Source organism: Castanea sativa, chromosome 1, assembly GCF_040712315.1.
Source record: "Castanea sativa cultivar Marrone di Chiusa Pesio chromosome 1, ASM4071231v1".
Classification (NCBI taxonomy): domain Eukaryota; kingdom Viridiplantae; phylum Streptophyta; class Magnoliopsida; order Fagales; family Fagaceae; genus Castanea; species Castanea sativa.
The window spans coordinates 54,918,259-54,990,056 of record NC_134013.1 but is presented as its reverse complement, the minus strand read 5'-3'; the positions used below and the strand labels follow the sequence as shown (position 1 = coordinate 54,990,056).

Below are 71,798 nucleotides of genomic sequence, written 5' to 3'. Positions count from 1 at the left end.
ATAATTACAAGGCACGCCTTGACTTGGCGGACATGGGGATAAGGACTCAACTTCACCTACAATGAAGAAGTGATGATAAGTATATTATACCACCCGCTTGTTTTCATATGAGTTCAGCGGAGAGAGATGGTTTCTTGCAAGTTTTGAAGGATGTAACAGTGCCTGATGGGTACGCTTCCAATATCTCACGTCGTGTCAATATGAAAGAACGCAAGATTTCTGGGTTGAAGAGTCATGATAATCACATCTTGATGCAGCAACTGTTTCCCATAGCATTACGCGGGTCTTTGCCATCTCAAGTTACTAGGCCTTTGATAAAGTTAGCTTGCTTCTTTAGAGAAATTTGTTCCAAAACCCTTAGTGTTTCAGATATTGCGACTGTTGAGGCAGACATTGCAGTGACGTTGTGTGAATTGGAAAAGATATTTCCTCCATCCTTCTTTACAGTGATGGTACATTTGGTCATACACTTAGCTGCTGAAGCCAAGATTGGTGGTCCAGTGCACTACCGGTGGATGTATCCCATTGAGAGGTAAGACGTATGCAATATTATTGATCAACTATGAGTTTCATGTGCGCATTCAAATAACCATGACCAATCATTAATCTTCATATTCCTTTATAGGTACCTCGGACGCCTTAAGTCTTACGTACGAAATAGAGCTGCTCCAGAAGGGTCTATTGCTGAAGGATACATCGTAGAGGAGTGCTTAACATTTTGTTCACGGTATATGGAAGGAGTTGAAACTATATTCAATCGACCGACCAGGACGATTGAGGAGTCAACAGGGGTTGTTTCAATTGTGACACTAAGCAATAGAGAGTGGACCCAAGCCCATCGCTATGTTTTATTCAATTCTGAAAACATCAACTACTTTCGTGAGTAAGTACTACATACACATATATGAGTGCACGTCAATCCATTGTACGTTAGGTCTATTAACCCTAACACAATTGCCTGCACAGGATGCACAAAAGATTGATGGAGGACGAACTCCGAAAAGGCCACCATCGTATATCCGAGGCCATTATATATAAGCACCACATGGAGAAATTTTGTAATTGGTTTAGGTGTCACGTACGTATGACAGTTTCAACTTCTTAAAGTAGTAACACTATGGTTACTTGTACTGATATAATTAATTTTGTTTTTATATGTTAGGTGATGTCATTGACTATTGCTGATAGGGAAAGGGAGGGAGTTAGTGATACCCTTGCTGCACGGTCCAAATGGCCATATAATTATGTAAAGCGGCTGAAGCATTATGTCATAAATGGCTTAAAATTTAGGAGTGTAAAAGATGAGGTAAACAGAAAAACGCAAAATAGTGGAGTTAGTGTCGCTACTGATGGTGGCATTACATACTATGGTGTTTTAAGTGATATAATCGAGTTGAATTATTCTGAGAATATCAAACATGTGTTATTCAAGTGTAAATGGGTTGATGACCAAAATAGGAGAGGATATAAGACTGATGAATTTGGGTTTCCTATGGTGAATTTTACACACTTCATACATGGTGGGGATGAAATGATAGATGAACCGTATGTCTTGGCATCTCAAGCTACACAAGTTTTTTATGTGGAAGACAAAAGACAGAAGGATTGGTATGTTGTTGTCAAAACTAAAGCTAGGGATGTCTTTGATGCCGGTGTTGGTCCCCAACGTGACGAGGATGACACATATAGTTTTTCTGAGAATGTTCCGTACAATGTAAGTAGTAATGAGGTTGTGAGTGACAACCTTGGTTGGGCTCGGGATGATGTAGAGGGAATGACAATTGATGCCTCTATCATTGCTCAAAGAGATCTTCATGAAGTGGCCAACTTAGATGATTGTGAGTTTATTGACGATGAGTCCAACAATGAAGATGCCAACGAGGACGAGTACACCGATGATGAGTAGTGTAATAGTTTAGTGGTGTATTATGTGTTTGGATGTTACAGCTATTAATGAAAATGGATGCTATCATGAATTTGTTGGAATGCCTCTGTGTAGTATTTGATTTCTTTGGTAATATCCACATTAATGTTGTTAATTCCTTAAATTTTTACTTATTATGCATCTAATTCATTTGTTATGAACTTTGATATATGTTCCTATGGTGTTAGGGTTTCCGTTTGTTGTTGTTAAAGTGTTTGGCAAAGATAAGCTTTTAAACTTCAATATGTGGCTTGTATATGTTGTTAGATATTAAAATGAGTTATTTTACTTTGTGTTTTTCACTTGCATTGTAAGCAATTAATTATTGTCTATAATTAACATTTTCTTTGTGTTCTAAAGTTGTTGAATGCAGGAATGGGAAGGAAACGGCCATTGAAGTTTGTTCATGTTGGCGAAGGATCGTCGCGTTTGAGACAGACGAGGGAGGAGGAGCTGGAGGCCGGCTACACTGCTGAGCAGGCAAGAGCCGATGCAAGTGCTGATGGGACACAACCCCCAGGTAGTGGACACGTCTTAAAATGTAACGTTTGATATATATTTATTACTCGACGCATCATTATGCTGTTGTTGGCTGCAGCAATGAGAAGGGATCGTGGATTAACGGTGGTTCAAGTTGGCGAAGGAAATGGACGTTCACGACAGAGCGTGCAAGAGGAGCTGGACGCCGCCTTTGCGGCTGATCAAGCAAGAGGGGATGCAAGTGATGATGATGAGACGCAACCCCCAGGTAGTTTACATGTCTAGGGACAATTTGAACTTTTAGCGTACAAATTTCCTTTAATATTAATCTTAATTATTACCATGGTTCGTTTACATGGTTTTTATTATGTTCTCCAGATAACAACAATAGGCTGTCAATTGCTTCTTTTGAATTTTTGAAAATATGAACTTTGTTAATTCACTTATTGTATTCAGTAATAATATAGTATGAAAATGTTCACATTTACGAAGAGCATATTCATGTTACTTGAGCACTTGAGCTAGATACAGAAACTTCTATAATTGTTCACTTACAAATTTCATTCGTAATGGTGGTTTTTGAATGTGTAGATGATGTAGTTCAAGAAACCCCAGCATCCAATAATTTGCGTAAAAAGCGTGGGAATACGCTGCTTACGCGAATATGGAGTCTTCCACCTAATATGAAAATTGAATGTGAGTTAAATGCACGCGGCCAACCAATTGGGGAGAGCGGAAAAACATTCAAAAGGTGGTTGGGCACTTTTTGCCTCAGCCACGTCTACTGCCCACTTGTGCCAACTGCTTGGACGCGTGTCCCGACTAGCCACAAAGTAAATAGTTGGACGGAAATTGAGGTAGTATCAAATTAAGCTAGTTTAAGCTGTTATGTATAATCGTGTGTGTGGTAAGTCTCGGATTTTTCAATAGGGTGGACTATTGTACTATGCTAACTCAATTTTTGCATTGCAGAAACGGTGGATCATTGACCCAGAAATTATCCAACCGGCTGATCAAATGACTTGGGCAATGCACCAGCTGGGGGAATTGAGGAGGAATCGACGGGGCAAGTTGAAAAGGAAATGCTACAAAGATGGTGCGTTGAGAGAAGATGTCATTCAAAGCAGACCAGATTGGGCTGACGAGCAGGAGTTTATTCAGCTAGTTGACTATTGGTTTCATGAAGACACGCGGGTATGAAAATTTTCTTGCTATTTTATCAGTTACTGGTAATATAGATAGGATGTGGTATTTGAATTTACCGAGTACAGTTTATGGACACACTGATTTCTTTTAGTTTTTATTTTGTTCGTAGACATTAAGTAGTACGAACAAAAGAAGTCGTGGTAAACAGAAGGAGATCGCAAGATCAGGGCCTATAAGTTTTGCCCAAACTGCAGACGATATGGTAAGAAATGCATTATATAACAACTACCCAGGGTTTTAATATTGTACATGTATGTAGATTGAAAGGTAAAGAATATAAAGAGTTTGTTGAAACTAATTTACAGAAGAATCTTGAGCATTTTGTGTGAATTAATATGGAATTGTTAGCCTTGCTTGCCTCATTAGTAAAATTCCATAATAAAACGTTCGGTTAGAGGACCATGTGAGGTTTCATGTTGATGCAAATGAGAGCACAGTGTTGGGGTAAGGAAGACTTGGCTTCTTTGCATGTTCATGACCGTGAATACACATTTCTTGTGGTGTTTCCTATTCTTAATTAGGGATTTCATTAGCGATTGGTTGTTCTTTGAATGTGCTTTCCTTTATTACATTCTCTGTGGAAAACTAAATAGATTCAAAGTGGACAACTGCAATACAATTGGCATGCATATGTGACATTGGTGCATGCATACAACACATAGGAGTGATTAATGCAGCGTGATAATGTGTGACTATATTTAAGGTACAATTGTAGGATGCCTAGTTGGTGGTTTCGATTGATAAACACAGCTATCACACGATTAATTACCAAACTCATAGTTGCATCTAAACTTAAGCTGATTTAACTTGTGCATGGAAGGTACTATCAAAGTACACCTATTTGTTACACTTTGCACAAGATAGGAGTATTGACACAAGGATACAACTTTGGTGTTTTCAAAATATGTTTGTGAACTATTTTCGTACAAACAAAGTAAGAATAAGTGAACCATATTAAAAGAAAATAGGGTATTGAAATTGTCATAGTTGAGTTGGAAGAATGTATGAAAGTGGATGAACCATTAAGGAATATGTATATGGAAGGAGTTGTGTACATTGTCATTTAAGTTCATTTAAAAACTTAGATTTTATACTACAACGGTGTAATTTTGAGTGCAGAATGCATTTTACTTAATATTGAGTCAATGACAAACCATACAACTTGAGTGTATAGTTAATTTCAATGAATATAAACATGTGCGTAATATTTACTTTTTTTCTTTAACCTGTCCACTTTGCTTCTCTATAAACAGTTGTCATAGATGTATATTTACATGTTGGTCAATTTTTTCTATGCAATGACATACAACACCAAAGCTGGCTTCTATGCATAAAGATAGGGACCAAAACCGTTTCATACTAAGCATTCGCATAAAGATAACAAAACTTGTCTTCTTGAACGTAATAATATAATGATTAGTATTTTAGTATACATTATACTGCATGTTATGAGTGAAATTCCGTTTGCTAAGTTTGGTTGTCGATTGCCGCTTCATATCACCAACATAAATTTTCACTATTATAATAAGAATGTTGAATATGTAGGCAAAAGAAACTGGGCAGGCAGTGGAGCGTGCCGTGCTTTTTGCGAAAGTATACAGCACCAAAGAAGGGCATCATGTTACTCCTGATGTGGGGGAGAAGATCGTAAGTCGTATATCGTAACTTATTTGTTTGGTATTTTGTGCGTGAATTGTTTAGCTAACAATGACCTACGTTATTTGGTTCTTCTGTGATAACAGAAACAAATGAATGAAATTTTGGCACGTGGGAGCTCACTATAAGGATCACGACGCGAAGGAATCCTATGGTCAAAGGATGATGCTTTTGCCCAAGTGATGGGGGCAGAACGCTCTGGACGTGTTCGTGGGGTAGGTTTTGGACCAACTCCATCAGGAAGAAATGGGTCCAACCGTTCATGCTACACACTTCCATCGTCGTCCATCGAAACAGCCCATAGAATGACTAAATTGGAAACTTCGCACCAAACTTTGAGGGACCAACTTGCCCAGGTAGAGCAGAGGCATCAGGAGCAAATTGCGGAGATACATGAGCAGCATAAGGCGGAACTCGCCTCAGCAATTGCCCAATCAGAAGCAAGGCATAACGTAAAAATGGCAGAGGTGATGAAAGTAATGGGCGAGATGGTACGTGATTTACGCAGTGATATAACTGCTTCACAGCTGCAATCCCAGGTACTAAAAGTGTTGTGTTTAGTTTAATTTAAAGAAAATAGTGGTTTATTGCAATAAATTGTTACCTTAGAAATAACACGATGTGTTTAATGTATTCAGGGTAACACTGCATCGAATTGAAGACTCTTCGTGGATATTTTGTGATTGTACATTGTATTATCTATAGAGTGACAATATTTTGGCTGTTCATGAAGGAGTATGGTAGACATTATTATTATTTTGATATTATACACATGTCAATCATGTCATTCAAAGATGGCCAATATTTTTTGTGCACACACGGCCTTGTAGTTGTATCTTTTGTATATGTAGACAACTACATTGATGCTTTAACAACATAGAAGACCAAGAGGATTAAATAGTGAAGCCATGCATTCTCATTGTAAGTTTGAAATTTGAACAATACCATTTCATAATTTGTGGTTTGATTTGTTTTCTATATTGTTATTTTAGTACTTTTTGCTGGTTCAATTTCTGTAATTTTGTTGTATAGGAAAGTTTCCATTATCGCTCGTGTTGATAATGGCAATTCCTACCTTTGCTGACAGGCTTTTGGAGCGCACTAGGACCATTAAGACAGGACATGGTCAGCCTCAGTACCTTTGCAAGTTGCAGGTATGACGTCACTTTTAAAAGATTTGTTGCTGTTGTTTAGAAAGAATTTGACCTTTGGTATTCAAAGGAATTTGTATTGCTTTTCGAGTGGGCTAGTTTAAGAGTGATGAGTGAAATTTATACTTGTCACATTGTCTAGGAAGAGACATGCATAGGGAATGATATGAAATTATTATTGTTTTTGAGTGTATGACAACTGAGAAGTTATGAATTTTTACTATTTACTACGAAAAAGTAGGTAAAAAGTTGCAAATCTTGTCTAACTGCTACTATTATATTTTTGTAGCGCCATTGAAACATAAACTGTATTCTACCTGGAAGGCAACAAGGGTATTCACATGTAGACAAGAGCTTGGAGATGGAAGGAACCCCTAGAAGCATCTATGTAACGTTTGTAGTTGAGGATGGTTGAAACTTAACATATGTTGATGCTTATTTATGTAGACAAGAGCCTGTATTCAACTGCATATTCCTTGAAGGTTTCAAATTTTCCATAGTCTTTAAAGCTTGATTGAGATTGTGACAAATTTGAGATTATTATTTTGTTGCATGTGTTGGAATTTTACAGGAATATGAAGTTGGAATTGTGTATGTGACAGGTTGAATTGTGTATATGACAGGTTTTTTATAGTAGCGTTTCTATAATTTATAGCAGCGTTTGTTGCTGCATCTGAATGTGTACAGATTTAAAAAAAGAAAAAAGAAAAAGTCTATAGCCGCGTTTTAAAAACGCGGCTACAGAAAAATTCAAAAAAAGCTACAGCGCTTATAGCCGCGTTTTTAAAACGCGGCCATAGGAACGTGCCTATGGCCACGTTTTTAGAAACGTGGCTAAAGTACACACTGTAGCCACGGTTTCAAAACCGCGGCCATAGGCACGTTCTATGGCCGCGTTTTAAACGCGGCTAATCTTGCTTCAGGGCAAGTTACCAATTGCCCTATAGCCACGTTGTAAACGTGGCTATAGATCGTGGCTATGGCCGCGGTTCGAAAACCGTGGCTATAGAATGTCCTGTAGCCACGTTTCTAAAAGCGTGGCCATTGGTCTGCCTATAGCCACGGCTACAAAAAACGTGGCCATAGGCCTATAGTTACGCATTTTAGGCCACGGTTAAAAACGTGGCCTAAAAAAACGCGGCTATAGACCAAATGGTGCTATAGCCACGTTTTTTGGAGCTATAGCCACGTTTTAAAAACGCGGCTATAGCTCCTTTTTTTTGTACTGTCAGTTTGACCTCGTTAATTAGGTGGTGAAGGCCATCCATATATGAAAATAGTCATGTTTGGCTTGTTTGCTTTCTCTGTTTTGGGTTAATGGAATTTTTCTTTAGAAACATTATAAAAAAAAAAAAATGTAATCCATGTTGAAGGTAGAATATTTTAAAAGAATGATCCAGAAAATCAAAATGAAAAGGAAAAGGGTTATATATAAGAGATGGTTTTCTTAAAAATAAAATTGTTGGAGAATTATTATGCCTCTTGGGTTAGAAAGGGAATTGCAAAGTAAAAGTAAAACTCCATTTGTTAAATGAAATGTTGAAACATTGATGTGAGATGAAAATATACATGAAATATTATGATAACGACAACGATGGTGATACTTTATAATAGATAACTCAACTAAAATTTATGAGTTGTAATGTATCAAGTATTCGCCTATATATTTCCTCCCATTCCAAATAAAAATGCAAACAGCTAGTTGATCTAAAAGCATGCATAGTAATATTGTATAGCTTTACAAGTTAATTTCATTATGCTTTTTTTCTTCTTCTTCTTCTTCTTCTTCTTCTTCTTGAGGGGGAAGGGGGTAAATATTAAAAGCTCCTAAAAATAAAATACATTTAAAAAAAAATCTGCTCAAATTGACAACCAAGCATTAAAATATGTTCAAATCTTAATTCGATTTAATGAGGTGAATCCAATCACCTCTACAAATACAAAGTGCACTCGGAAGACATTTTCAGAATGCCTAGGTGCTTAATTTGTTATACTTATACCATCAATATTTACATACAGCAATAGTCATCTTGACCTTATTAAACTAAAAATTGTCTATACAAGTTTTAAAGAATTTTTTTTTTTTTTTTCATATCTTTATTCTTCTACATCATGTATTACTTTTATAGTTGCAGATCTAAAAAAATCAGATGAAATTGGAGGGAGGGTGATTTCACTTCAAGCATACAACTAAGTGCCAATGAAAGTCATTTAAGAGAGAATTGAGAATAGTAAAGAGCGAAGGAGATGGGAGGGTAATAGTTATCTCTTTCCCTTGTTTTTAAATGGTTTAAAAATTTAAGAATGGGAATTATAATAATAATAAGTGTGAGAAAAGGGAATAGATATCACTCCATAAGTATAAATGCTTGTGGGGTGTGGGGGCAAGAGTCAGGATTCAAGTCTCCAGGAGGGAGTTTTATATACATATACACTTAGATTAGGCTAGAGTAGAAATTCTATCTTGTATAAAAAAAAAATTAAAAAAAAAAAAGAGCATTCTCATTTGATAAAAATAATGACTAAACACCCATAAATGCATCGCACATCAAGCTCAACACTTTAACATTCAGAAATAGCAAATGAATTAGCAATTCAATAACTCCATTGAGTTACTGTTCATCAACAAAGTTATGTGTGTGTGTGTGTGTATATATATATATATATATATGGAGATTAGAAAAATAATATTTAAATGAAATAAAAATAGAGTATTGAGACTAGTGCAGTTGTTTATGAATAGTAAAATAACAAAAGTAGAGTTTTTGTTTAATTCAATCTAACTAAAATTGCATTAAGCCTAATGCAAACGTTGATATTTTAAAATTACATAAGTGGAGGATAGGGAAAGTGAACAGTCATATACATTGACAATTATGATCATTGTTTGCTAATATTATAGAAATAGATGTGTCTCTCACATCTTCCTCCAAATTCCCTCAATTTTCTTAAACTCTTTCCCCTTCTCCTTTAAAAAAATCCAAACTATTTCATTATACCCTGCAAATCATCTTCCCTTTACTCCCCTCCCCCCCCCCCCCCTTCTCATCCAAGACACCCTTTAAGTTTCAAATAAAACTCATTAAACAGATAAGTTTTACATTAACGAAAGTCAAAAAGTGGATTAGGCCTAAGTGATTTTGTTGTTTTTTCATGTAACTAGCGTTACTTTTTCTTTTCTTTTTCTTTTTTTGATAAACCTTAACAAACTAGCATTACTTAAAATGAAATGGCAATTTTTAAACGTTTTCAAGTATATCTTTTTACCTTGGGTCCGAATATATTTGCAAATTTGATTATATTGCGTTTAACCCTGTGTTTAGATGGAGAGAGATGAGTGAAAAAAATAAAAATGGTTGGAATATACTTAAAATTAGTATATGTCCGAGACCTTCCCATCTCCCCTTACCTCATTTTCCTCCATTTCAAATAGACCCAAGAATAAATCCTTAACCATAAACTTCGAACTTTAAACCCTTATTTCTCAATAAAATGACAGTATAGGCACTTTCTTGATTGCTTGATGCTCACCTCATTATGCTTGCATGAATATTGAGAGTTGGATTTAAAGTTGATGTCATAGGTTGCTATTGAATCCTATTAAGTTTTAAGCAATCTGTTGGCCAAAGGGTAAAGGCCATGAGAAATGCTTTTCTTGAAAAAAAATGGTATGCCTAATTTGTTGAATTTAAGCATTTATAAAAATCAACGTTAAATGATGTTTGAATCTTTATTGTAAGCTGAGATTTGTGCAATTTATATGAGACTATGAGTTGGTTTAACATTTTTAGGCTTTTCATACTTATTTTTGCATAGTGCACTTAACATGGGCTAATTGGACCCTCTTGTGTCCCAAGCCCATTTGATAAACTAAGGAAATGTTTGGTAGGCTGTAATAGGCATTATAATATAATAGTTATTCCTATGATTTAGCTATTCAATAGTTTGGTTATATTTTTATTACAAGAATAGTCATTCCTTATAAATAGCTATTCTTTAAAATGAGGAATAATTATTCATCTGTAAAAATGATATAATAGTTATTCCTTAGTAAGTGTACTAATTTCTATAATTAATATATTTCTAAATAAACAAACTTTCCATATGCACATAACAATTATTAAAAAAATAATTAATAACTAATCTCTCTTTCAAATTTGAAAAATATTATTTTTTAGGAAATATAAGTATATGAGTAAAATATTTCCTAAAATATATCTTAAGTTTGATTTAAAATGTTTTCATTCCATTGTCTTCAGGGTTGTATTATTGTGTTGTCACCAAACAAATTAATAGTAATAAGCATTACATTACAGTATTTTGTATTCCTTGTAATATCTATTCTTATTCCTATGTAATTACCATTACAATCTACCAAGCGTGCCCTAAATGGAAAATTATTGAATACTCCAAAAGTACCATAAATGTGTACTCTCCCCTCTCACATGAATTATAGGTCCTACCATAAATTTAATTAGTGGGACTCACAATTATGTGAGAGGAGGGAGTAAGCATTTATGGTACTTCGTAAATACTCAATAATTACCCGCCCTAAATAAGCCCAAGATTAGTGCAAAATGACCACTATACCCTCTAGTTCACATCTCCATATTATCCCATGTGTTGGGTCTTTCCTTTTACATATGAGCTTGGTCCATAGTCCACACAACAAAAAGGAAAAATGTATTGCTTAATTTTTGGATTAAATTTAAACACTCCGTTTGTAAAATATTTTCAAATGTTTAGCATGACAAGTAAAATTTTTCAAACAAACCGCTAAAATCTGTGCCTCATCCACCAAAGCCGCTAGTGTCAAAAATCAAGTGACTAAACTGCCGGAATGGTGGTTCCAGATCTTGTCGAAGTGGTGTCTCCGGTAAAACAGCCATCATCGATAGTCAAAACAGTGTCTTCAGCCACCAAACTACTAGCATCAATGGCTAGAACGATAGCTTCAGTTATCGGACCCTTGACATCGGTCATTAGAGTGGCAGCTCAAGTCAATAGACTATTGACATTAGTTGTCTAGCCCATTGAACTGATGACCTAGCCACTAAATGAGGTAAAAGGAAAGCACTATGTGAATTTGTAAAATGTTTTATCAAAAATTTAAAGGTAAAATGTTTTACAACTACAAAAAGTTTTATCAAAATTTTAAAAGTAAAAAGTTTATAACTTTTTATAAAAAATAAAAAATAAAAAATTACGGTTAACAAATAATATATTACAAAATTGACGGCCCTTTACATGCAAATAAATATTTGAAAATTGAAAAATATTTTACTTCAAACCTCATTTTATTTGTTGTGGCTGCGGGCCTTATGGGCCTGACAAGGCCACTTTCTTAGTTAAGCCTCACCACCTGAATTAGTTGATCTTTGGGCTGAGCCATGTGGGCCCTCAGTTATGTCATTTTGTGTTTTGCAGAGGCCAATCTAAAGTCATGGGCTGGAATTTTGCTGAGCCCATTTTTTGAGTTAATCTCATAAACCATTTTGTAATATCTATTCCTATTTTTATGTAATTACCGTTACAGTCTACCAAACATGCCCTAAATGAGCCCAAGATTAGTGTGAAATGACCACTGTACCCTTTAGTTCACATCTCCAAATTATCCTATGTGTTGGGTCTTTCCTTTTACGTATGAGCTTCGTCCATAGTCCACACTGCAAAAAGGAAAAAGGTATTGCATAATTCTTGGATTAAATTTTGACACTCCATTTGTAAAAATTTTTAAACAAACCACCAAAATCAATGCCTCATCCATCAAAGCCGCTAGTGCCGGAAGTCAAGTGACCGAAGTGTTTAGCATGACAAGTAAAATTTTTTAAACAAACCACCAAAATCAGTGCCTCATCTATCAAAGCCGCTAGTGTCGGAAGTCGAGTGACCAAACTACCGGAATCAGGGACGGAACTACCTTGGAGCTTAGGGGGGCCATGGCCCCTCCCAGCCTTTGAAAAAAAATTCCCTAGTATATATATTAGCATAAAAAATATACTGTTGGCTCTAAAATTAATATACTCGGCCCCCCTCTCCCAAACAATTTACAAACTGGCCCATGAAACAAAAATGAAAAAAATTATCAAATTATCCCTTCTCTAGTTGTTCCAAGAATATCAAGAAAAACATTTAACTAAACATTTGGAAAATTTACAAATCTAGACAACAAGGAAAATCTACAAAACAATTATAATAAAAAAAAAAATTCTTTGGACACGGTCTAAGTTAAAAAATATATATAAAATTATAACAAATCAACTATAAATCCTAGCAAAACAAATCACAAAACCCAATAACCTCTACCCAATTTCTAACTAGGGCTATCCACGGGTTGGGCCAGCGTCGAGTGGAAAGCGAAGGGACCCGAAACCAACCACCGGCGTCAACCAATCGAGTCGGTTTCGAGTTCGAGTAGTGTTCGGTCGGTTCAGAGAGTCGTCAGATTCTGCAAATGTCGCCGGAATCTTCAAAAAAGTTGCCAGAATCTTCAAAACACTCGTCGAAATCTGCAAAAACTCAGTGTATTTGCACCAAAAATCGCCAAAATAAGCTTGGATCTCCTCGAATCTCGCCGGATTTCACCAAATATGGTCGAGATCTTGCCGAAATCAGCTTGGATCTCCTCGAATCTTGTCGGATTTCACGAAGTATGGTTGAGATCTCGCCAAAATAAGCTTGGATCCCCTCGAATCTTGCCGAATCTCACCAAATATGGTCGGATCTGATTGTTTTGGTTGACGAAATCTACGAAATCAAGTTGAAATCTCGTCGGAAAGCTAGAGAATTTGCCAGAATGTTCATGCTCTTCGGGCGGGTCGGGTTTCACGAGTTTTGAAGGAGGGGACTCGAAACCGACCCGCCGATGTTGGGTTTTGGAGAATGGAACCCGTGTCCAACCACCGGAGCAATCGGATCGAGTGGAGGCGGGTCGGGTACAGGCAGTATGGGCGGGTGGCCAGGTGGGTTGGACAGCCCTATTTCTACCTCTCATTTGAGAGCTTTTTCTCCCTCTCAAGTAACTTCACCCCATAGTCACAGAGACAACTTCTATGCTGCTAATCACTCCATCCACACACCAATTAATGTCACCAGCAACTTGGATCAGTTGGTGCCTTTAACTCAATCCATGAAAAAATTTTATTTTTTTAAAGATCTACCGCTCACTTGGATCAGTTGGTGTCTTTTAAAAATTTACTTTAATAATGCATTATTAGCATTAATTTATTCTTGATTACAATATCTATTATTGATTTTAAAAAAAAAATACAAAACAAAAATTAATGTTAATAATGCATCGTTGTCAACCTTTAATATTAATATTCTAACTTTTTAAAATTCTTGAATAAAGAACTTTGGCCCCCCCTAAGTTTGAATCCTGGTTCCCTTCTTGATCGAAATGGTGGCTCCAACAATTATTGTCAGAGCGCTGTCTGTGATGACCAGATAGCCATCACTGGTGGTCAAAACGGTGTCTCCAGCCACTAGACTACTAGTATCAGTGGCTAGAATGATGGCTTCAGTTATCGGACCTTTGACATCAGTCGTCTGAGTGGCAACTCAAGTCAATAGATGATTGACATTAGTTGCCTAGCCCATCGGACTAATGACCTAGCCACTAGATGAGGTAAAGGGAAAGTACTATGTGAATTTGTAAAATGTTTTATCAAAATTTTAAAAGTAAAACATTTAATCACTCTTTATATAAATAAAAAATTACGGTTAACAAAAAATATTTTGTAAATTTTACTACACTTTACATGCAAATAAATACCTAAAAATTGAAAAATATTTTACTTCAAACCTCATTTTATTTGTTGTGGCCGTGGGCCTTGTGGGCCTGACAAGGCAACTTTTCCTAGTTAAGCCTCACCACCTGAATTAGTTGATCTTTGGGCTGGGCCATGTGGGCCCTCAGTTATGCCATTTTGTGTTTTGCAGAGGCCGAACTCTAAAGTCATGGGCTGGAATTTTGCTGAGCTCATTTTTTGAGTTAATCTCCTAAACCACCTTTTCGGGTCTTGTTATAACTTGGACTGGATTTTGTCAAGTTTGGTCTGTGGGCCTTGGGCTTTTTTGCAATGTTACCCAAAAAAAAAAAAACCCTTAACAATGTGTCCTCCACTTTTCGGGTCTTTGCTTTATTCAAGAACCAATTGTCTTTGAGCCAAAATATTTCCGTCACACCATATTGAACTAAACCATATGTATAGATCAGACACCTAGCCTGCCTATTCATTCTAATTCTGATCCCTAGTTTTCTCGTGGTATATGTCTAGAGGCTAATTGTAATGTATTTAGTTTTCAAAAAACTTGGTCCGAGCTCGATTATTTTTGGTAGGTTATGCCTTATGTCTTCAACATGAACTATTTATTTCAAGATCTCTATTGCCTAGTACTCTAGTTGGGGTAGACTGTCAACATGGCATCTGCGCAATATTCTATTACACTGAACTTGACACAATATAAACACATGCTCAAAATTTGTTACATGTCTGTATTGTGTTGGTTCCAATGCACATAAGCACTAGATCCAAACTTTGTTCTTTATTAAAGATCAATTTTCAATTGAGTAGTTTATTAGTAGATTGGTAGTTGTCCTCATGGGCAAATCAATTGGCGAACACTCCAGCACATTATGCCGATAAGGGCACAATTTTAGGGGGAAGAATCCTCTTTATCTTATATCTAGTAAAATTTGTATTATCCTTAAATCACTTAAAACAAAAAGAACTTACAATCGCTTTACCATTCCTCATGAAGCAAACATGTTACAAATACTGAAATGCATTTGTGTTTGTTTAATAACAATTTATCTAGTTTTTTGCTAAAAATATTGTATATAAAATGCAACAACTAAATAAAATAAATAGGTGACTCAAGTAGTGTGAGACCCTAAGAAAAATAAGCAATAAGTTGGCTTATAAGTGCATCCTAAGTAGGATTGTGTTTAGCTTATTTAACTAAAGTTTTAACTTTTAGTTTTTATGTACCTATACTACTATTTAAGAGACTTTCCCTGTTTGGACTGGATTTTTTTTTGTTCTAAAATACCCCTATTTTCCTAGGTTTAAGTAGACACAAAACTAAGGATAATTTGGTAAACAACGTCTTTTAACTCTTGCAAAAACATTACCTATAAAATAGGACCACTCCCTCTTGGTTCTCAAATTCAAACTGAACTTAAATTTTTTTTTTCTTTTTTAAAATCTCCAAAAAATATTCTAAATTTTAGGATTTTAGAATCCTATGCTATGGTAGACTTCTAACTAGCACGATTTTTCAAAAAAAAATTTTAAAACACGTGTTTTAGGTATCCCTTAATTTTAGCCTATTAGTAATTTTTTTTTTCTAGAAATGGTATATTCACAACATTTTCACAATATTTTTACAACAAATCCTAAGTGGCAAGTTGTTATTGGTTGTTATTGTTAGGGCAAAAAAGTAATTTTAGTGTTAGGTTCAAATTTGAACTAATAACAACTAACCACCTATGATTTGTTGTGAAAATATTGTAAAAATATTATAGACGTATCATCTCTTTTTTTAATTTTAGAAATTGCCTATTAGTATTTAGAAGCAATTGTCTCCATTATTTTATAATTTTATTTTTAAAGAAAATAAGAAGAAAAACTCACATTTTGGGGTTTTCTCCTAAAAGTTAGCCTATTATTTAGAAGCAGTTTTCTCATGACTTTATAATTTTATCTTTAAAGATTACTTCTCCCAAATATCATGTTTCTTTTTCAAATATCATTTAAAGTCCATCTATTACTTTTCTTTTCTTTTTTTAAATTGTCGCAAATCCATATAATCTCTATATCTCTTCTCTATCTCTTCTTCTCTATATATCTCTATTAGATAAGGGAATTTAAAAAGTTAGTTTCCCTTTATCTTAAATACCCCTAAAATTTATTAAGCACTACTCTAAACAAAAGTAATTTGAACTACATATATTTAAGAAATATTTAATTTAAACTCAAACGCAAATATGTAACACTTGAATTCCACTCCCCACGTTTTACTCCTAAAAAACCTCTTTAACTTCTTAAGAAAAATTGTTATTAACTTCTTTTATATATTTGGATTTTTATTCCCGACTAATCACAAAAGTTAGCCAACGGAGCAAATGGGTGTTCTCCTTCACTCAGGATCTTCATTAGAGAGGAAACTTTATTCTTTACAATTATACTTTGGAAACCAAGGACAGCCATGAACGCAATACATTTCTTGGACACTTATCTCTTCCATAATTGAGTCAATAAAGATTGAATATCAAAACCTACTTACTTACTAGTGTGGTTGTTGTGTGATTTGTTTAGCCACTTATTGGTTTTGCTAAATGAGCATATGTGGCCATGTGGGTTACTATGCCCAACTTGAACCAATATTATTTATTTATTTATTTTTATCTAATTATCTGACCAAATGCTTAATAGTAGTTTAATTTCAGAATGACGATTTTCATATGTAGGTTTTACGAAATGGACTAGAAACACCTGTGTAGTTATATTTGTGTTAGAAATTACTTCTGGGATATTTAGAAATCTATACTATGTACTAGCATCTAAGCACGCGCTAAGGCACATAGACTCTTTTCTTTTTCTTTTTTTCTTTCTAAAGGTTAATAATTTTTAATTGGAGTTGTTATATTTTTCAATCACAAAAATACCTAAGCGTGTGATAAAATTTATATACTTAAAAATTATTTCACCAATATCATTTCAATGCTATTTTAGTGTTCATTTTTTGGATACAAATTATTAAAATTTACCCAAAAAATAAAAGAGTCTCTGAGCAACGCATGCACATGAGCACGTGCTCAGAGGCTAATAACTTTTTCAAATCTCACATTTTTAAAATAATTACATTTTAGCACATTTTGGCCACACAAAAAAAAAAACTAAAAAAACTGATTTCAAAACCGTCATGCATACTGAACACGTTAGCAAATTGGACTTGCTCAGCTTCAAGTCCACCTTGGTTAAAGTTAAAATCTCAACAAATCTAACCAATGAGGTGGTGGCACGTATTGTTTTTGCCGTCGAATTTTCGTTAGCAATAAGATACGCTTGCTGTCTGTGAGAGGAACTAGGGATGCTTATGTCATTTTAGTGATATCCAAATCGATCGTGCTGTTGAAACTTTTGGCGAATTTCGGAATTCAATTGTCTGTGCCGACCACCGCCCACATGCGCTGAACCTCATATTCTCTGTTGCTTTTGTGTTTTTTATTTAACATTCCATGGTATTGCCTCTAATCACTAGGACCCAAACGTAAACGATTCTAATTATTCTTTTTTCTTCTTCTTTTATTATTATTATTATTATTATTATTATTATTATTATTTAAGTTGGTAAATAATAATATTACAAGATTTCTAGCAACGTTATTTAAGTTTTGTAAAAATACGTGTAAGTGAAAAAATATACGGAAATATGTGTTGTAGTGTCTAAACAACCATTTTCGTTGTTTAAACACCATTACCAAATAGGACCTAGAACTCTCCAAAAATCTGACAACATTACAGTATTTACATTAAATGTACTAAAAAGTTTAGCTTTTACTAACTCAAAAAATTATTTTTTTTATTTTAAATATCTCATTTCACAATACACTAAACATTAAAAATTATTCTTTTACCACTTCATTTAAATATTCTTTCTTTTATCACTCAAGTCTCTCTTCCTCTAACTTTCATTCAAATAATATTTTTTGTGTGTAGTTTACCATAATTAAGTGTTAAATTTTTTGACATTTGATGTAGTGAGTATTTTAGTGTTTTAGCTATTTTAGCACATTTTATATGAAGTCTTACAAACAATGCCATCATGGAGTTTGATCCCCATCATATTTCTCAAAAAAAAAGAAAAAAAGACTTTGATCCCCATCAGCTCCATGGAGCATACATAAGAAATGCCCTTAGATCCGACGGTTCCAAATCAAAGCATATGAACTCCTTTTTACAGTTCAGGTTATGATTAATTTGGACCTACCCATATGAAATTTAACTCTCATTAACTCATAAGCAATCTATGTGGTTTGATTTTGCACGATCTTTCTAATTGGATTTTGATCTTGACATGATAGTGAGATTGACAAACTTAGGGTGTAGTGTTGGTTTGGTATAATTATTTTTATTCGTTTGTTTTACTTAAAATATAAACCATGCCAAAGTGTTTTTTTTAAATAATTTTTAGAATCATGCAAAAAGAGTGTACTTTTACAGTAAAAAATTTATTATCTTTTAATAATAATTATACATAAATAAGCTAAATAAGTTAAAAATAATAAGTGGATTCAAGTTAGTTCAACTGGTAAAATATCTTATTATTGGATAAATTAAAACTTTATAAATTTTAAAAAAGAAAAGTTAAAAAAATAAACAAGCACTTAATAATGTGGTCTGAGTGTGTACACAGGAAGTCTCTTGCGGCCAAATATTCAGCTAAAAAATTTAGGCGCCAGCGAATTGTGGGGATGTCAGATTGTAATGTCTCCAAAAATTATTATTATTATTATTATTTCTTTATTTTTCTTCTTTTTTGGTCGGAAGTATTTTATTATGGTCTCAATATTTTCCCAGCTTCAGAAATGACCTCTTGAATCGATGGATTTACAGATATGCCCCGTACACTTGAAGAGTGATGAATTAAGGCTGCATTTGGTTAGACGGTAAATTAGTTTCAGAAAATATTTTACACATTTACGTGTGTTTGACAGAAACTGAAAATTTGGTCAAACTAGAAATCACTTTCCATTGACCGTAAAATACCCATTCCCAGACTGAAAATCACTTCCGTTTCTATTTTACCTTCAAATAGAATTTTCCAGTTGGAAAACAAAAAAGGAGAGAGAGAGAGCAACGACCCACACCAGAAAAGAGAGAGAGAGAGCTAGAGGGAGATCGTCGTCCTCAACCCAAAACTCCGTTGTCGAGCTAGTGCTGGGCGAGATCGAGGCACGAGACCACGCCGTCAAGCTCGGGCCGGGCGAGATCGACGCGCGTGATCGCGCAGGGCGAGATCACGCCATAGAACTCGCGCCGGCGAGATCGATGACCCACCGATTTTTCTCTTCCTCCTCCCTGTCTCACCTCCCTCTCTTTGTTTGACCGAATGATTTGCCCAGAATCGTGTTGTTTTGATTTTTGTTTGTTAAAAAGTTGATGGATTGCAATTTTCTATTATAAAATTTGTTTGAAATGTGAGAAAATGGCTGAGAAAATATGAGAAATTAGTAGAAAATTTGCATTTTCAGAATGTTATCAAACACTTGAAATTATTTTATAATATAATTTTTAAAATGCAACCAAACACTAGAAAATATTTTCCTTTCCTAAAATTATTTTTACTTGAAATTATTCTATACTCGGAAAACATTTTACACCGCAACAAATGCACCCTAAATCAAAAAGGGAAAAAAAGAGAGAGGAAGGTGACTAGATGGTTAAGAAATAGTAATAATAATTAATGGATGGATAGTTTCTGTACTGTGAGTAATTCTTAGGTATTTTCAAAATACAAAGAATGATATTTCTTTTTCTCACATTTATGTTGGAGTCTATTTATTAAATTCATGGTGGGGTTCATCATGAATATGAGAGGAGGGAGCACCGTTTCTCCATACTTTGAAAATACCTACAAATACCACCGCTCCCCTTTGGTGCGGTGGTCACTTTACAAGTATAAATGCTTGTGGGGTATGGGAGGTAAGAGTCGGGGTTCAAATCTCCAAGAGAGAGTTTTACACACATATACACTCAGATTAGATTAGAGTACAAATTCTATCTTGTATAAAAAAATAATAATAAAAAAACCTAAAAATTTTCCCTGTATTGTTCATGACTTTTGCTGGTTATTGAAGATTGATTAAATAAAGAGAAAATAACACAGATAAAGAAAGAAGAATGATTAAGCAAGAATAATATAAAAAAGTAAACACGAAAAAAAAGCCTCAATTGCAAAGAGAGAGAAAATAAAGAAAGAAAACCTTGAGGTTTGTGTGCCCCTTCATTAAATTGCAAAGGTCATGACTTTATACATTAGAATTTGACAAAGTTGCTGAAAGTAGTCTAATCAAAATAAACAATCATGATATAATAAAATACTAGTAAAAACATTCATAAAAAAAATAAATAAATAAAAAGGATACCTAAAATTACAAATAAAATATAGCAACTTACTTGATTCAACCTTTACGAAAAAAGAAGAAAAGTGATATAGAATAGAATCATGTCCCCTACAAATAATATAAGGACAGTGAGGGGATTATGCAACGCTCATATATTGTAATTCTATATACATAAAAAATAAAAAATTCATTGGTTTCATATTGAAGTATGATATTCTAAGATTTGAATGCTAATCCTATGCTTCTCCTTCTTTTGATCATCATGTCCCCCCTTTTTTAGGTCATCATTTGTTTGTGATGCACCCATTTTTTCAACCCACCTTTTATATTGATAAAACCATCTTACCCAAGGACGGAACTAAGATTTGGAAATGAGGCGAGCCAAAAAAGAAAAAAGAAAAAAAGAAGGTATAGACCAAACTTAACATAAGCTTGTTCAATTGCATTGTGTTAATTAACATCATAATATATTCTTGGTAATTCTAGATTATTTTATAATGAACTATTACCAATTTTTTATATGGTGATTTTTCAAAAATTTATTTGATGGATTTTAGAAATTGGGACATCAAACTAGATGTTGACAATACTGCATCTTCAATATGAACTTCTAAATTATTTTGAATTTTTCTTAATAAAAAAATCAAAATTGAACATGTGGGGAGTAAAATGACCCAAGTGGGCATTTGGGCATTTGGGCTCTATCAAGGAGGGCCGGTCTGTTCTTGAGCTAAGAATTTGTTAGCACTGCGAATCGGCCCACATGCCGAGGGTCCGAGGACACATTCGAGGTTGAGTTTCTCCTCGGATAGACCCAAGAGAACATGGAGATTCACTACGAAAGTCAAGGCAGAATTCCGGAAAGACTGTTGGTTAAGAGGGGGAAACCTTGGACCTTCTAGATACACCGGTGTTAGAAAAATATCATGAGCAAAGGCTGCCACCTCCACATTAAAGACTCTGCACCTACCTCCCTGGCCGCATTAATGGGGAAGTGACCCCTGAACAGTAGAACTGAAACTTCTGGTCACTATTCAAAGGTACTAAGAGAAGAAATATCTAGAGAGGAGGGGGTTTGAGCAACACGTGGATAAAGTATCAGAAAAAGAAGTATTTAAGGGGGGTATGTAACTAAGAAAAAAAATGAAGAATTGTAATCTTTAAGAAAGAAAGAGAAATAATATAACAGTAGTCCTCGGCTCACGTCCGAGGAGTTCCATCTGCAATTATCATTCATTATTTACAAGTGTTTGCACACCATAGCCTGTTATCAAGTTCTCCGTACTTCTAATCTAGATTTCAAGCCCACACTCTACAAATTTCTTTGTTTAAGGCTCATTGGGCCTGAGCCCATAATAATCTTTGGGTCCAGGTGCAATTGTGCACTTACAGAACATTATTTTTCCATGATCTTAAAAAAAAAAAAGGCAACAATATTTAATTATAAGGAATTTATCCTACATCTACCTAACCATTTAAATAATATTTTGACATAAGATTGACAAATTTCTCTCATTTCTTAAAAAGTAACATTACCAAAAATTTTATTAAAGCAAACACAACTAAAAACTTTTTAAAAAGTAACTTAAAAAAAATAACATTAAGCACTTCACAGTTCACACTATGTGAACTAAAAATCATACACTTGATAATACCAAATTTGTGCTTCACTTTTGTTGTCAATATTAGTTTGTTTACAACTAATTCATGTTATTTTTGGGGCAATTGAATTTCTTTGTCTGTAGGTAATTTCATATTATTTTTTGGGCAATTGGGTTTCTTTAGACTAGAATTGTGCTTTATTTTTTTGTTATTATCTAGAGGTCAGGCAACTGGGCAAAAGGTATAGAATAGAACATATACTTTTGGATTTCATGGGCCAATTTATAATTTTTTTTGGCGGGAGGGGGCCAAGATTGCATATTTTGGGGCAAATTGAAAATTTTCTTTGTGTACACACATGCTAAGATTTGTTTTTCTTCAAATTTTTGGGGGGAAGGCTAGGTTCGTCTCTAATCTTACCCTATAATGTGAAATTCAAATATAACCTTAAATGGATAAATTTTTTTCTCTCATTCTTTTAAGGCATAACTATATTTTGTTTTATTTAAAGCAAAATACTAATTAAAATACACTGATAGGATAAACACGGATTAGAATTCAAGTAATTTATATGAAGGAGGTTAAACAATATCATTGAAACACGACAAAACTAAGCTATATTTGGTTAGACTAAAATTGATTTTTGAAAAATATTTTTCGCATTTACAAGTGTTTGGGGTGACTAAAAATGTTGTTTAATGTAAAATTGTTTTCCAATTGAGCCTAAAATAAAGACATTTACAACAGAAATTGGTTTACACTCATCTTCCACTTTCCACCTCACCCAAAACTCATCAACTAAACCTCCACCTCCCATCCCTCACTAGCACCCCCAGTCTCCAATTGCCAACCATCACTGCCGACCATCAGTCCTCAATCACTATTTTTTTTTAATTTAAAATTTTAGTTTTTTTATTATATATGTTATTGGGGGATGATAAATATGTTTTTTTATAACATTTTCAAAAATACAACCAAACAATTGAATATATATATAGTATATGCATATAAGTATGAGGCAATTAGCTATATATATATTTGATGAAAAGGCAGTTATCTATCTTCCTCTTTAAAAATGAAAAAGGAAAGGACAGCGACGTAAATAACAGCAAAGGTTAGGGTCAAAACACAACCAAAACACAAGAAAAGCACATCTTAGTCCCTAAATACAATTACCTCATTAATGTCGGTTTAGGACAACATAGAGTCATAGACCAAGGTTTGTGGAGACCACGAATGTCCAACCAGACCCACCACCCTTCCTCTTCTCTAACTCCGAAAATCAAAAAAAATAAAAAATTTAAAAAGTAGGAAAAAATTTTAGAGAGAGAAAGACACAATAGCTAGCAACAACTTGAGAGAGAGAGAGAGAGAGAGAGAGAGAGACAGAGACAGAGACAGAGAAGCTCAAACTTGCTTTTCATATATATATGCCTCCAAACCTCATTTCTTCAAGAGAGAGAAAACATAAAAAGCATTTGAGAACAGGGCAAAGAAAATCAAAAACAAAAATTCTCTCTTGAACTTTGTATTCTTCTGATTATCGTTTTCTTCTTCTTCTTCTTCTTTAGCTTACGTTGTAGTTTTTGAAAGTTACAAGTCCGATCTGACTCACTGAGTACAGTTCTGTGTTCGACTCGGTCCTGCCTCGGATGAGTTAGAAAGGAAGATCGCTTTCTTACAAATCGATATCCATGGTAACTAAATTAAAAAAACTATATATCTGATTTTTGTTTTTTTTAGCTGATTGGTTTTGTTTCTATGACTCGTTGATTGGCTGAGTTGAATCGGAACTTAAGCTTGTAGTTGAAGTTATTGATGTTATTATTATTATTATTATTATTTTCTGTTAGTTATGTTGTTGTGATTTAGAACTTCGATAATTCTAGTAAGTATATAGTTTAGGATTTCTTTTAATGATTTTTTTTAAAAAATAAAAGATAAAAAGGGCAAAGTCATCCTGTTTCATCACCTGCATTGTCTAATTATAGGTTTAATACATGCTTATTCAAATTTGAGCACATAGGAATTACAGTAGAAAAAATCCAATCAAAGAATTGAAGAAAACACACTCTAATTATCGAAAATGAAGTGATTGAATCACCAAAGGAGTTTAGAAATGGTTGGTTGGAGTATAATTTGGTGATTGTTATAGTGTCTAGTGATTGGCACAAGTTCGAGGTATTGAATTTGTAGTGAATGGGTGTGAGTTCAGCTTTGCCATTGGCACACGAGATTTGTTGAACTAAAAATCAGGGAGAAAACCGTTTTAGGACTGGAGATAATTTGCTTAAAGAAAATATGGGGTGGTGATGGTTGTGTGATAGTGTAAGGATTTTGAGTTCAAGTTGTTTCCTTTTATAGTATTGTTTGATAATTGATAGTAGGATTGCCACATTTTTTTTTTTTGCTGAATAGTAGGATTGCCACTTAACAAATAATTGCGACTTAAGACATGGAACCCTTGGGGAGTGGCGGGTAGTTGGTGATAATGTGAATGCGAGTTTGGCTTCATGGTAATGTGTCAGCGGTGGAAAATGAATAGGGGATGCCACTGTGGTTACTGTGATAATGTTGCTACATTAGTGGGTGTGGCGATTGTGAGTGGTGTTTGCCTTTCCGTGTAATCCGGGTCTTTCGGATTGCGAGTGTAATACTGTCAATTTATTTTGGTTGTCTTGCTTCCTTAATGTGTTTCAAGCCTGATGGAACATTGTAGCAATTAGAGTTGTTTATTGACAAACAAGGTCAAGTATTCATGGACTCCCAGACCATCTTTCTTATTCATGTAGAGCCTGACCTAAATATTGATATTTGCTGGGGAAATTCTTTTGCCATTAATAAGTTCTTCATGTGATCCTCCTATGCATGTTCATAGATTTGTGATATTGTTCATCAATTATTAAGTACTTTTTTAAAGTACTTTATAAGTTTATATTAGCCATATTAACCGGTTTCCGCTATGGATACATTTAGATTTCAATTCAAACATTTTAGGGGATTAATTTCTGCTCTTTTGTAAAGAATGATATGTCAAGGATTGTTTGCTAATTTAGAACACCAGTTCATGTTGCCTGTGTTGACTTTTTCTTTATGCATGTACATTGCAGAACAATTTTATTTTATTCATTTACTTTAAAATTTTCTTTCAACTATTCTTCCTGTTGGATTGATGTTCTTTACATGTATGCTGTGCTGTTTTTGTAGGCTGGACCAGATAACATCATTGTAGGTTCTCATGTATGGGTTGAAGATCCATCACTGGCATGGATTGATGGAGAAGTCCTCCGAATCAATGGTGAAGAAGTTAATGCACAGACCACAAATGGGAAAAAAGTGAGTCAAACAAGCTTATCTGTTTCATAAATCTGTGTTACTTAACTTTGAGGTGCAAGTATTGTTTTTATATCAGCAGTTTGTGCCAGGCATCTGTTTTATAACTTGAATATTGCATGGTTAGCATCAAATTTACTGGTTTCTAAGACAAATGGCACCCATTAATTTTTGATCTTGTGGTTGGTCTATAACTTAAGTTACAATCTGATATGATGTTTGTCTTCATATAATTTGATATTACATAAAACAAATTATTATATAGTGTTTTGTAATTTCCACTAACTGGAAAAGATGATTGCAGGTTGTCGCAAATATTTCAAAAGTGTTTCCAAAGGATACCGAGGCTCCTCCTGGAGGTGTAGATGACATGACAAAGCTTTCCTATTTGCATGAACCTGGAGTACTGCATAACTTGGCAACCAGATATGAACTTAATGAAATATATGTAAGATATTTAAGATTCCCCCCTTTTTTGTATGCTAATGTACTAAAGTAGATTTTGAGTCAAACAAAAGAAGAAAGTTGCAGATAGTCTATTTATACTATTTTTTAAACTATCTTTCCCAGACATACACCGGAAATATCCTGATTGCTGTAAACCCATTTCAAAGATTACCACATTTGTATGATACTCACATGATGGAACAATATAAAGGAGCTGCATTTGGAGAGCTAAGCCCTCATGTTTTTGCAGTTGCAGATGTTGCATACAGGTACTTAGCATATTTTCTTAGGTATACGTCCTTTTTTCTTGCTGCTATAGCCTTTTATACTTACATTTAACAGGGCAATGATCAATGAGGGAAAGAGCAACTCAATTTTAGTTAGTGGAGAGAGTGGTGCTGGTAAGACTGAGACAACAAAGATGCTTATGCGGTATCTTGCTCACCTTGGGGGTCGATCTGGAGTAGAAGGGCGGACAGTTGAACAACAAGTTCTAGAAGTAAGAATACAATTTTTTTTTGGTTACAATTTTAGTTCCTAAAACTGAAAGCTTTGATAAATTTCCATTAATTTGTAAAGGATGGAAATATGTCCTGACTTGGTGTTTTTGATTGTTTATCTTTTACAGTCCAATCCAGTTCTTGAAGCATTTGGCAATGCCAAAACGGTTAGGAACAACAACTCAAGGTGGGTAATTGCTGTGTAAGACTTGTCAAGATAATCATTGCTTTGATACACGTTCCTTGCTCACCAGTTTTACTTACGTGCAAATGATCTCGAAAGTTGGATAACTAAAAATACAATTATAATAAAATAAAATATATTAAAAATCAATGCAAAATCAGAGGTGCACTTCATTACATTAGTATGTGAGATCAGAGTAAGGCTTAGATAAAAAAAAGTCAATATACATCTGTCTTCCCCCCATCCCCCAACCAACCTCTTTTTCCCTGAAACAGTGCTTGGGGAAAACATTGGTGGTTGAATCAAATGGATTGAGGTTCAGTTCATGATTCAATTGTTCTCACTGGCTGGTCTGTTTGAGTTCTGGCGATATTCTGCACTGCTTATTATTTTGAAACATTGTCCTAATTGAGTTATAGTACACTATTGTTCATGAATGTTGGTTGTTTGAGTTTAACTTGTCGGGAGGAGCTTATATTCCTCGTGTTCACCCTGGTATCACAATGCAGTCGTTTTGGTAAATTTGTTGAGATCCAATTTGACAAGAGTGGGAGGATATCTGGGGCAGCCGTACGAACTTATTTGCTTGAAAGATCTCGTGTTTGCCAAATTTCAAATCCTGAAAGAAACTACCACTGCTTTTACCTTCTCTGTGCAGCACCACCTGAGGTACTCATGTTTTGTTTTGGGAATGTGCTTATGTTCTCAAATCAAGTCTTGAGCATATGTTAACCTATGTCTGTATTTATAAGCTAATGCCATTGCCTTAATTTATAGGACAGAGAGAAGTATAAGTTGGGAGACCCTAAATCATTCCATTACTTGAATCAATCCAACTGTTATGTACTGGGTGGAGTGGATGATGCCCATGAGTATCTTGCAACCAGAAGGGCTATGGATATAGTTGGCATCAGTGAGGAAGAGCAGGTCAGTCTTCCCAGTAGTTCTAAGAAGTATTTTGTGCTTGCTATTGCATTTATTTGATTTGTAATAATTTTTTCTATTCAGGTGGCAATTTTTAGAGTTGTTGCTGCAATTCTGCATCTTGGAAATATTGAATTTGCAAAGGGACAGGAGATTGATTCTTCTGTCATTAAAGATGAAAAGTCTAGATTCCATCTTAATATGACAGCCGAACTGCTTCAGTATGCCCTGTTTAATCTATTTCTTCATTTGTAATGCATGTATATTAGTGATTTTTTTTGGGATTCCTTCACCTTTATTGACTTATGTTGTATGGTAGGTGTGATGCCAAGAGCTTGGAAGATGCACTGATTAAGCGTGTAATGGTGACGCCAGAAGAGGTTATAACAAGAACTCTTGATCCTGTTGCTGCATTGGGTAGCAGGGATGCCTTAGCTAAAACCATCTATTCTCGTTTGTTTGATTGGTAATGGGATTTCCTTAGCATTGCCTCTGTGTGTGTGCGGGTGTGTGCACACGCGTGCCCCTGCATAACATGATATAGTTGTCAACAGGAGTACATGAAATTAACATGTTAAAAAGGAAAAAAAAAAGTGTTTTGACTCCTGTTTGCCCAGTATTTGAGGTCTAACAAGTTTTTCATCATCATCTACAGGATTGTGGACACGATTAACAATTCAATTGGGCAAGATCCAAACTCAAAATCATTAATTGGTGTTCTTGATATATACGGGTTTGAGAGTTTTAAGCATAATAGGTAAGCCACTAAATTTAAATATTTTTGCAATGTATATATCTTCACATCTGACAAATTACTCTACTGAATAGTTTTGAGCAGTTCTGTATCAACTTTACAAATGAGAAACTGCAACAACATTTCAATCAGGTTTGATAACTCTTGGCATTGTTCATGATTCCTATTTTGGATTCAATTTCAATTCTTGCTTAGATTGTGGTAATTGCATATTTGCAGCATGTCTTCAAAATGGAACAAGAAGAATATACAAAAGAAGAAATCAATTGGAGTTACATAGAGTTTGTTGATAACCAAGATGTTTTGGATCTGATTGAGAAGGTATATTATTGTCTTCTAGCTGCGTTGTGTTAGTTTGAGTCAATTATACTCATATGAAGGATATCATTGCTTGACACAATTTGTTTGTTTCTCATACTTGCTATCAATTGCTCTGTGTTTCCTTACAACCATATTTCACATTTATCTAGTTCTTTTGAAACATTGCATTACAACTAGGTTCTTTAATCTTTTGCAGAAACCTGGAGGAATTATTGCACTTCTGGATGAAGCCTGGTAAGCAGCTAAGCAGCTAATTATTTCAATTTACTTTAGCTATCGTTGCTTTTAAGTTTGGTGGGCCTGATATTCCTAGCTTTTCATGATTTTATGATGAAACTCTCCAATTAAAGAATTTTGTTCATGTTTTGTAGTACACTTCCTGTGTATAACTGAGGGGGGGGGGGGGGCATTTGTTTTTATCTATTTTCAATAAAATTTTATTTACTTGACTATCAATTTTAAGAATTCGGTGAAATCTGAACACACTTCTAGTAATGTTTGCATAATTCAAATTCATTCTTTTTGTACTTATTTTTTCTTCGATTGCTTCACACAGCATGTTTCCTAAATCCACGCATGAAACATTTGCTCAGAAGTTGTACCAGACATTCAAAAACAACAAGCGCTTTATCAAACCTAAGCTTTCTCGTACTAGTTTTACTATATCTCACTATGCAGGGGAGGTAAACATATTTTCCCTGTTATAAATGTTCTATTCTCTGTACTGCAATATAAAGTTCACTGAAATATTTCATATTTTCCAGGTAACTTATCTGGCTGATCAGTTTCTTGATAAAAACAAAGACTATGTGGTGGCAGAACATCAGGATCTGTTGACAGCATCAAAGTGCTCCTTTGTGGCAGGTCTATTTCCTCCACTTCCAGAAGAATCATCAAAGTCTTCCAAATTTTCTTCCATTGGTTCTCGCTTTAAGGTATCATTATTCTATTCCTTTCTGAGCAACTGGATCAGGAGAACATGTTAAGTGTTGGTTAACTTCTTCTGCCAAAGTATAAGTGCCTTATGGTCGATCCCATTTCAGGGTTACATTGAATCAAATTGTGATCCATAGACAAAGAAGAAAAATGACTAATGACCCTGAAATGGAAGTCTATGCTATTTGACAAGTAATTCAGCTAGCCCAAAGGTAAATATAATTTGAGTGCAGAAGAATATGGGCTAGCAACTCAGGCTCTACAGACATTAGAACAATGCCAAACTAAATAGAAAGGCATATTCAATCCCTGTCCAAATGATTGTTTCACAGATTAAAACTTCTGCCTCTGGAAGTATATAGAATTTGATAATACTATCAAAAAGCCCATTCAATGCACGGTTTTTTTTTTTGAGAATAATACAATGCACGGTTTAATTGGCAATATTATGTAAAGTAAATAAACTGTTTGAATGATATAATTGAAATTGAGAAATAGAATAGACAATAAAAATCAAAGAAAAAAATTATTTTAAATTACGTGGCAAAGACAGTGTAAGACTGAGTATTTGTTAAAATGAAAAATTATGAGAGATAATTAAAATAATTTAAATTAAAATTTAAACAATGAAACTTCATTAAAAATTTCTTGAAACTGTCAGTAATTAAGTTTGAATCTGTGTACCATTTGAAAGTAGTTGGAACTTTGTTAATAAAATTTCACTTCGAGCAAACTATGTTAATAATTTTAATGTATTTGTAGCACTCCACAATACAAAAGCACATAATACGACATGTAACACTTAGGTTGAGCCATATAATATGCAAGCACAACGTGTAAGACCCAACTTTTGCTAATAAAATAAAAAAATTATGGTACATGATTAAAATAATTTAAAATAAATTACGGGTGGAGTTGTGTATCCATGGTATACTCCTTGGGCTTGGGGGTGGATCCAAAGCGCCCTACCTTGATGAGGTTCCACGTCATCAAAAAAAAAAAAAAAAAAAAACGAAACATTTTAATTTTTTTTTCTTCTTCTTGCTTGGGGTTTTCCTTTGTATACTTGTACTAGGGTTGCACATCTTTGCTTTTTTTATTTTTTATTTTTATTTTTTCAATAATGAATTTTATTACTTATCAAAAAAAGATTTCTAGAAACTTTCGGTAATAGAATTCTAACTGGAGTACTATTGCTTGAAACTTTGACAATAGTGTTACCTTTAGAGCAAACTATGTTAATAATTTAAGTGTACTTATAATGCATCACATGGCAAAAGTATGTTGTACAATGTATAATTCTTATATTGAGCCACTTGGCGCAACCACATTTTCTAGGACACAACTAATATTCTATAGTATATGATATTATTTGTATTTGTGTTTTGGAAAGGGGGCCATTTGCAATAATTTTTTTTTTTGATTACTTACACCAAGTATGGCTACCTAGGGTCTTAATGACATGACATAGGCAATAGTATTGAAATGGGATGCTCTAGTCTCTGAATGCATCTTAGAGAGCTATAATCAATGTAATTAGCATACAACTAAACTGACATGGAACAGGTGGTTCAATCAAGATCTGATCAATTTTGAAAGCCAAAATTTCTGAAAACTGAGAATTTCATTTTAGTCACTAAATTCTGTATGCCTTTTTTTTAGTGTTTGAATGTTTGAATGACGGTTTGTTGATGGGCTTACTATTGTGGGAGGCTGAATACAGTTGGTATTAATTACAGGGAATCAGAAAGAAGAATATACAATCTATATAACATCATGCTGGGATCCCTAAGCATAACCCATGGTTCTTAGGCATCATACCCAAGAGAAGGTTCACCAAGGGTTATGCAATAGAATTGGGATTTCAAATGTTTTCTTTACTGACCCCAAAATATGGTAATACATTACGTATATGGGTTGCATCTGTTTTCTAGCACGTTTGTGAGCCATGTATGACTTGGATTAAGAAGAGATCCAAAAGACGCATATAAAATTTGACCCAATAAAGACCATGAAATAAAACAACAACAACAACCAAGCCGCAATCCCAAATTTTTTGGGGTTAGCTATGATTCTCAACTAATTAATCTAGGTCGGCCACACATATTCTTTACCCTCAGTTTATTCCATTAGAAGTCATACTCTTTGATACTTCCTTAATTGACATGTTCTAATTTACTTATTTTATTAATATTATTTTAGGTTGTCTTCTACTTTTTTTTGCTCCTTTAACTTGAATCAACTCTCTTTTTTTATCAGTGCATTAATCGCTCTCCTTTGAATATGACTAAATCATCTCAAAGGACTTTCTCTCCTCTCATTTCGAACTCTATCTTTCTGTGAATTTTCACTTATCTTTCTTAACATTCTCATTAAACTACTCCCATTTGATGGATATGTTGCTTATTAATAGCCCAACAATCAATACCATAGAGCATATCTGGTCTTATAGCAGTCTTATAAAATTTTCTATGCTCTCACAATAACCTTGATGTGCTTCTTCATTTCATCCATGTTGCTCTTATACTATGATTCACATTCTCTTCAATATTTCCCTTTTTATGAATTATTGATCCAAGAAATCCAAATCTATCCTTTGACCATTTAGTCTTACAAACCCTTCATCTTAATTTCTACTTTTACTAAATTTACATTCCATGCACTCTATTTTGGTCATACTTAAGTGAAAGCCTTTAGATTCTAAAGTGTCTCACCAAATTTATAACTTGGAGTTAAATCCACCTGTAGTTTCATCCACTCAAACTATACCATATGCAAAAAGCATACGCTAAGAGATTTTCTCTTAAATTGATTTCATGAGTTCATCCGTCACTTGTGCAAAGAGATAGGGATTTAATGTTGATCCTTGATGTAAACCTATAGTGGTAGGAAACTCATTTTTTATGCGTTCGCATGTTCTCACACTAGTTATAGCTCCATCATATATATCCTTAATCATCTTAATATACTTTAAAGGAACTCTTTTATTTTTCAAATTCCACCACTTAACCTCTCTAGGGACCCTATCACATGATTTCTCTAGGTAAAAAAAACCAAGTGAAGATATTTACATGCCTTTATATATATTTTTCCATTAAACTTTTAAGTAATAAAATAGCTTTCATGGTAGGTTTTCCTGACATAAAACTAAATAGATTCTCGCATATTGTTGTTTTCTGTCTTAACCTATGCTCAATTACTCTCTCCCAAAGTTTCATGGTGTGACTTATAAGTTTAATTCCATGGTAATTTGTATAGTTTAGAATATTGACATCGTTCTTGTAAATAGATATTAAAGTATTACTCTTCTGCTCATTAGGCATTTTCTTAACACTAAAGATCTTATTGAAAATGTTTGTCGACCAGCTTACGCCTATATTGCCCAAGTTCTTTTAGACTTCAATGGAGATTTCAATTGGTCCCATGGCTCTTCCCATTTCCATCCTCAAGGCGTCCTTTACGTCAGTTATCTTAAATCTTCAAACCAACTTATGGTTTCTATTCTCTATGGGGTGACTTAATCCACTCCAATCTTTCATATCACTTGCATTAAAAAATTTTCAAAATAATTTTTTCGTATCACTTATCCACCACCCAAAAAGTAAATAAATAAATAACTTATTCATCTTTCTTTAGTATGCTCTTTTTTTTCTAACACTTTTTGGTCTTCATTTTTAATGCATTGGACGCCATTTATTCAAGTCAATTGTTTTCATTTTCCTTGTCTTGCCAAGTTTATAAATATTCTTTTATCCCTCCTTCATCTCCAACTTATTATGTATATTTTATCATAGACCTTATATTTAGCCTCTTGGACAACTTTTTTTTACTTCCCTCTTGGATACCTTATAATTTTCATAAGCGACATTGTCTCTACACATAGGTAGGCTTATATAACTCTCTCTTTAATCTAATTGCTGCTTGGACCTCCTTTTTCCACCACCAAGTCTCCTTAATCGGTTACCCACATCCCTTAGATTCTCCAAGTGCTTCTTTAGCCACTCTTTTTATAAAAATTAGCCGTATCATTCTACGTCTTGTACATCTTTTTCCAAATTCCACTTGCCCTCTTTGATCATTTTATTTTTAAACACATCTTGTTTCTCCCCCTTCAAATCTCATGGCCTAATCCTTGAGTTTCTTTGTCTCATTTCTCTTCTTTATCATCTTCTGATACAAATGTCTAGTACCACCACCCTATGTTGAGTGGTTACGCTCTCTATTGGTATCACCTTACAATCATTACAACATCTACTATCCAATTTTTGAGTAAGGATTAAATATATTTGATTGATGTTTGTTTGCTTGTGAAGGAATGAGTATGATTCCCTCTTCTTGAACTGAGTTTTCGCTAATATCAAATCATAAGTTGTTGCAAAGTCTAGAATAATATCTCCTTGTTCATTGTTTATTCCATATCCTTGGCTTCCATGAAATGAATTCTTTCAAAGATGCCACAATCTTTTCCAGCATGACCTCTCCCCCAATTAAAATCTTTTCCTGGTATGGTAACCCTTGAATCAGTTCATCCTTTGTCCTCCCAAATTTTCTGCTTAATGGGTTTTTTCAATTCTATTTCAGGAGCATATGCACTAATTATGTTAATTGTCTCTTCTCCCAAGACAAGTTTTATTAACATAATTCTATCCCCTATCCTTCCAACCTCAACAACTTTATTTAGGACTTTTGTCTATAATTATCCCTACCCCATTTCTACTTTATCTCTTCCTGTATACCATAATTTATATCATGTATGTTCAATCTCTCACCTACCTATTTAGTCTATTGAAGACAGATTTTGCCTTTTCTCTTTCTACTCATTGTATCTTCCTGTATACCATAATTTATATCATGTATCTACTATTTCCAATAGTTTCCCGATTAAAGACCTTATATTCCTAGTGCATATGCCAATCCTATCCTCTTGAACTAACTTTTTTACCTGCACTTGTCCAACAAAATGCGGGAACTCCTGCCCATTTTTCATTACACCCAAGCGTCAATATAGTGTGTTGCATACAAGGAGTGCCCTAGCTAACCCTTGCCCACTTTTGGGGTCCAATGCAGCACATTGCTTGTAGGGGATCCCTCGACTTATATTTGTAGTGGATCCATACATAATAGAGTGATTAAATTTTACATTGGCCATCAACATACCACAATCCTCCTCTTTCTGATCTTGGGATTGGCCATGAACAAAATATATGACACTACACGCATACCCATAAAATAAAGCCTATACATAATCAAGACCAATTACTGAACTGCTATTACAGAAAGAAATACTAATATAACTTTGCCCAGATAGTTACAATAGTGACCTTAATAACATAATATGGGTATAGGAAATACTATGTAAAAATTTATCCAAGGAAAAAATAAACATATTGGGTAAAGGATATCCAAAAATCTATTAAATTTCACTTGTATATATCCTAATTGTGGGCTTTTATGTTCTTCCTCACTTTTTTTGGCACATGACATTTGAGGCTTGCAGTTAGGCTGTTTCAAAATAATTTTTTTGGTATCATGTCCTTGTAGTGCTTAATTTTAAATGGCAATGATACTGCTTGTTTCTATTTTTCTCTGCATTGAAAATTAATGTTTACAGCTTTCAATTTCAGTTCAACGTTACTGCAAAAGCATGTACATGTCTGTCGGTGGATTGCGGTCTCGTGTTATCTCAGTAGCATCCACTTCCCTTTTTACTCTCCTTTTTTTCTAATGGAAATCAATACTAGCAAGTCCATAAATCTGATCCAAAACTGTGATTCTTTTTCCTTATAGAGTTAGTCATGTTATAGGAGTAAATTTTTACTCTGCCTGACATGCTACAATTTGACTTGATGAACATTGTCACATACAGTCAGTTTTCAAAATGCAACAATACTTCTAGATGGACAGTACACAACCTTTCCAAACATGGTAGATCTAGGGGTCTTGTAGGACTCAATACATAAAGCTGTGTATATGCCTGATTATATATTTTGTTTTCTTACAAATAAGTGAGATGTGCTCTCAAATATGCAGTTACAACTTCAATCTTTGATGGAGACTTTGAGTACAACAGAACCTCATTATATTAGATGTGTGAAGCCAAACAATGTCCTTAAGCCTGCTATTTTTGAGAACCTCAATGTAATCCAACAATTGCGCTGTGGTGTAAGTATAATCCAACTATACCTTTTGCTTTGTTTTTGTACTTCATTTATTTGTGAAACCTGCAAAGCTTAACATTTTTGTTTTACAATCCTCTCTTCTTAGTAAAATTCACGTGTCATTATTATTTGTTGTAGGGTGTTCTTGAGGCAATCAGAATCAGTTGTGCTGGATATCCTACTCGACGAACATTTTATGAGTTTCTTCACCGCTTTGGTGTTCTTGCTCCTGAAGTTTTGGAAGGGAAGTAAGTGTATATTTCTCGTTTCTAATGGCATCTTGTGTTTCTATCTGGCTCCTTCCCTTCTTTTCATTCTTTCTTCCTTTAACCCTTTTATTCTCGATATAGTCCATTCTTATTTTAGAAGTAACTCTTACTACTTCTTTGTGAACAGCTACGATGAGCAGGTTGCATGCCAAATGATTCTGGACAAAAAAGGATTGAAAGGTTATCAGGTAATTCACATATCTCCTTGGAACTCATTTTGATGATGCTATGTAGTGGTTTTGGGGTTAGGTTGAGACAAGGAGGCCCTACCCATATACCCTGTCTGCCATGGGGGTACTTCTTATTCCACATGTTCAAAGCCTGCATCGGGGCAACTTGGGGTGAGAATATAAGATCAAATCTGGGGCAGATGGAGTAAATGACCATCTGTGTATTTGAATGTACTCCAATATTCTGTCACTAATAGCCTGTTCCTTTCTCACATGCACTGCCAAACAACCTGTAGCAATCAGAAATAAACTGAGTAGCAGGGGGAGAATACCTTACAGCAATTGGTCATTGCAGCTTTCCTGGTTGTACCATAAAGGTTTAAAATGTGTCTGCGTTTATGATAAGAATTCTATAGAAAGTTCCAGAGGTATTTGAAATTCTCCAGGTGGGCATGTTTCAACACAGGTTAACCAAGACTGAAGCTTTTCATTAACCTTATGCTGGTAGGAATGTGTCGACGAACCTTGCCCCTACAATAGTTGTCAGCCTTGAGTCAATTCCTTAGTAGGGGCTGGTCAGGAATCAGGGTGGCTGCCTGATGGACATAACCCGTTGTCTGGGGAATCTAACCTGGATTTCTAAATGCCTATTGAATCTGAAGCACAAATTGAAATTTCTAACTGCTTGTTACATTATGTATTGCTTAGTTATATGTTACTAAATCATTATTGCATGTGATGCATTTTCCCATCGGTGAGTTTTTAATGTCATACTTTGTTCAACATGGCTTGGCAGATAGGCAAGACAAAAGTCTTCCTCAGGGCTGGTCAGATGGCTGAGTTGGATGCAAGAAGAGCAGAGGTGCTTGGAAATGCAGCTAGAATCATTCAAAGGCAAAGTCGTACATATCTTGCACGCAAGGAGTTTGTTGCATTACGAAAAGCTGTGATTCAATTGCAGTCGTGTTTGCGAGGTATAGTCAAGTTGTCTTTGAAACAATGCTGATTCTCAAAATCTGGTCATAATTTACAGTGAAAAATTGGACTCAACATGTTTTTTTTTTCTCAATTTATATGTGATTTGAAAATCATATAATATCTAGCCCATTCTTCTGCGGCCAGATACCTAACCATCAGACTTTTAAACCGCTTTTGACTTTACAAAAACCTCTTGTTGCCTAGGTCTTTCGAACTTAACCAACTAAGCTCAAAGTTAACTGATTAATCCACTCAAACTCAAGCTGCACCTGACCACTTTTTCTTATCAAAGGAGATTAGCTTGTCTGCTTGTCAGTCCTACGTGCATGTGTGTTGGGGGGTCAGGGCGAGGTGGGGGTGGGGGTGGGGGGTTGTTCAATAAGTAAGATGGAAGGCAATGCTTGGGGGGAAGAAAAAAAAAAAAGAATATGGGAATGCAACAGTAAAAATCACTTATAGTGTATAAAGCTTATATAGTTCATGGTAACATAATTTTTTCCAATTATTCCAGAGAGAATCATGATGGGTTATTTTCCCTTTGTAAAAAAAATATATACATACAGACATCTTGCTGCACTTCACAAATTAATATTCTATTAACTTCTTATCAAAAAAAATTTCTATTAACTACTTTTAGCCTGTCATTCATGATTCAGATTATAATCGATTTCAATATGTGCAATTATGAATAGGTATATTGGCTCGCAAACTGTATGAACAATTACGCCAAGAAGCAGCAGCTTTGATGATACAGAAGAATTTCCGACGATACATTGTCCTGAAATCCTACTCAACAGTACGATCGTCTGCAATCACATTGCAGACAGGGTTAAGGGCAATGACTGCTCGCAATGAATTCAGATTCAGAAAGCAAACTAAGGCAGCAATTATTGTCCAGGTCCTATTACCAAACATCTCAAAAAATACATTATCTTGGAATACAGAAAAGGAGATCTTGCAAGTGTCATACGCATGCTGCAAAATCAAGATCCACATAGCATTTATTACCGACTGAAACTTGTTAAAGAATTTAATATTGAGCAGTTGTTTTTTTGTTGGCTGATTGCAGGCTCGTTTGCGTTGCCACATAGCATATTCATATCATAAGAGTCTCCAGAAGGCTGCACTAGTTACTCAGTGCAGTTGGAGGCGAAGGATTGCTCGGAAAGAGCTCAGAATGCTCAAAATGGTATTAAATTCCTTCCTGTGTTTCTTTTTGTCTAGTAAGATGTACTGCATCATGCATTGTGCATGAGGAATAAATTCAGGCGGTAACCATTGGTGTAAATCCATTCAGGCTGCAAGGGAAACTGGGGCCCTAAAAGAAGCAAAAGACAAACTAGAAAAGCGTGTGGAAGAACTTACATGGCGTTTGCAGCTTGAGAAGAGATTAAGGGTAACTATATTTTTGTTTATATTGTATATCAATACCAAGTATGGTATTCATCTGGATCAATGAGAGTGTGTGCACCACAATTGACTTGCATTATAATTTAATTTTATGTTGAATTGAATCACAGACTGATTTGGAAGAAGAAAAAGGCCAGGAAATTGTAAAGTTACAGGATGCTTTACATGCAATGCAAATACAAGTAGAAGAAGCAAACGCCAGGGCTATCCAAGAACGAGAAGCAGCTCAGAAAGCTATTGAAGAAGCACCTCCAGTCATTAAGGAGACTCCTGTTTTAATCCAAGACACGAAAAAGATTGATTCTTTAACTTCTGAGGTGGAGAGTTTAAAGGTATGCAGTGGTTTTCTCCTATGAATTCTTTAAATATTTGGTATATATATTTAAAAAAAAATTGAAATAATGCTTTCTTAAACTAAAACTGCTTGATTTTAATGTATCTTCATGGACATGTCTCTATGCTGGAGACAGTGACTACAAGGTCCAACTGCTGCAGCTAGTGCATGCTTGAAACTTGAGCTTGGTACATAAATGTGAATTTCATCTGTTATTTGACTTTATTGGAGTTAATCAAGCTGTCCATTTACCTTTATGTTTGGGATCATTTGAAGCTTTAAAGATAATAAGAACAATAGCTGCAATCTACTTGCGGTTTATTGCCGCTGTAACTTGGTTCATTTTACGACTGTTTGTTTGTTTATACCCCTTAAACCAAGTTGTTTAACCTACTGAATTAGCCAAGTGATTACTTAGGTTAATTATGAGATCTAGGCTAAACAATAAAAATCATATCATGCACAACAGCGGAAAAGTAAATAACACACGAATATGATCATCTAGGAAAACCATTTAAATGAATCTTCTCAAGGTAAAAACCTGGGGATGATTTGACCTAGCAATTCTCAAGGTAAAGCAAATCCACTATAAGAGAATCGAAGTTTTTACAATAAAATTTAACTCTAAATCTATTGCTATCTCAAGTAGTAACTTATTGACACGATCACATGCAAGATCCGAATCCACAAACTCCTTATCTTTTGGATTTGCTTTGCACAAACACCCATGTTTGTGACTTTGAGATCCCACTTATAGGTTTGGCAACACAAACTCTCCAGTTTGTGACTCCAAGACAACCCTTGAAGGTTTAGATCATCAGCTATTGTTGATCTTGTTGCAGCAACTTCATATCTACTGGTTCTAAAGATATGAGAATGATTTCCGGTAGTGACTTTGAAATAAGAAGACACAATACCTTTTAGATCTCACAAGAGCACCTCCAAAGTCTTCTCAAATCTGTGAAAACGTAGTTAGGGTTTTCCTTTTATACCTAGACTAAAACCCTAAACGTTTTCGCGGACTTGGGCAGTTGGGCTTGATTTAAATTTTGCAGAAAAATCATGTCTACGATTTTCGATCGGTTGGATTTAATTTTCGATCGGTTGAACCTGGCATGTTTCGAATTCTTCTTTCTGCAGCTTGTATGTTCTTGTGTAACTTATAACACCTTGAGCATTGTCTAATAAATCTTATAGACTTAAGAATCTATATCTAGACAAGTTTGTGCTTACGGTTTACCAATTATTCTAAACTTTTAGAACCTAACAACAACCATTAGGTTAGAGTTGTTTTAAATTTAACCCTTATGATCATCATTTCACCATTACTTGAATATCATATTATCAATCATTGTTAAATTTTAATTCTATCAATGAGTGACTTAGAGATGAAACTTGTGGGATTCCCCCCCCCCCCCCCCCCTCCCCGACAGCAAAAGAGGAAATGCATTACTTAAACCTCAGTTCTTACAACAGAGCTAACAAAACTACTAACGGTATGACTAGAAGCAGCATTAGACTAGGTTAAAGCTAACAATAAAGCTACATCAGCTGGGGAACTTGTGGGATTTACTGACTTAAGGAACGTTTCTTGTTCACCAGGCTTTGCTACTATCAGAAAGACAGGCAGCAGAGGAGGCCAGGAGAGCTTCTAAAGATGCTGAGGCTAGAAATGTAGAGCTGACTAAAAAACTTGAAGATGCAGAGCAAAAAGTGGATCAGCTTCAGGAATCTGTGCAGAGGTTTGTAACTCATGATAAAGGAACTGTCTAGTTGTTAAATATTGTTGTTTTAGTGATTACAAACAATGAGCTCCAGACCTGATTGACTCAACTTACCCCTTCTTTTCTCTGTCTTGGTGAAGTTATTTGTATTTTGATTTTCTATGTTGTATCTTTTCCTCTCGTGTAAAACTACTTGTTAGCCACATCAAAAGGAGAGAGAAAGAGAGCTTCACCCTAGTTGTCATGACAGTGAAGCATATCCATCAGAGTTTGTTCATTGCTTATTGCCCTTTGCCTGGTTTAAAAATTGTTTCAGTTTGACTTATGTTGTTAGGACTCAACTCCAAGTCTCCAACCTGACTATCAATTGTCATTTAGTTGGACTTCCCATTCTCTTATGTCTCTAGTCTTCATATATGCATTTGTATTCATTCCTTTAATCTCTTTCTCTCTCTTGCTTGCATGGAATTCTTTTTGGATAAAATCTTAAAATTCTTTTGAAAGTGATATATTATTATGATTCAGGTTCGAAGAGAAACTTTCCAATTCAGAGTCGGAGAACCAAGTACTTCGTCAGCAAGCACTAACCTTGTCACCAACTGGGAAAACTTTGTCTGCAAGATCAAAGACTATGATTATTCAGGTATGAGTGGAATTATTGTTATTTATTATATTCCTTGCATTATAATATACAAATCCATAAAATTATGTGGTGTTATTTCTTGAATTTACAGAGAACACCAGAGAATGGGAATGTTCTAAATGGGGGAGCCAAGGTTGCATCAGTAAGAGGACATCATTCCTTTTATAATTAATACATTAAAAAAATTCTTGGAGATGGAAGAGCAGGTAATTCTAATGGTCTGATACTTGTTTCAGGATATGACTCTTGCAATATCAAATGCACGTGAGCCTGAATCAGAGGAAAAACCCCAGAAATCTCTTAATGATAAGCAGCAGGTAAGTGGCCATTGACATATGTGAAGCAATCTGCACCTCAATGCATATTTGAAATCTTGTTTGGTTTTTCATTTTCTACTTTTTTTCTTACAATCTGCAGGAGAACCAGGACATTCTGGTCAAATGCATATCTCAAAATTTGGGATTTTCTGGGGGAAAACCAGTTGCTGCTTGTGTCATATACAAATGCCTTCTTCACTGGAGGTCATTTGAAGTTGAAAGAACTACTGTTTTTGACCGGATTATTCAAACAATAGCTTCAGCCTTAGAGGTAAGTCAAAGTTTTGTGGATTTGAAAGATATGTATCTGTCCATTTACCGAGTTACATTCTAGTTTCAACTCTTCTATGCATTTGCATTTGGAGTTCTTTTTTTCTTTTTTTTAATTAATGTGTCACGTTACTAATTCTGTTGAGTTTCTCTTATTGAAGGTCCCAGATAATAATGATGTATTGGCTTATTGGTTATCTAATACATCAACTTTATTGTTTCTGCTACAACACACACTCAAAGCAACTGGAGCAGCTAGCTTGACTCCACAACGACGGAGAACTGCAACAGCTTCTCTTTTTGGAAGGGTGTCTCAAGTATGAAGCAATTATGTAAACTCGTATATGTAATTATTCCGGGGTTTTATTGATTATTATTGTTTCTTATTCTTCTTCCTGTTTTTTCTTTTTTCTTCATGTGAATTCTAGGGGTTGCGGTCATCTCCTCAAAGTGCTGGACTCTCATCTTTTCTTAATGGTCGAGGTCTTGGTAGACCTGATGACTTGCGGCAAGTTGAGGCCAAGTATCCGGCATTATTGTTTAAGCAGCAGCTTACTGCCTTCCTTGAAAAGATATATGGCATGATACGAGACAATCTAAAGAAAGAGATCTCTCCATTACTTGGACTATGTATCCAGGTAGCTCTTAAAGTTATTTTATTGTATATGTTACAATTGATGTTTCTTTCACTAGACAGTAGTAAAAGAGACTGTAATGGAAGATCTTAAAAAAGATTGTGATTGAAGCAGTCTAATGATGGTTTGGTATGGTGATTATTAGAACCTTTCCTTTGAATCCCTTTGGACCTTTTTTTTCTTCTTTTAATCCTGTGGGAGAACGCCTTACTTCCGTTGTCTTTATTAGATGAAAAGGCAATTCATGACATCCTTAAAGTTTCAGACTGTTAGTCAAAACAAAAAGATTCAGTCTTTTCTTCTGGTTCCAGCTAAGCCATAAGATTGCTTACAACACTAACATGCATATCCCCATAGACAGCGTTATATATGCAAACACTTAAAATTGGTTGGGTGCAATCATACACTTTGATACGTGGTTCTCCTATTTCTTGAGGGGACAAAGTTTAGCTACAAAATTGGTTATAACTTAAGGTTACAACTTTATTCAATATCTTTTTATTGGAGGTGAATTTTGACAAATCTACCATTGGATTACATCTTCTTCTTATAAACTTCATGCTTACAAAATTTATAGAAAATTAAAGATCAATAGTTATGTTATCAATAAATTGTTTAAATTGCAAGTTTTTGTAGTTTAAAATTATGCATTAAATATAAGCTTATAGATCATATAGTAGATAATATCTGTTTGACACAAAATTTGACATGTGTATTAAGAGAGTAAAGAACATGCAATTCAATGGTTAGATTTTCAAAATATGCAATAATTTTTCTTTTATTGTTTGGCTACAACCAATTTTGTAACTAAACTTTGTCCTTGAGGGAGGGAGTAGCAATTTGGACAACAAGCAAAGTCTCTTGGTTTTCATTTGTTTTCTCAATATTATGCAGGCACCCAGGACATCACGAGCAAGTTTAGTGAAAGGACGTTCCCAAGCTAACGCTGTTGCTCAGCAAGCTTTGATTGCTCATTGGCAAAGTATTGTTAAAAGCTTAAACAGTTCTTTGATGACAATGAAAGCGAACTACGTGAGTTCTACAGTTTCACATAGAATGTATGCAATTGTGTTCTAGTTGGAACAGTATCATCTCTAATGTGGTCTGGCTTCACAGGTGCCCCCATTCTTAGTCCGTAAAGTGTTCACTCAGATATTCTCATTCATCAATGTTCAGCTATTCAACAGGTAGATGCATCCGCTCTCTCTCTCTCTCTCTCCCCCATTGCATTTAGTCTTCGTTTATTATATATTGTAGTCACAAGCTGACAATTGACTCCTATAAATATCAAAATTTACTTGCTCCTTCAGTCTTCTTTTGCGGCGTGAGTGTTGTTCATTCAGTAACGGGGAGTTCGTAAAAGCGGGTCTGGCTGAATTGGAACAGTGGTGCGACGGGGCTACTGAGGAAGTGAGTACTATGAAAAACTCTGTGACCTTTATTCCCTGAACAATTTTGTATGTTTTACCGGGACTGCTCTTGTGTACAGTATGCAGGCTCAGCTTGGGATGAACTAAAGCATATTAGGCAGGCTGTTGGATTCCTAGTAAGATTCAGTTGTATAAGCCTTTATATCAAATAACTCATAGTTTTTATTTTTTCATATCAGCTTACTAACTTTATTTTCTTTCAATTTCTTAATAATTCAGGTCATACATCAAAAACCGAAAAAGACTTTGAATGAAATTACAAAGGAACTCTGTCCCGTTAGTGCTGCCTCTTTTAAACTACTCAAAATTGTACTTTGGTTTACATTTTTTTTGGGGGGTTATTTTCTCAATTTACTGCGTGATTCTTCTTAGGTGCTCAGCATACAGCAGTTATACAGGATCAGTACAATGTACTGGGACGACAAATTTGGCACACACAGCGTGTCTTCAGATGTAAATTTCTTAAATCATGTTGCTTTTGATGTTACTGAAAAGTTTTGTTTCTCCAGATACATATATGTCATGCTGACTTTTTTCTCTAATGTTACAGGTTATTTCAAATATGAGAGTTATGATGACTGAGGACTCTAGCAATGCTGTTAGTAGTTCGTTCCTATTAGATGATGACTCAAGGTACTGTTTTTACATTATCCTCCTTATATTCCCCTGATTTTCAGTCTCCATTCATATACTCTGTTTATCATATGGTTATTTATACATTTCATACATATCAATGCAGCATCCCATTCTCCGTGGATGACATCTCCAAGTCAATACAACAAATAGATGTAGCCGACATTGATCCTCCTTCCTTAATTCGTGAAAACTCGGGGTTTGGGTTTTTACTTCCACGTGCTGAGTGATGTTCATGATCATGGTTTTGGATGCTCAGATCTTGTTACCTATGGGATGTGCACATCAATTGATGTGCTAAAACTTGTGCATATAGGTTTCATTGCTTGTCACTATTCATGTGTATAGTACATACTTCAACCCAGGTAATCCGTCTTGGTGTGATGTCTGGGTCAATTCATTTTTTTTCCTCTCAAGTTATATCAACAAGAGGGGAATTTGTCAAGAAGCCATATCACTGTTGATGTGATAATGTGCAATTATATGGGCATTGGTGTCCTGTGACCTCTGCCAAACCGGCAGAGGCCCTTTTTTATTTTTTTATTTTTTCATATTCTTCTTGGGTTTTCAGTTCTTGTAGTGGGGTTTTTTAAAATGTAATTAGCAACTAAAAATGTGTCATAGGCCATTATTTGTTGTATTTGAAAGCAAATTTGTGTTTAATGTGATGTAATATTTATTTAAAAAAAAAATCAGATAAAATCTTGTCAGACTTTCTTTTAGCATTACTGAAAATATTCTTAGCAGCGTTATCTCAGCTTTAAAACCCCTCAAAAGAGTGAGTTCCATTTTAAGTAAATGAGTTACGGTGGATTTGGCACCAAAGTTGAAATACAATGTGATGCAGCTTAACCAGTTCCACTGATCTCTTAACTCGGTCATGACCTGTGGCATTGAAGGAAGAGCAATGTTGGACAATCTTTTTCGCAACCACGGACGCTATTTTATATCTAAAGGTATACGGACGCAATTTTTTTTTCTTTACTAATGAGTTGACAAGTCGCCACTCGTCAATAGTAGATATACCTCTCTCTTTTTTTTTCTTTTTTTCTTTTTTTCTTTTTTGAGAAGGAATAGTAGATAAACTTAAGTGAAAATAAAGGCAACTTAGCATCTTAATAAGTTGGAAAAACGTTTGTAAAAACTGTTTTCAATAGCATTTCTCTTTTCACCATTATTATATATATCAGTCACAATAGGTCGACCCTGGTGGAAAAAGACAAAGATAGTATCACTAGATCAAAAAGATAAAAAGCATTGGAATCCTAAAACAAGTACCTATGATTTGATTATTTGAATACAAAGCATTGTTTTCACCGCTTAATTGCATTATAAATTGCAAAACAAATGGATGGAGGCGATCAGAATCTTTTGGCTAAATATTTTGTAAAATTGAGTTAATTTGTGTTGTGTGTTGTTCAAAGTTATTTAGCTAGGTAGGAAGAGAGGCAACTTTCGGCAACGGTATTACTGAAATTGTGAGAAGTAAAAGGGAGGAGAGAGAAATAATGTGATGGAAGGGAAGAGAGAGAAAAAGTGATTTCGGCAATGCTATTGCTGAAATTTCTGCCAAATTTTTATGCTGCCCAACTGAACCAAAATAAGGAGAGAGAAAAAAGTTGAATTATGGCAATGTCATTGCCGAAATAGGAGGAGAGATGAGAGAGAAATAAAGTTGAATTGTAGCAATTTTATTGCCGAAGAGAGAGAGAGAGAGAGGTTTAATTATGACAATCTCATTGCTGAAATAGAGGAGAGAGGGAGAAAAAAAAAGTTGAATTGTGGCGATTTTATTGCCAAAATAGGAGAGAGAAAAAAAAAAGTTGAGTTGTGACAATTAAATTTCTTGAAGAGTTTTTTTTTTTTTTTGGTAGTTTGGCCGAAATAGGAGGGAAAAAAAATTGTTGTTAGTGGTTCTCTTTGACCAAAACAGTGGTGCTTGTGAAAAAAATTTTGTGCCAGATATGTCAGTGTAACTTTATTTCATCACTGTAAAAGTAAAAATTATTCATCCTTTTATAATTAATTTCATTGCAGAAATCATCTCGCAACTTCATTTCATTGCAAAAACTAGTTAACAACGTCTTCTACATTGTTACTTGACTTACTTCATTCAAGCTTCAATCATTATTTTGTCTTTTTATTTCTCCTCACCATTATAAAAGGCAACATCTATTTTTTCATCTCCTCACATTAATTTTTAACAATCATTCCTCATATTATTTCACCCTCTTCTGCTTGTTCTTTGCTCATATTATCTCTTCTGCTTGTTCTGGGCAGTAAAGGTTGCAATCAAAGAGCAATGGAAGCTCATCTATTTTGAAGAGATGCCAAGGCTTGTTTTGACCCTCTATCATCCCCTAACCTCCCCCCTGACTGGTCTATTAATACGACCATCAATAATATCTGTAATCTTGCTCGTTCCTTTTCTAGTTGCAATTTCGTTTGGGTTAGGAGAAGTTGTAATGCAGCAACTCATGATACTACCACGTTTGCTTTAATTTCTAGTCATTTTTTGCGTTTTAATAAGGGTAATCTTTCTGCTGTCATTGAGTCTGTTCATAAAAAAGATTACCCGGCCGGTTTGTTTTGTTTCTTGAGTTTCAACATCATAGCAGCTTTAAAAAAAAAAAAACAAAAACAAAAAAACAATATCTTGAACCCTGTTGAGGCTCATTTTTGAAAAAGTCCACCAGTAGGAAGAAGCCTAACAATATGGGCAAGAAGAGAGTTAGTAGATTGATAAAAAGGAATCATTAACGGCACGAATAATGGATTATAGACCCATAAAATAAATAACTGTGCCTTGAGAAAAACAAATGGGTCTAGAGGAGTCCAAAGGAGGAAGTAGTAAACCTATGGGTATTATGTAATGAAGAAAAGCAAGAATGGGCCACAGCAGGCCTGATGTAATGAAGTAAGAAACAAATGGGTTGATGGAAAGCTCATCAGCCTCAAGGATGAAGGATAAAGTAATTAGGCCAAGAAAGCCCAAAAGTGTTAGCAAAGTGCCCATGGAAATACAAAATTAGGAAATGGGCCGAGGATGCCTAAGGAAAGCAAATGGGCTAAAGATGCCCAAGGAAAAAGAAATGGGACAAAAGAGTTCACAAGCAATGTAACAGATTGGGAAAGCAATGTAACATGAATGACCATACGGAGTCATCGAAAGAAGGCTGGGTAGCAGGCCCAAAGAGGCCCAACAAACACGGGTCCAATAATACCGTGGCAAGAATAACAGAATGGTGCGGTAGGAATGACAACAAGATTATGGGTGAAGCAAGGAATGAGAAACTTAAGTAAGACCCAGCCCTTGGAAAGAAACAGAACAATAAAGAATGAAAGACCAAAAGATGGTTCATGCCATAAGAGGTCAAGAGTGGGTAGCAGAACACACAGACGAGCCCTAGACGGCAGCAAACGCATGAGCAGCAAACAGGTTTTGGACGTACACGGGAAGTAGAGTACGCGTAAGACCCAAGCCCTACCAACTTGTACCTAGTCAATATAGGAGTGGTGGGTCATGGGTTAGAGGTAAGAGAGGATATGGTCTGGCGGTGGGGAGAATGGAAATCCTATTCTGGGGATCTTACTTAAGCTCTTTTGGGGGAAATGTTCTGCTAGAATGACATACCACCCAAAAGAGGGAGGATGAGCTGGAACCACTAGATGCATGCCATGAGGGATAGGAAGGGAGAGCACCTACATCGTGGTAGATGAGAAGGCCACGGTGAGCAAACAAACAAAACAACATTCATTGTCAGGTAATGGGGAGTGGCACAACTAGCACAGGTAAGTGGTGGTGGTGGCTGGGGCGCTGACAAATTAGTGGTGGTCGGTAAGAACACCCAGACCAGACAAGGTTGTTAAAGGGTAAAATGGTAAAGAAACAGTCGTGGCATGCAGTATATAAAGAGCCTTTGTCGTGCACAGTAGAGGGGGGACGACGGTAGCAATCACCACAAGAGTGATCACCATCACGCCGCACAAGAAAGCACTAAAGAAAAGAGAGAAAACAAAAGGGAGAATTGAAATAGTAAAACAGGGAAAAGAAATAGAGAGTTAAAAGAAAAAGATCAAGAGAGATTAGAATGAGTTTTCTTCTTCTCACCCTCTTAAAGCCTACCCTCTGCTAAGAAATACTTTCGAGCATAAGCCATTCAGGTCCCCTCCCTCAAAGTGTGTAATTTTCGTGACAAGATACTCCTGTGAGGTTACCCACATTGAGGAAATGGTTCCTTCCTTGGCCACAACCCCGTAACTAAATCAAATATGGAAAACTAGTCATATTCTTCTTTGACTTTATTGATTATTGCTATATTTTCTCCTCCAGCCTTTATTATTACTCTTACAACTTGTACTCTTCTCTTATTTTAACGAAAGACTGTTTACTTAGTTCGCCTAACAATAACGTGTTTCGCTTATCACTATTTTTGTTGTACCCATTTCGCCACAACCTTCTTCTGCGGAAATTTCACCTGCCGTGAGCATATGACAATAGTTTTGGCAAACGGAGGCATAGTTTACGCGTAAGCCAGATCAAAGTGAGTTGCAGTTGGGCCAATCCCGACTCTCTTATCTAGAATACTTGGGCCCAATACAGCAGGAGATAGTTCAGCCCAAAAATCACAAAAAGGCCCACCACAAACCCTTTCAAGGGTCAAGCTCAAGCTGATTTGCAAAAACTTTCAATATTGTTGTTATGTTGTGTTTATTTATTATTATTTGATTGTGTTTATTTTTTGTTGCAAATATCACTCTTTAATTTTCTAGAAATTTTGCAAGCAGAAAAGATATAATAAAAAGATGTAATCCAATTGTGGATTTGTCAAAATTCACCCCCAATAAAAAGATATCGAGTAAAGTTGTAGCTAAATTTGTCATATTTTTAACACTCACATTTAGATAATTTTTTAGTTTCTATAGCTTTAAGTTAATAAAGCAAAGAAGAAACTCATATTAAACCAAAACTTACCATCCTAAATTGTGCATAGTAAGGCAAAGAAGAAGAGTGATGCAACAAAGAACAAGCAAAAGAGAGTGAAATAATTTGAGGGGACAAAGTTTAGCTACAAAATTGGTTGTAGCCTAAGGCTACAATCTTACTCAATAAAATAGATATTACTACATATTTTGAAAATTTAACCGTTGAATTTTATGTTCTTTATGCTTTTAATACACATGTCAAATTTTGTGTCAATCGAATATTATTTACTATATCATCTATAAGCTTATATTTTATGCATAATTTTAAACTACAAAAATTTGTAATTTAAACAATTTATTGATAATATAGCTATTGATCTTTAATTTTTTAGAAATTTTGCAAGCATGGAGGATATAAGAAGAAGATGTAATTCAATGGCAGATTTATCAAAATTCACCTTGAATAAAAAGATATTGAGTAAGGTTGTAACCTTAAACTACAACCAATTTTGTAACTAAATTTTGTCCAATTTGAGGAATGATTGTTAAAAATTAGCATGAGGAGATGAAAAAATGGATGCTGCCTTTTATAATGGTGAGGAGAAATAAAAAGACCAAAAAAAAAGACTAGCTTGAATGAAGTAACAATGTAGGGAGCACTGTTAACTTGTTTTTGCAATGAAATAAATTATAGAAAGTTTGAATCATTTTTACTTTTACAGTGATGAAATGAAATTACAATGACATATCTGGCACAAAATTATTTTCACACACACCAAACTGTTTCGGTCAAAGAGAACCAATGACAATAATATTTTTTCTCTCAAAGCAATTTAGGGTATGTCTGAATATCGCTTATTTTGCTGAAAACTGAAAACAATAAAAAAATTACTGTTCACGCGCGTTGCATTGTTCACATACCTAAATGCACTATATATGGACAATGAACAGTACAAGAGACGCTCAGCTGAAAAAAAAAAAAAAAAAAAAAAAAGACGCTACATTTCAGCTATCCAAACTGCACCTTAATTGTCACAATTAAAAAAAAAATTTCTCTCCTCTTATTTCAGTAATGAGATTGCCATAATTAAACTTTTTCTTTCTCTCTCCTCTATTACAGCAATGACATTGCCACAATTCAACTTTATTTTTCTCTCTCCTCTCTCCTTCTTTGGCAATGACATTACAATAATTCAACTTTTTTTTTTCTCTCCTTATTTCGGTCAAGTCAATTGGACAACACAAAAATTGGGCAGATATTTTGGTAAAGGTATCGCTGAAATCACTTTTTTCTCTCTCTCTTCCCTTCCGTCATATCATTTCTCTCTCCTCTCTCTTACTTTTTCTCACAATTTTGATAATACCATTGCCGAAATTCACCTCTCTTCCCACTACACATATCACAAATAAACTCAAATTTACACAATATTTAGACAAAAGACTCGAGTGGCCAAGCAGGGAAAAAAACTATGAAATTACCTTCAGCTTGCAAAATGAAAATTTATAGTCCAACAAAGTCTGCTGCTCAAAATACAGTAACTTCACCAAGCTAAAATAATAATAATAATAATAATAATACAGGGGTGCACTTTGTCACAATACACAGTGGGACATTGTTGTCTTGAAAGTTGAAACACTGCCATGATCAGATTCCAATCTGAAGTCTACAAAATTTTCAATCTGCAAATGTGCATATAGCAAATGAGAATTATTCACAAAGCCCCAAGATCCAACTTAACAAACAAATCATTAACATTGATACGCTAAAGAAACACTTGATACACTTAAAAAATTTCTACCAAGTATGACGAATTTGTCATGACTACTTCTACAAAGTATACTGTTAAAAAAAGTTTTACTGGTTTGTCTCAGTAGAGTTTCATCATCATGGTATCTTCCATCACACCTGAGGATTGATCTTGCTGAGTTTGTATCAGCTGCATTTCCGATTTCTTCTCCTTGGGAATTACCTGCCTAGGCATTACATCTAGCAGAAAGCTTCCACCATTCCATACAGATGCAGAAACACTTGGTATTTGGAAAATCACATGCAATTAATATGACAGGATGGGGACAGTAAGTGCCATGGTTGCTACAGTAAACAAGGCTTGGCACACAATGTACATGAATAAGCAAATTTAGATCCCCTAGCAAACCAATTAAGCGCCATCAAGTTAGTAGACAGGAGAGTGGGACAAAAAACAGTTTTTTTTGTTTTCTTTTTTTTGGGGGTGGGGGGGTTGTAATTGGGAGGCAAAGTTCTTTCCAAAAAAAATTAAATAACAGCAAATTAATTCTATGGCCAGTTATAATCGCACAACAGATGTAAATGTGCTGTGAGACACCTGTAAGAAATGACTTCAGGATCTCTTAACAGCCTTTGTTGACCCAGGACATAAAAAATGAGAAAGCGGAGAGCCAGCCATAGGGTATAAGCAACTAATTGAACCAAAAAAAAGCCATGTTCAAAGGTAAGTTTTGCCCTCCACATATGGCCAAGAAGCTCTGCAAGAAGTTCCTTCCGGGTGCATGGCTGCAGCCATGGTTGTTGGATACTTTCCCTGAAAAGAAAAAATATTGCATTTGGTACAATTAATGCCCATGCTAATGTTCCCTGCAGTAACAAACAAACAAGCCAAAAAATTGGACAAGTGAATAATTTCCCAATTGAGGTGCAGGCTGCAGAGTGCCCTAGGAGCACCTGCTCACCTCAAATAATGTGAAGCAAACATAGTGGTTTGACCAAGAAGATTATATAGGCATAGTAGCAAACATCCTGAGACACAAACAATTATGTACAATTATGTCACTTCCTCATTTTTTTTCATCTTAGGTTACTCCAACAATGAAATATATATATAACAATGTAAAATGATCACGTGTCATGGTCTCTAGAAACTTTGGATCAATGGGGGCAAAGTTAAAATTAAAGTGGAAAAACTAATGTAAAACTCCCTCAAGATTTCAATGGGATGCATTAACGAAATATGTATAAAAATAGAAATAGGAAAAAAAAAATTTGACTTATCAAAAAGAAGAAATAGGAAATTTTTGACATACCAAAGTCTCATTCACACAGCCATCACAAATTACCATTCTTCACTTCCATTAGAAGTTAAGAAACAAAACAAATAATGGCGAAAGAAAGAAACAAGTTTTAACAGTGCATGTTTTTGTCAAACGTTTTGCCAAGAAGTCTTTCCTCAGCACCTCACCACTGCAATCTGTTGATTGCACACAAATATATGACACATCACTGTGACTGATTCTAGTCCAGTCCCCAATTGGTTCCAACCCTCCAAATTCATATAAATATCTAAGAGAAATGACACAAAGGCCTATGATTAGTAATAACATAGCCAAAAACAAAAAGTGGCTACCAGAACTCAATACCCCACTGCCTAAAAACCCAATTAAGCTTTATAAATCAAGAAATAAATGAACTCATGCAATTATGGAAGATAAATAAATTCTCATATTGTAAAGCTTACCAAAAGAAAGTAATGCCATTTCTTGAACTGATAGTATATCCACCAAAGAGGAACAAAATTCACGTAGAACAAGCAATATTCATAGGGAAAATCTTGGGTTCCTGACATAGAAATATTAACAAAAATATATAACATAAACAAATGGTGTATGTAATGCTTTCTATTAATCAAAACAACAATGACACATATAATGTTACCTTATTTAACTCTTCTATCCTTCCACTTTCCATCCCCCACCATTTTCTATCCCCCAGTTTTCCATCTCCCAACCAAACAAAGCCTAAGTAGGAAGCACCCTTTGAATTTTGAGCTAGAGCTCATTGGCATCATTTGCATTTGTTTTAGAGCCCCCAAAAGATGAGTCAACTAGACATTAAATCACAAATCACAGTAAGAAAAGGCCATAGGTTTATGATAGGCCTCCAATATGCCCTTGTGTCAGATAAAGATTGGGGAATTGTATACATAGGGGGTATACTTGGTTGGAAAGGAAGGTAACACTTCTCCCCCACAAAAATCACCAATAGTCTCCACAAGAACACAAACCGTCTTTAAAATGGTGGAATCTATTGACATCTCTCACGATAATCTCCCTTGAGACAATTTTACAGATGAACTTGAATGCGGCATGGCAATCCACACAGATTCGAAGATTCTTCTTCACCCTAATTGGAGTTCCTGGTGGAGTAGCAATCAAACCAAAAGCCACTGCAAGCCTTTCACTATGGTGGAATAAAAGCTGCTCCTTTTCACTATGTTCTAGATCATGGAGGTCAATCTCTACCATGGGAACATAGCCAGCTTTATTCATAAGGTCAGCCAGCTCATCAAGCTTGGCATATATTTCCTTGCTTCTAGAATGGCTTCTATCTCCCACAATAAAGGTGTATACCTTGTCTTTGACCTCAATCCAACTCATTCCAGGTTCCTTCTTCACATTGCTATCTTTCATAAGCCTTCTTACCTTTGCAACTTTTTCCCACATGCCAGCTGATGCATAAATGTTTGCAAGAAGAATATGGGTACCGGATTTCTCTGGTTCAAGAGTTAGAAGCATCTTAGCAGCATGTTGGCCTAGATGAACATTTTTATGGATTCTTGCTGCTCCAAGAAGTGCACCCCAAACTGAACCATTAGCTTGAAATGGCATCGTGTTCATTAGTTCCATTGCTTCATTTAATTTTCCAGCGCGGGCAAGGAGATCAATCATACAAGCATAATGCTCTTGCATTGGTTCAATACCAAACAACTCTTCCATTGAATTGAAATATTGTCTGGCTTCAGTTACCAGACCCGCATGATTGCATGCACAAAGGACACTAACTAAAGTTATGTGATTGGGGGGGACACCATCATGAAGCATCTGATTAAACAGTTGGAGGGCCTGTTTCCCATGCCCATGTTGTGCAAGTCCCCCGATCATTGCAGACCAAGAAACTATTCCTCTCTCAGGTATCTCAAAGAAAGCACGGTCTGCATCATCTATGCTTCCACATTTTGCATACATGTTGACTAGGGAATTCCCGGCAAAGACATCAGACATGAATCCGAACTTCAGAACATGAACATGTATCTGTTTTCCTTGTTCATATGCTGATAAATTTGCACAGGCATTCAGAAGGGAACTGCAAACAAATGGATCCGGCTTGATTCCCTTATCTTGCATTTGCAAATAGAGCTTTAGTGCTTCCTCTCCTTGACCATATTGAGCATAAGCCGTGATCATGGATGTGAAAGCCACCAGATCTCCAATTGGGCATTCTTCAAATATTTTTGCAGCATATTCAGCATGGCTACATTTTCCGTATGTATCAAGAATGCTGTTTACAACGTAATTGTCATAATGAAAACCTGATTTTACAGAAAGTGCATGAACTTGTTTACAAACATTGATATACTGCAAACTAGCTGTAGATTTTAGGACTGTGGATAACGTAGTCTGGTTGAATCCAATTCCCACCTTGAACATCTCAGTGAAAAGGGATACAGCCTCCATGTCTTCTCCATTGTGTGAATGTCCAGAGATAACAGCATTCCATGCAATCAAGTCCTTTTTTGGCATCAAATAAAAAACCATCCTTGCTTCACCCATCATATCACACTTGGAGTACATATCTATCAGTCCTACACCCACAAAAGAATCTGATTCTATATCCATCGTTATCAATCTAGAGTGCAACTGTCTACCCAATGCCTTGAGCCCCAAGCCAGCACAAGCTTTAAGAGCACTAGATAAGGTAAACATATTTGGACATATTTCTGACCTTTTCATTTGAGTAAACAAGTTTAAAGCCCAACCATGGTACTCATGAAGAACACAGCCAGCAATAACAGCATTCCAGGAAACAATGTCAGGTGTTGCTATTTCCTCAAAAACAGCAATTGCATCTTCAATATCTCCTACTTTTGCATACATATCAACAAGTGCATTTGCTGAGAATGGATCAGAATCATACCCAAGCTTTATCAAATACCCATGAGTTTTCTTTCCTTGACTATCATACCCCAAACCTGAGCACGCATTCAGAATACTGGACAAACTAAACTCGTTAGGTCTAATTCCATTCAAAATCATTTCCTGAAACAAATCCACTGCTTCTCCACAGGAATCACCCTGCACATAACAAGAAAACAACGCATTCCACGAAACAACATTCCGCTCAGGAATTGTATCAAACAGTCTCCTCGAACTCCCAAACTCCCCGCATTTTGCATACATAACAACCAAAGTATTCGCAACAAACACATCGGACTCAAACCCTGTCACAACTGCAATGCCATGAACCTGCTTCCCCAGCTCCAAATCCTTTGTCATCGAGCACGCCTTAAGAACGCTAGGAAACGTAAACTGATTGCACTTAACACCCAACAAATGCATCTCATGAAAGGCCAAAAGGGCTTCCTCACCAAGCCCATTTTGTGCATACCCAGATATCAAAGCAGACCAAGAAACCAAATCCGGTTCAGAACTTTCCTCAACCAGGTTCCGTGCATACCCGAAACACCGACACTTTGAGTACAGACTAATCAAATGATTCCGAAAACTGGGGTCCTCAGATAATCCAAATCTGATCATGTGAGCATGGACTTCCATACCTGAAGTCACAGACTTGGAAGCAGTGCATTGTGAGAGGAGCTTAGAGTAAGATATATAGGTGGGCGGTGTGAAGGTTTTTGCTTGGAAAGAGCTCAAAACAGCTGTTGCGGTTTGTGGGTCTCCGCTAAATTTAGCGTAGGTTTGGATAAGTTTAGCAGAAAAGAGAAAATGGGTTGGTAGGTAAAGTGGTTGGAGAAGAGGTTTTTGGAGGGAAATGAGGCACCAAAGTTTCATGGTCCATTTGATCATTGAGTGCAGCTTAAAGAATTAAAGAGAAAAGTGATATAATTCATGATTTAACTAAGTTCCCAACCCAAGTCATTGTTGATATGCTTCCAACATAATCTTGCGTTGGAGAGCATCGCGTAGAACAGGAACGCTCACTCTGGGAACTGGATGTACGGTACACGGCTAGGGCATTTGTGTAGGAGAGAATGAAGACGTTGAGCGCAGAGTTGTTCTTTTTAAAAAAAAAAATAATAATAAATTAAATTAATTGCCACGTGCGATCCCACGTGACATATCAGGCATCGAAAATAGCCTATTCCGCTGAATTTCAAGAATTGAGAAATTATGTCCGCACGTTATTCGATCACCATTCTACGAAAAGTCTTTCATTTATTTAAAATTGATGAATTAGTAATTAGTTTTTGTTTTAAAAAATTTTTAACTTAATAATTTTAAACAAATGTGAGTCTTTTAGTGAAATAGTAGACTATGTCAATTGTCTGCTATGTGAACCTTATAATTTCTCAAATTTTGGCCGGTATTGAAATTTGAACTATAAATAAACCCATGAAATTAAGGGTAAATTACAGATATACTCTCTAAAGTTTGGGGTGTAAAATTCAAACATCCATAAAATTTAGAGTGTAAAATCCTAATTTTGAAACATTAAGATGTAAAATCTAAACACTTTTAAATTTTAGAAGGTAAAATTTAAATTCTAATATTTCAACGTGTAAAATTTAAACGCATCTAAGTTTTAAAGTTGTAATTTGCAATTAGCAGTCAAATTAGTTTTAAACCCAGCCATGGCATTGGGCATTGGCAGGTAACCATTACTTGGCAGTAGCCTAAACAGTTGACACATCCCCCTCACCACACCTTCTTGGCTTCTTCTCTAGATTTCGTACCTCCTCCTTCATTTCTTCTTTTTATGCCCATTTGTCTTCCAGTTTTTTCATTGTGCTTTATTATTTTTGACTTTCGTATTCCATTTTTTTGGTTTTGTAAGCCACTCCACCTTCACGTGACTACAATGGGAACACGGAAAGAGGAGTTAAAATTTCTCTTTCTTTGCCCCCTCAAATTTGCTCTCCAAAACATAGTGGCATAATGGCATTGTCATGAAACGTGGCCAATTCACACGACAATTTTAAGATTTCAACAACGTTATTGACCCGGTTTGTGCATCGCAATCGCATACTAGGAAATGAAAAAAAAAAAAAAAAAAATTAGACACTTTTGAATAAATCGTTACAATCTCCTACGACATAGACACGGATGCAAGTACAACTACAACATGACGATATAAATAATTTTGAAAAATTATAACATAACACAACGGGTATGACACAATAACACTTGTATGAGTGTCCTTGCTTCCTTTATATATATAATTAGATTTATATAAGATCCAGCCAAACAGGCCTGTAATAACAACCAGCAGCTCGTTAGAGAGAAAAGTCACTGCCGAGTGGCGACATTGAAGAGGACAAGAACCAAAACTAGAAACGCTGATTGCGAATTGCACAGGGTTCCCTGAGTTGTTTTACATCAATTTCACAATTTGAAATATAGATTTTATAGGCAATACAATAATAGCATGAAACCATCCTCCCTCTTCGAGCAGAGGTTGAAGGGATGAGATGGGCGATTTGCTTGCCAATTGATAATTAAAGGTTTTGGCTCGGTTGTTTTGGAATGAGACTCACTTATTTGCTACTAGGCTCTTTTAACTTTTCAAATTCTAGTGTACCATAGAGAATCAGGACTGTTGTTCAATATATTTCTCTTAAGGTCTCTCATTTCCAAGATTTATCTTTTAATTGGGTCTTCAAAGTTGCAAATGCTGCAGCTCATTGTTTTGCAAAGTGGTCTTTGAATTGTAATTTTGCGGGGTCTGTTGGTATAGGTTGGTGACGAAGCCAAAAAATCACCAATAAGCCACACGTTTCTCACAAGACTGAAGCAACACCTGTACAACAAAAAGAAAAGACCTAACAGAGAGCATCGGTGTGATGCCGGCCAAAAACTCTTTGAATGTCAAGTTAGAATTTTTCGCAACCCTAGAGCCCCAGAGTTAAGTGAATTATGCGTACCTTGATTGTTGAGGGCTCATGGGTTTTTATAGTAGAGTTGGCCTACGTTTCTTGCGCACCAAGATGTTTCCTTCTAGGGAAGATCCTCTTTGATGAGCGTATATTACAGAATCCATTACTAGTTGGAATTCTTTTCATATTGGGATTCCTTAAAAATTATCGTAAGGCGCAAGTTAATTTCATTTTAAGAATCCTTGGAGCCCAAGCGAGACAGATGAATGCCACATGTCATTTACATATGTCCACTATATGTCCGTCCACATTGGACTCGTCTACTACTAGCTTGCCATTTTGACATCGTCACATCTATTGAAATGGATCTGTCACCTATATCTTTTGATCCTCTTCAGTTGGTGTCCTCCCTATTTGGAGATTGCTCTTATTAAGGACTCTGTTCCCTTGTAGTTGTCTGTTTGGTGCTAATAAAATTTTCTATTCATCAAAAATAAAAAGGGCTCCATAACTAGTTGCCCTATCTCACCTCCATCGAACGCCTCCCCTGTCACTTGTTGCCCTCATTTGCCGTCCCATCCTCACCATCCATGGGATCTTGGTTCTCATCACCCTCAACTGAGACAACAGCTCATCTAGACTACTTTGTGAACAAGGCCTCCAGCCAAGGCCTATACTGTTAAGTATGTTTTGGTTATAATTAATTTATTGTTATTGTTGTTTTGCCACTCCACTCCACTTTATAAAAACCTATGTTAAGAGTTCCTACACCTGCCTTTTATTATAATTCAATGGATCCCTTCGTATATATCTATACCATATATAGGAGGATTCCCCTTTTCAACTAGACTTTTATGTAATTCAAAAATACCCTCATTAATGAAGGATAACTTTATTTATAAATAGAGTCATAAATGTCAACTAATAAATTTCATTTTAAATTCAAAAAGAAAATTCCTAATATTTAGGATTTTTTTTCCCTTCACGTCCAAAAAAGAAATTACAGATACTGATTATCTCTAAAATTTATCATTTTTATTTGATTGAAAAATTAAAAAAAAATATTTCTAAATTATAATAGATGTAAATTATTAACCTTTACAAAAAAAAAAAAACTTTGAGCACATGCATGAGCTCGTGCTCAGAGGCTATATATACATACATACTCATGTGTGTGTGTGTGTATATATATATATTAGTCAACTCTTTGGCATAGAGGAAATCCATTCAATGGATAGTAAGACTATAATGGGTACTGATTATGCTAGATTGAGTCTTAAGACCCAGTCTTTGCTAAGAAGTGTTGTTGCCAACTTGCCTCCAGAAATACAATCTTGTATTTTTGGAAGTAAGGCTATGACCAAAGATCTCAATCTTTGGCTCAAATATTTCAGAACTCTTATTTTAATCACTCCTAATCTTGTTGAACATGATGGTCCTAATAGTGCTTCACTAAAAAAGACATGGGGAAAATGTTTTGGGAGTAGTCTTAGAGTCCATGAAAAAGATCATCCATTCCCTGGATTATTGATCAATCATGAAGATGGTTCAGATGATGACCCTTTCTGGCTATCCCAAATGTTTGAATTTGGTTTTATCAGACTCATAAAATTGATAAGTCATGCCCAGATCAACCAATTCCCTGATATTATTCAAAAGGCTGTTACAAATGTTGAAAGTCCTTATGTTTCCATCCGATGTTGGAGTACTTTACCCAAATGGGAAAGAAATAATTGGATGAATGTTCAACCCTCCAAGCACCTTATTCTTATTAATGGTTACTCTCACCAGGGACAGTGGTATGATGGAAATACTTATGTTTCTCATAAATATCCTCATGCCCTTGCTAATTGTTGAAGAAATTATTTCAACAATCAAATTCTAGATGTCACCAAAGAACTATGGAAAGATTATCGTTTCTTTGGTTGCACAGATAGAATTTCTGTTTTCATAAATAAACCATATACTTCTGATGTCCGCCATCTGCAATGGCCAAGCCATGAGGACCCAAGAATATTCCTCACGAGAGATCCTGTTTATGAACCACTGCTATACTGTGGATTTTGTAATCAATATTCAACTTACCATGAACATGAATGCAATGATGATCCTCCATGGGATCCTTGTCCCTCATGGGGATACCCTTCTGATGCAGCTCCTACCTAGAAGCATGATGATCCCAGAACAAGACTTTCTTATGCTACAATATTCACTTGGTTACTATTACTTTCCCTATTAATGATGATCCTTTGACTGAAGACCCTTGGCTTCTTTGGCTCCAACATTGCCGAAGAAATATTCTCTACTATCCTACATGATATTGGTGTCCCATTCTTTGATCACTTTTCCACAATGGACAAGCTACTACAATGCTTACCCATGTTAGAGCATTTTCCCATTGCTTTATCTGCCACCTTCACTAATACTGTCTCCACTAATGATGTATTTGGCACAACATGCCAAACTACTTTCGGCTCCAAAGCCAATTTGATTCCTTCCAAATTTAATGTTACTGTTGCTCCTGATGCCCCTCACGGGTCCTGATATGAATAGTAAAAACATCACTATTCACTTTGTACTATTCACTGCTTTATTTACTTATTTAAAGGGGGTTTTTCCTTATGGTAGAGGCAGAATTATCTTCTAGGATTTCCTTTAGAACTCTCTTTAGGACTTCCCCTAGTTCAGAATATCTCACTGATTACACAAAACTTGTAACTAGAACCAGGACTAGTCTTCAAGCCTTGTACTACTATCCTTGTTGATCTTGTAATCTTGTTGCTACTACTACTACAGTAAGTGTTTTGAAATACATTCAATAAACACTTTTGTTTTCAATACTTTGAATTATTTTGTTATAACTGCTTGGCTGGTTCTACCACCTTACTTTCAATTATTATTTACTTTGAATTATTCTATATCTGTTGTGCTTCCGCCTTCTACGCTGTCGTCCTTCCCCCTTTGTGGTATCAGAGCCATTCTTTCCTTGGCCGATAGTGTTGTTGTGTCTTTCATATTCTGTCCGTGTCTGCTTGACCTTGTGATACTTTGTTGTTGTGTCGATCTTACTGTCGTTGGCGCCACCGTAGTCGTAAAGTGAATTCCCAAGTCTGAACAGTAAGGCCCGTGAAGCCAGGAGAGCGTAAGGGCATGAGAGGAAAAGGGTTGGTTACGGTATGTGTTACGAAATGCAACGGTTGTGAGAAAAACATGATAATTGAGTGTTATAACTAAGTTATCCATTGATAGGATGTGGAGATCCAACTCCTCTGTTAGCTCTAGGACCGGTTGTCCTCCTGATATTGTAAATGAAGAAGACCTCACTGTTGGAGAAAGTGAGTACCTAGATTTTAGAAAATGGAATATCCCTAAGATTTCTACTAAAACTGTTTATGATCTAAATTGGACTGAAAAAAGTATTTTCTCTGAATATAGAGCTAGAACTGTTGAACAAACCTTTTCTATTTCTAAAACTCATGAAAAATGTTGTTTATTTTCCAAGAAAAATATTAATGAGTTTTTGACTAAGAAACACCTCAAATATTTACACATTGGTCTTGTGCAAGTTGCTATTAATCCTTTAACCAGAAAAGGAATTGATGCTTCTGTGCTTATGTGTTTACGTGATAAACTTGATCTTACTAAAATTTTACAATATACTGATGGAACTGTTAAAATATTTTTTGATGATAACAAATGCTTTCCTAATAACAAACCTTTAAGAATCAATGAAGGAAGAAAGTCCTTTGCTAGATCTGAAAGTTTTGTTAAAAGAAATTTTGATGTTGATAAATTTTTGGAAAAGAATTTTGATAAACTTGATTTGAGGCTAAAAGGAGTTGCTAGCAACAATTCTCAAGTTAGCAATACTTATTATTCAACAAAACCTGAATTTCCTTCTGATATTAACAAAGAAGAAGAAGATGCTAAATCTAATGCTCCTTCTGGATATGATTTTCCACCCATTGAAAACTTTGATTTTGAAAATCAATTACGTGTGATTAATCTGATGGATATGGATTTTGAAATCCCTACTTTTCAAATTGATATGGTTGCTTTAAGAAGTTTGATAAACTTGATTTGAGGCTAAAAGGAGTTGCTAGCAACAATTCTCAAGTTAGCAATACTTATTATTCAGCAAAACTTGAATTTCCTTCTGATATTAACAAATAAGAAGAAGGTGCTAAATCTGATGCTCCTTCTGGATCTGATTTTCCACCCATTGAAAACCTTGATTTTGAAAATCAATTACGTGTGATTAATCTGATGGATATGGTTGCTTTAAGTAATGAATTATTTTCTAAAGCAAACCGTGATAAAAGAAAATATTACCAAAGTACTTTTGCTCAGTCTGAGAAAGACAGAATAAAAAGGAAATGGAGAGAAAAAATGACTTTGTTAAAACAACATATTTTGTTTTTTGATTATCTGGAAAATTATTATGTTTCAAAAAATGAAGTTCACACTAATTACTTGAACGTAATAAGAAAATCCACTTTTGTTGAAAAAGACAAGACCACTGTCCTGTCTAGTCATCCATCCCTTGAAACTGTTTTGATCACCTGTTCAAATGATAAAGAAAGCACCGAGGTAAAAGCCTCCTCTTTTAAAATTGCTGATGATAAAACTCATGTTTTTGCCATTATTGAACAAAACAATTTTACTAATGAATCTCTGCATATTATTGGTCAACAGCTTGACTGTATTGAAGAAAAAATTGTTGAAAAAACTGCTGTTTCAAAACCTGAGAAACCTTTGATTGATTTACCCAATCAAAGAAAAAATATTGACTTTAAAACTTCTCAGACTAAGACTTTTGATTTAGTTGCCTCCCAAGGATCAACTGTTGAAAAGATTGAAAAAATGCTTGCTGATTTAAAAGTTAAAACTGAGCAAACTTCTACTTCTAGAAGCGCTGCTTGTGCTATTTCAAAAAATGAGAAAGAAATTGTTTCTGATGAAGACACAAATTCTGACTCATTATCTCTTGATTCTTTAAAAAATGCTTTTGATGATGGTTCAAGTTTACCTGAAATTAAAAAATTTGTTGGAAAACCCAATCTCACGTCTTTTACAAAAAATTGTTATTCTAAACCTACTCCTCCTAATTTGCAGTTTGAAGAAAGATCTTTTCAAACTCAATTTTTTGTTTCTGCTGAAAAACTTTATGAGTGGAATATTGATGGTTTGTCTAAACAAGAAATTATTAACAAAATGGCTCACATATCTATGGTTGGTATTGCATACATGAATTGTTGGATTATCACATATCTACAAAGATTTTAAAAGGACGAAGAAGTCGATAAATAATACAACAATTTAAGTAAAAAAATTGGATCAACGGGTCATATTATTGACCAAAAAGTTAACAATTATTCAAAAAAAAATAACAATTATATGATAGTATGTTGTATGCATAATCCCAACAAGAAAATGAATTCAAAAATAAGGATGGTAAAATTAATCCCACCTGCGGAAATCCCGACCCAACCTCAATGGGTCGGGTTTGGATTTTTATAATCCAACTCAAAGCGGGTTCGGGTCAGGTATGGGTATTAGTAATACCCGGGCCAAACCCGAATCCGAACCGATTATATTTATAGTTAAATTACTAAAATGCCCTAACTATATATAAAAGCTTAACTATTTCCAAATGCCAAACCTAATCAATCACATGGGCCTGTGGCCCTTGGCCCAAGGTCAAGAGCCCAAATGATCGATATTGAAATTAAAGGATCCACCTTGCCGCATATCAGACTGGTGAATTATACCGACCAAGAGCCCGGTGCAGCATGTGCTCGGCCAAGACAACCTCGGTAGTGTCCTAGGTAATGTTGCTATCGAGAAATCATTGGCGTCTATTGCTAGTTCCAAGACTCCTATTTCCAAGGTGAGACCCTCTTGTCAGGAATAATTTAACCGGGTCCCTCCCACACGAGTGGAGAAATGAGTAATCATTACCAACCCACTGAGGAAAGGCTATAAATAGAGGAAACCCCCCAAGAGAAAGGGGTTAGGCACTAGAGAGGAGGAACCAGAAGAGTAACCGAGCACTAATAGCCAAGTGTTCATTTAAAGTGGTTGGTCATTTTAGTCAGTCTAGAGAGATTCTGCTTAGGAGCTGCCCATTGTAAAATACTCATAAGCCCACTTAACTAAATAAATTGTGAGCCCAAATATAGAGTTGACCCAAGAGTAAGGAATAGGGCCTGCACATTTGTGATTGTCCAATTAATAGATTATCATTTTAATGCTGCTAAAATTTGTAAAAAAGTTGTCCAAAATTGCTTGATGATGGGTATGATAGCACTTGGGTGTGTGTATTTGTCATGTATCGATGGGTGGCTGATGACGTGTGGGATTAGTTTAACATAAAATTGATTTTTTTTTTTTTTGAAAGATTGGGCCACAGTTTTAGGGCCCATAATTGGGCCCTGAAGTGGCATGGCCAGGTGGGGCCCACAAGGCCCATAGAGGCGAGTTTGGGGGTTTAAAATAAAACCGTTTAGTTAATGTGGTGGGTTCGGGTTATGGGGCGTGTGGCGGGGTGGGTTTGAGAATAAAAGAAACTTGTTCCAAACCCAATTTGTTGTCATTCCTATTCAAAAGGGTTTGATGTATCTAATGATGATGCCTTGACTAGACCAATGAACTAGGGTTGAATCCCTCCTTACATTAACAATAGCTTTTGAATTCCATTTTTCCTTTTTTGTTTTTTCTTTTTTTCAATTTTCTTTTGAGATAAACAATTAGTTCTTTAAGTACTCCCAACTTTTCATCTAGGTTCTGACGAATCATTTTCCATATCATTAGACATTAGTTCAAGAAATTAGGCAACTATTAGACCTGGCATGTTTACATTTAAAAAAAAAAAAAAAAAAGACTTGGCAATGGCACGTTTACCATATGAATTGTTTTTTGATTGGACTTTCGGCCTTTGGGCCACTAGAAATGTCATGTCATGATTCAATAATAATTGATGGTATGTCGTGGAAACCTCTGTTATTTAAGGTGCCCAAGCTCTTGCATATCTTTTTTTTTTCTTAATATTTTTAATGTTAGATAACCATCCGATAAAAGTTTTTTTTTTTTTTTCTAAAAATAGGTCCAAAAAAAAAAAAAAAAAGAAGAGAAAGAGAGTTAAACCAAGCAAGTGTCAAAGCCCTTGTATGCATTCTAAAATCATACAATTTAAAATATTAAAAAAAAAAATCATACAAACTTTAAAGCCAAAACTTCTGTTGATTCTTGGATTTTTCACCGACAATTCTTAATTTATTTAGTTTCATTAAATTAAAACCTTAGCTACTGTTCACGTGCTGAATCTACCAAGTCTCCTTTTCTTTTGGAATAAAATTCCATAGTATTTAGCTTTAGCCCATTCCAAAAATCACCTTTGAGACCCAACTAAAAAATCCCTCTCTCTCTTGCTACTACTTTGGGTCCACCTAACAACCAAAGCCAGAAAAAAGAAAAAAAAAAATTTCAGTTTATTCATTTTTGTAAGGTACCTACCAATTCATGGCAGACAATGGGTTATGCTTTTCTCCATCTATTTTGTGCCAACACTCTTATATAGGGGTTTAATATCAACTTATTAGTTTTTTTTTTTTTTTTTGTCAAAAGTGTACTAAAATACACTTATATTTTGAATAAATAAATTTTTAAAAAACTGTGTATAAAAACGAAATGCTAGCAAAAAATTGAAAAGCAAATGGACACACATACACGATTAATCCCAAGGCAAATTGTTTGATCCAAAAGTGAAGGGGAAGCCATTAGTTGGCATATGCAGCGGAAGGTCAGCGTGTGAAGTAGGCCTCATCAGAAAGCATCAAAAGATTTCGAGAATTTGCACAACACGCGTTAAGGAAGAAGTTAACTTCTACTACATGTGGAGTGGAGTAATCATTGGCGAGAATTGGAAGTAACTATTGGATTACAATTTGCAACATAGTTTGGCTCCATTAAACTTTTCAACGAAACCCTTCCATTTATTTCATTATTTCCCCCATTATGCACCAAATTAAGCTTGCCAAAATGTTGATCATAATAAATGTATACAAAGCTTCACGGCAGGTGCAAAATAAACTCCCATTCCTTCTTTGGAATTGTATTTATTCTCCATACTACACGATAACTTGGCGTGAAGAATTATTCATATGGCTGCAGCATTTATGTCTTGTTCTACCATCCAACAGATCCAAAGAAACTGGAACAGGATATAATAAATTTAAAAAAAAAAAAAAAAAATTTGTTTAACACTGGTATACAAACATCCAATATCATAATAGTAATGGGAAAAATCAACATCAAGCCAGGTCATCATAAAATGTCAAAAGCTTATAGAACAAAAAATATCATTAAAATGCATGACACAATAGTAAAACATAAATGATTGTCCACCACACTTTCAAGACCGACCAACAATATTAAAAATATGCACGAAAAACCTAGTAAACTATGGCATTACGTTTTTGTCATTTTGTATGCTTGGAATGCAAAGATTGGTGCCTTACCTTACCTAACCTTCACTTTTGTGCTAATATCTTAGTCCACAACAGTTTAAATTCTAACTAATCATAGAATTAATCAACTTTTCATCAGTAACATAGCATCTTCTAAGATTTAAGTAATGCTACATATCCAATAAAATAAATAAATAAAAACACAAAAAATAATGCTACATATAAATTTAAAAAAAAATTACAATATTTTTAGTGATTCTTACATGAGCTTAGTACTAATATTAGTATTTCATTACCTGTCAATAATAAATTTTCATCTCTACTGTTTTGTGCAAGACTTATTGTTAAGATTATCGTATTTTTTAGTTTCGTACACACCAGCTATTTCTCAACCAACAATATAGCACCTAAATTATAGTGTTTTTTTTTTTTTTTCTCGATTTTTTCCTCTTGGGATATAAATGATACAAGAAGATTCAATGTCATCGAAAAACATAAACACCATTCCCTGAATCATAAACAAAAGAATGAATTTTTATTTTTACTTTTATTGGCTGCAAGACTTAACCACTTCGTAAACAAGAAGATCGTCTATTTTAATTTTCAACCCAAACATCAAGAGGAAATTTAGAATTCTAAGGGAAAATTTATTAACTTTTCGATGCCAACTGAGATCAAACACATTCTGGGTTCCATACTTCTATCAAGAGATTCACGAAGCCCCAGGAAAGAAAAAGTTTTTCAAATAAAAAACCTCAGACTAATAATTCTTTTGAAAGATATTCAGCCAGAAAAGAAAAAGATTCAGAGAGCTAAATACCTGAGTGATCGAATGGCAACATGATGAGTGAGAACATGAAAGAAGAAATTGGCTCCGTGGAGAAACAGAACGACTCCAGTACACCCTAGCACAAACAACTCCACCATCATCGATCTCCTTCTTCTTTTTGCTACTGTTTCAACCAAACAAGGCCTTATCATATATATCCACACGCAGAGAGAGAGACAGAGAGAGTGAAGAGTTTATAGAGTTCTAAAGCCAAAGAGAGAGCAGACTATCTTTATATATTATTATTGCACTTAGAAAAGGTTGTCTTTATATCTATAATTCTTTGAACTCGACCAGAGGTTTATGGATGGCTAGACTAATTCTTAAAGACAGGGACTTATAACAAACGTGGGTTGGTGACGTCATCATCCATATTCTATTCACAATTGTGATAAGTTTCACCCCTATCTTAAACTCGCTTCAATATGTATTGGATGTGAGCAAGGTTGACTCTGATTTTGAATTTGAACCGTTGGATCTCCTTCGTAGTGTTGGAATTGTATGCTTTGATGTGATGTATTGAATGGATTGGTGGGTGTGTGGAGTTTGATGTACCTTAGGTGTAGTGGATTTTAGAATGGCAGGTGTATTTTTAAAGGTTGAGTAGTAGTACTTTAACCAAAAAAAAAAACAAAGGTTGAGTAGTAGAACAATGATAGGGACTAGTTATACATTAGTGATAAAAAATCATGTGACTCACACCGACCTCTGCCGCCTCGCTGACTACTGTATTTGATACCTCAATAGTTCATACAGTTTCACAACTTTTGTTATAACTCGTAACGCGATAAATTATGAGTGATAGAACTGTGGACTCACCGTTTTACTTCCACCATTTATAACTCACCACGTGACAAATTCTAACAAAAATTGTGAAATTTTATATGTCGTTAGCATTAATTTTTTTTATTCTGCTGGATGTGAACAAATTTTACTGAATTTTTAGAGTGTGCTAATGTCAATGTGATAATGCTTTTTGTGCGGGCTCATAAATGGATCTCATTCTCTAGCCAATTGAAATTTGAAGCATTGCAAGTCATGTTGACTGTTGACATCCACTTTCCACCACCACCACCACTTAAGCCTCTGAAAAGGGATAGGATATTTGTTTGGTGTTTGTGTGCGTTCCAGACAAGGAAGGAGCTAGAACTTCCATTGAGGGTGAGGGGTCCAGGTATGAAACAATTTTTTTTTTTTTTAAATTTATGAAGATCCAAATTAGCATTGTGCGAGCCAGAACTTAACTAAAGATAAAGTAGGAATCATAATTAATTTATATTATGAGTTGATAACAATCCATGGTGAGAGATTTGATCAAGAACGACAAATATTTACGCAAAAACTACATAAAAAAAAAGGTATATTATTCGATTCATTGGATAATATTACAAAGTTCCTCTCAAGAACAGGAACTACTAGAATGTTACAAGAATCCTCACTCTTTCTCTCCACAATTCTTCCTTTAGTATTTTCTAGTCCCTTTTTTGTGTGTCCCATCTGTTTTGCCCTTATCTTTCCTTATATTTACTTTTCTTATTTCTGTACTGTCCTTATACAACTAGATAACTTTCTGTCACATTTGATCAGTCATTTCTTTTTTACATCATAAATGGAGACTTTTGGGGCTTCTTTTACTTTTAGACTCGTCTTTCAGCATTAAATATGACTATGACAAGCAGGTGACCCTCGTTAATGCGGAGGTTACTGTCGAATCATCAAGAAGCTTCAAAATGCTTCCTCGGACAATCTCATACCTTCTAGAATTATCCCTTGGGAGGTCGGACTGTAATCTATCTCTATTAGCTCGGTATGGATATTAATTTCGGATATAGTCCTCAGTGAGATCATCCTCAGATTTTGGGTAGCGCTATACTCAGTCCATGGTTGGAGGTTTGGTTCGTTTGGGATGGCTCAGTCTTAAAGCGAGCCATGCTTCAGTGGGCTTATCTTTATCCTTGGCCCTATTACTTGGGCTCGGGCTCCTTAAAATCATGCTCCTAATATATATATATATATATATGTGTGTATATATAAACAAAATATCAAAATTGAAAAAACGCCAAATAATTATTTCTTAATAATGATTACCATGTAATTACCTATGAAAATGAAATTCCACGTCTTTTAAATATTGGAAAACATAGATGATTAATTCCATACTAAATGTCACAGCAATTTCCATTTTTATATATAAAATCAAAGAGTATTAAAAATTTGTTTGCGACATTTTTAAATGGACCGAAATGAAGGGAGAGAGCCCCAAAATTGGGTTTTTAGAAAATGCAATAAAGTGAGGAAGTCAAACCCAACATTCCAATATTTGTTAAATATAGGCTACGGTGCATTACAAGAACGAGTTCAAGGTGTTAGACAACAGAAAAATAGCAAAACATGTAATATACATAAATCTGAAACTTTTCATCACATATTGAGAGAGGTGATATCACTAGATTTTAAAGCTCAGCATTGGAATCCTGAACAAGTCCAATTTTTCAACACTTAATAGCATTATAAATTGCAGACCAAATGGCAAGAGCGGCCAAGTAGAGGAAAACACAATAAAATCACGATTAGCTTGCAAAATGGAAGAATTTACAGCCAACTAAGTCTGCTGCGCAAAATCCAGTAACTTCACCAAGCTAAAAAAAAGTAATACCTAGGTGCACTTTATAACAATACACAGCAGGACATTGTTGTCTCGAAAATTGAAACACTGCCATGATCAGATTCCAATCTGAATTCTCCAAAATTTCAAAATCTGCAGAGGTGCATATAGCAAATAAAATTATTTACAAATACCCCAAGATCCAACTTCAACAAACAAATCATTAGCATTGATCTGCTAAAGAAACACGATGCTATTTAAAAACTTTCTACAAAGTATGACTAATTTGTTATGACTAGTGACTACTACAAAAATCACTTAATTGTCAGGACTGGCCAGTCCCGGTAGAATTATTCATCATTGTGTATCTTTGGTCACACTGGAGGATTGATCTTGCTGAGTTATTGGGTGCATTTCCAATTTCTTCTTCTCCTTAAGAATCACCTGCCTAGGCATTACCTCTAGCAGAAAGCTTCCACCATACCATACAGTAGCAGAAACCTTCAGTATTTGGAAAATCACATGCAATTTATATGACAAGAAGATGGGGACTGTAAGTGCCATGGTTGCTACAGTAAACAAGCCTTGGAACACAATGTACATGAGCAAGCGATTTTCATCCCCGAGCAAACCACTTAAGCGCCACCAAATATTGTTAGCTTTCTGTGCCTTTTTTGAGAGTTCCCTACCAAACCAAGAAGTCAGTAGATAGGAGATTGGGGGCATAAATTAGGTGGTGGTGGAGGGGGCTGTTGGAACTGGGAGGCAAAATTCTATCCAACAAAATTAAATCATAGAAAATTAATTTTATAACCAGTAATAATCACACAACAGTTGATAAATGTGCAGTGAAACACTTTAAGAGGGAGAAAGTTGACTACCTGTAAGAAGTCATGACTTCAGGATCTCTTAACAGCCTTTGTCGACGCAGGACATTGACAATGAGAAAATAGAGAGCCTGCCATAGGGTATAACCAACTAAAGGAACCAGAAAAAGCCATGTCCAAAGGTAAGAGTTACCCTCCACATATGGCCAAGAAGCTCTGTGAGAAGTTCCTTCAGGGTGCATGGCTGCAAAGGTTTCTGGGTCCCACCATCGAATGGTGAAGAAAACTATACCTGAAAAGGAAAAATATTTCATTTAGTATAAGAGAGCTTACTAATAATACACCACGAGGGATGTAATACATCATAACCCTGGGGCCTATGTTAAGATTTTAAAGCCTATTATAATCCTTTGAACTCTATAACTATCATTAGGGAAGATCTCTCTAACTATCTGCACAGGCATAGCTACTAATGTGACTAAATATACAGATTGATACTGCAAAATGACAAAACTAGAACAATCTTCAGCACAAAGAGTGCACTACTTTTTCAACCTCCAAAGTAATATGTAAAGAATCACAGGTCTAAATGCTACCCATTATATTGTTTGAGACTTTAAGGCACCAGTCTACTAAAGATATGAAACCAATGCAAATTTTTTGAAACCTAACTGTTGTTATTCAACACAGTCCAATTACAGCAATCAATAACTCTAGGCATCATGATATTTGACATGGGTTTTGGACCAATAAAGT

General features: G+C 35.1%; 5 protein-coding genes and 1 long non-coding RNA gene across 14 annotated transcripts in view; 3 read left to right on the top strand and 3 right to left on the bottom strand.

The window, feature by feature from the left end:
• The window catches only part of LOC142630034 (uncharacterized), a 13,582-nt gene extending 13,517 nt beyond the window's left edge, over nt 1–65 (top strand). Inside the window, exon 5 of the mRNA XM_075804098.1 lies at nt 1–65. This exon is cut by the window's left edge and continues 1,783 nt beyond it. Within this exon, the coding sequence (XP_075660213.1) occupies nt 1–65 (65 nt within the window).
• A 42-nt stretch (nt 66–107) lies between these two features.
• Nucleotides 108–6,892, top strand: LOC142630027 (uncharacterized). The gene is made up of 14 exons (XM_075804084.1): nt 108–532; nt 626–883; nt 967–1,078; nt 1,163–1,306; nt 2,285–2,444; nt 2,523–2,672; nt 2,996–3,261; nt 3,377–3,598; nt 3,720–3,812; nt 5,156–5,257; nt 5,353–5,805; nt 5,905–6,187; nt 6,354–6,420; nt 6,707–6,892. The coding sequence occupies exons 1-11, from the start codon at nt 108–110 to the stop codon at nt 5,392–5,394; spliced, it is 1,974 nt and encodes a 657-aa protein (XP_075660199.1). The 3' UTR covers nt 5,395–5,805; nt 5,905–6,187; nt 6,354–6,420; nt 6,707–6,892.
• Nucleotides 6,893–23,492: 16,600 nt separating this feature from the next.
• LOC142606443 (myosin-17-like) lies at nt 23,493–45,243 on the top strand. The gene is made up of 39 exons (XM_075777794.1): nt 23,493–23,850; nt 25,361–25,489; nt 25,791–25,934; nt 26,057–26,202; nt 26,276–26,432; nt 26,562–26,620; nt 27,127–27,286; nt 27,395–27,544; nt 27,626–27,762; nt 27,861–28,007; nt 28,197–28,298; nt 28,370–28,427; nt 28,515–28,616; nt 28,813–28,850; nt 29,173–29,299; nt 29,381–29,551; nt 35,583–35,714; nt 35,849–35,958; nt 36,107–36,167; nt 36,946–37,123; nt 37,820–38,025; nt 38,197–38,316; nt 38,425–38,523; nt 38,648–38,869; nt 40,474–40,613; nt 41,121–41,238; nt 41,330–41,380; nt 41,475–41,555; nt 41,656–41,826; nt 41,987–42,142; nt 42,254–42,463; nt 43,355–43,492; nt 43,577–43,647; nt 43,771–43,870; nt 43,950–44,006; nt 44,110–44,166; nt 44,263–44,343; nt 44,441–44,523; nt 44,630–45,243. The coding sequence occupies exons 1-39, from the start codon at nt 23,848–23,850 to the stop codon at nt 44,751–44,753; spliced, it is 4,596 nt and encodes a 1,531-aa protein (XP_075633909.1). The 5' UTR covers nt 23,493–23,847; the 3' UTR covers nt 44,754–45,243.
• A 5,676-nt stretch (nt 45,244–50,919) lies between these two features.
• On the bottom strand, nt 50,920–56,450 carry LOC142622402 (pentatricopeptide repeat-containing protein At3g12770-like). 8 transcript variants are annotated; one of them, XM_075795862.1, is made up of 4 exons: nt 53,138–56,450; nt 52,941–53,041; nt 52,159–52,225; nt 50,920–52,010 (listed from the first exon to the last, which is right to left on the bottom strand). In XM_075795862.1, exon 1 carries the CDS (start codon nt 56,284–56,286, stop codon nt 53,458–53,460), a length of 2,829 nt encoding a protein of 942 aa, XP_075651977.1. In that variant the 5' UTR covers nt 56,287–56,450; the 3' UTR covers nt 50,920–52,010; nt 52,159–52,225; nt 52,941–53,041; nt 53,138–53,457. The 8 variants fall into 8 exon arrangements, with proteins under 8 accessions (XP_075651977.1, XP_075651974.1, XP_075651978.1 ...); XM_075795859.1 differs by lacking the exon at nt 52,159–52,225 and having other exon boundaries at nt 50,920–51,129; nt 51,356–52,010; XM_075795863.1 differs by lacking the exon at nt 52,159–52,225 and having other exon boundaries at nt 50,920–51,129; nt 51,795–52,010.
• A 9,296-nt stretch (nt 56,451–65,746) lies between these two features.
• LOC142622403 (uncharacterized) lies at nt 65,747–67,960 on the bottom strand. Of its 2 annotated transcripts, XR_012841902.1 has the most exons (3): nt 67,602–67,918; nt 66,042–66,525; nt 65,747–65,761 (listed from the first exon to the last, which is right to left on the bottom strand). It is a non-coding gene; the product is annotated as an uncharacterized LOC142622403 (long non-coding RNA). The 2 variants fall into 2 exon arrangements; XR_012841901.1 differs by lacking the exon at nt 65,747–65,761 and having other exon boundaries at nt 66,141–66,525; nt 67,602–67,960.
• A 2,340-nt stretch (nt 67,961–70,300) lies between these two features.
• Nucleotides 70,301–71,798, bottom strand: part of LOC142629390 (glycerophosphocholine acyltransferase 1) — a 4,030-nt gene continuing 2,532 nt past the window's right edge. The window contains exons 7-8 of the mRNA XM_075803406.1: nt 71,097–71,334; nt 70,301–70,900 (exon numbers count right to left, since the gene is read on the bottom strand). Coding sequence (XP_075659521.1) covers nt 70,573–70,900; nt 71,097–71,334 — 566 coding nt within the window. The 3' untranslated portion in view covers nt 70,301–70,572. The remainder of the gene's footprint in view (nt 70,901–71,096; nt 71,335–71,798) is intronic.

What these genes read in the sequence shown, in the direction of transcription:
- LOC142630027 (XM_075804084.1), top strand. Translation starts at nt 108, where the DNA reads ATGAGTTCAGCGGAGAGAGATGGTTTCTTGCAAGTTTTGAAGGATGTA. An exon ending in GTAATTGGTTTAGGTGTCAC is followed by an intron (nt 1,079 to 1,162) that starts GTACGTATGACA and finishes TTTATATGTTAG; the next exon opens with GTGATGTCATTGACTATTGC. An exon ending in TGATGGGACACAACCCCCAG is followed by an intron (nt 2,445 to 2,522) that starts GTAGTGGACACG and finishes TGTTGGCTGCAG; the next exon opens with CAATGAGAAGGGATCGTGGA.
- LOC142606443 (XM_075777794.1), top strand. An exon ending in TTTTGGATCTGATTGAGAAG is followed by an intron (nt 28,617 to 28,812) that starts GTATATTATTGT and finishes AATCTTTTGCAG; the next exon opens with AAACCTGGAGGAATTATTGC. An exon ending in GGCAGGCTGTTGGATTCCTA is followed by an intron (nt 44,007 to 44,109) that starts GTAAGATTCAGT and finishes TTAATAATTCAG; the next exon opens with GTCATACATCAAAAACCGAA.
- LOC142622402 (XM_075795861.1), bottom strand. Translation starts at nt 56,286, where the DNA reads ATGATCAAATGGACCATGAAACTTTGGTGCCTCATTTCCCTCCAAAAA.